Raw genomic sequence first — 67,523 nt, 5'->3', positions numbered from 1 at the left:
CTGGAAATGTGAGAAGGGTTTTTAAGGCAGGGTGAAGAAATAACTCATAATAACTAACTAAGTATCATCATACTTTCCCAGTTGATTGATTACATTAAGAATTAAAAACAAAATGTATTTCAAGTTTTCTGAAAAATGTCATGCGGCTTTGTTTAAATATGCAAATGAGAGACTCATTTGCAAATTTAATTACATCACATTAAGATTACATTAAGAATTTCGGAAAAAAAATGTATTTCAAGTTTTCTGAAAAATGTCATGCGGCTTCGTTTGTTTAAATATGCAAATGAGAGACTCTAATTAAATATGTACTCATTTGCATATTTAATTACATTACATTAAGAATTTCGGGAAAAAATGTATTTCATGTTTTCTGAAAAATGTCATGCGGCTTTGTTTGTTTAAATATGCAAATGAGAGACTAATTTGCATATTTAATTACATTACATTAAGAATTTCGGAAAAAAAATGTATTTCAAGTTTTCTGAAAAATGTCATGCGGCTTCGTTTGTTTAAATATGCAAATGAGAGACTCTAATTAAATATGTACTCATTTGCATATTTAATTACATTACATTAAGAATTTCGGGAAAAAATGTATTTCAAGTTTTCTGAAAAATGTCATGCGGCTTTGTTTGTTTAAATATCCAAATGAGAGACTCATTTGCATATTCAATTACATCACATTAAGATTACATTAAGAATTGCGGGAAAAAATTATTTCAAGTTTTCTGAAATGTCATGCGCCTTTGTTTGTTTAAATATGCAAATGAGAGACTAATTAAATATGTACTCATTTGCATATTTAATTACATTACATTAAGAATTTCAGAAAAAAATGTATTTCAAGTTTTCTGAAAATGTCATGCGGCTTTGTCTGTTTAAATATGCAAATGAGGGACTCTAATTAAATATGCACTCATTTGCATAGATTTCCAGAACAGAAATTTGAACATTGGATAAAGCAGGTTTATAATTGTGATTCTGTTGACATATTAAAGGTTTTTACAGAGGGAATTTTGGATTTCTTTCTATAACTCCATAAATCAGAAAATACTGTCAGCAGCCAGAAAACAAACACATTTTCACCATGTGAAATGTTGTATAAATCATGCGAATGATGTATGAACAAACCTTCAGAATATAGAAATTAACAAAACTGTAAAGTTTGGTGTGTGTGAAGCTGCTGAAGTGGAGATTTATGACTCACGGCCTTGATTGAAATCTACAGATGCAAATAGATAAAGTGCAATAAAATAAAGACTTAAATGTGTATTTTGCATGTTTTCTTCAAAATAGCCTAAAATCTCAAAATTGACCAGTGCATGAAAAAAAACAATGTTGTTTAAAGCAGTGTACACCACTGACACGTGTGTTTCCTCTATGCCTGTAGGTGGCGATGTCTCCAGGAGAGGACGGTCTAATCGGGATCCCCTTCCCGGAGCACAGCAATGAGCTGCTGTCCCGTCTCAACGCGCAGCGGCGGACCGGGCTGCTCTGTGACCTCACGCTGACCTCACGCGGCGCACGATACCCCACACACCGCTCCGTCATGGCCGCCGTCAGCCTGTACTTCCGGCGTCTGTTCGGTGCGGAGGAGGGCGAGGATGGAGGCGAGGGCGTGGGCGACAGCTGCAGCGTGTGCCAGCTGGACTGTGTGTCGCCTGACGCGCTGGCCGCGCTGCTGGAGTTCGCCTACACCGCCACGCTGACCATCCGCAGCTCGGGCATGAGGGAGGTTCTGAAGGGCGCGCAGCTGCTGGGCATCCAGTGCGTGGCGGACGCCTGCAGGGACATTCTGGGCGAGGCGGACGACGATCCGACGGACCCCGTGAAGGAGGCGGAGCGGCTGCCGTCTCGACGCAAGCAGGATCGGTGCTCCGTGGCCCGAGCCGTGTCCCCCGCCAGACCGGTGAGTTTCATGCCTTCGGCGTCTGAGGACACTCCAGAGTACGGCCTGCTTCCCACGCAAGGGCGAGAAGGAAACCCTCCGCCCGCGGCCGGACAGGCCCACCGAGGGCTGCTAATGAACGGAGGTGCGCACTGGCCGAATGAATCCACCCTGATTCCATACAGACCCGAAGACACGCCCTCAGAGGAGGAGGAGTCTGGTGCGCAGGGGCGGGCCACGCCCCACCACAGCCAATCACAACAGGGGGACGGAGGAGGGGGCGGAGCAGCAGCCGTGAGCGGCAGGAAGAGGAAGTCTCAGACGCCACAGCAGTGTCCCGTCTGCCAGAAGATCATCCACGGAGCGGGAAAGCTGCCGCGTCACATGAGAACACACACGGGCGAGAAACCGTTCCAGTGCACGGCCTGCGGCGTCCGCTTCACACGGTACGATCAGCGGCTGCCTTATTGAGCCTTATTTGAATAAAATATTTGATTAAAAGATTTTAATTTTAATCTTTGTAATTGTTAGGGAAATTTGCTCTGATTCACAGTTTCAGGAGTGTATTTGCCTGTGTTTGTCACGGCCAGAATGTTGCAGTTAATCCCTCTTATTTCTCATCTCAGGAACGACAAGCTGAAGATCCACATGCGGAAGCACACGGGCGAGCGGCCGTATCCGTGTCCCAGCTGCCCCGCGCGTTTCCTGCACTCCTACGACCTGAAGAACCATCTTTCGCTGCACAGCGGCGACCGGCCGTTCGAGTGCCCGCTCTGCCACAAGGCTTTCGCCCGCGAGGACCATCTGCAGCGGCACCGGAAGGGCCACAGCTGCCTGGAGCTCCGAACGCGCCGGCCTCGCCGTGGAACCGGGCCTGAACCCGGCACATCTCCGCCCTCGGAATCCTTCGGCCTCCATCAGCAGCACCCGGATCACATGAGTGCCGTCGCGGGGCTCCTCGAGGGCCACGGCATTCCCATGCCGGGTGTCCCGCTGCTGGCCGCCGCTCGGATGCCCTTCCCGGAGCTGCTGTGGCGGGCGGTCTCGGGGCCGGTGGGAAAATCCCTGGATAAAGCCGAAGGAGGCTCGTCTCCGCACGGGAGCGGCTCGGTCGCACATAGAACGTGGGAAGAGGAGGAGGAGGAGGATGAGGAGCAGGAAGCTGCTGGCGAGGAGGAAGAGTGACGTGTGTGTGTGTGTGTGTGTGTGTGTGTGTGTGTGTGTGTTCCATCATATATCAGCGGTGTAGTCGCATCATCTTCTGTTTCTGGTGCTGGTGGAGCTCATGAAGAATCACGCAGGGTCTTTGTTTTGTTGGTCAGATCTGCTTTTTTTCTGCGGTATGTGGTTTTGTATGAATCCAAATTGACTGTTTTTGGAGATTCGTCTTGTTAATGTTCTGCGAGGTTGATGTTCACGCTATGCAACATTCGAACACATTCGAGTGATTGAACAAACCTGATTTAAAAACTAACAACTGAATGAATTAAGAATGCAAATGAAGCAGCTAGAGGCAGAGAGGGGCGTGGCCTTCCTCTGGATGGGACATATCGCCACCTACAGGCGCTCAGGATACCATGAAGGGGAATCTACTGTAGCTGCTCTTAAATTTAGCCTTTTCCAAATAAAATGAGTTTGGAATTTTTTTTTTCCTTCGAATGATAGAATTTCCTTTCATACCAAAGAATATTGGTTAGTTTGGACTTAACTGAGATTAATTATATGTCAGTGAATTTTTCAGATATTTGTAGCCTTTAAAATGTTTTTTTTTCTCTGTCTGTTGTCTTTGAGAGAAAGACTTAAAATGGACCAGGTCTCAGTTCTCACACATTTAAAGGGCTTTCAGGACTGTGTTCAAATGCTCTGATGGGGCTTGAGAATCTTAATCGGACGCATTTGTTTGATTTTCGTTTACGTTTGTTTGGGAGGATGAGCTTGATTTCATCCTGAATTTAGAGAACGCATCTGGTTTTCCTGCGCACTCGTTTCCTTTAAAGATGGTGACACGGCAGGATGGAGAATTCTTTTGTATACTATTCTATTTATTTATTTGTCGGTTTGATATTTATTGTGACTTTCCTGGTTGAGGCGCTTTGGTTATTCTGCATCTTCTCTTCCTTACGAAGCTTCCTTCAGTCCGAGTCTTTGAGTTCAGTTGGTGTGACTCCTAGAGTCTTGAGTCGCTTCAAGACTCAAGTAGTCGCTCCGACTAAAGACTCAAGGAGTTGCTCTGATTGAACAACTTTTTGAGTCTTGAGTTGGAATGACTCCTTGAGTGTTTAAGTTCAGTCGGAGCGACTCCTTGAGTCTTGGAGTTCAGTCGGAGCGACTTCTTGAGTCTTTAGTCGGAGCGACTCCTTGAGTCTTGGAGTTCAGTTGGAGCGACTCCTTGAGTCTTTAGTCGGAGCGACTCCTTGAGTCTTTGAGTTCAGTTGGAGCGACTCCTTGAGTCTTTAAGTTCAGTCCGAGTGAATCCCTGAGTCTTTAAGTTCAGTCAGAGCGACTCCTTGAGTTTTTGAGTTCAGTCGGAGCGACTCCTTGAGTCTTTAGTCGGAGCGACTCCTTGAGTCTTGGAGTTCAGTCGGAGCGACTCCTTGATTCTTTGAGTTCAGTCGGAGCGACTCCTTGAGTCTTTAGTCGGAGCGACTCCTTGAGTCTTGGAGTTCAGTTGGAGCGACTCCTTGAGTCTTTAGTCGGAGCGACTCCTTGAGTCTTGGAGTTCAGTCGAAGCGACTCCTTGAGTCTTTAGTCGGAGCGACTCCTTGAGTCTTGGAGTTCAGTCGAAGCGACTCCTTGAGTCTTGGAGTTCAGTCGGAGCGACTCCTTGATTCTTTGAGTTCAGTCGAAGCGACTCCTTGAGTCTTGGAGTTCAGTCGAAGCGACTCCTTGAGTCTTTAGTCGGAGCAACTCCTTGAGTCTTGGAGTTCAGTCGGAGCGACTCCTTGAGTCTTGGAGTTCAGTCGGAGCGACTCCTTGATTCTTTGAGTTCAGTTGGAGCGACTCCTCTGGTCTAGAATCGGTTCTGCCTTTTTTTCTCGTAATGGCCTCAGGTAGACGCGACGTGAAGCCTGATCAGATGTAACGTGTGCAAACGCACATATAACCGCTCAGGTGCTGTAGAGAACTGAGATTCAAACGTCCTCTATTTGCAAGTTTTGCACATTGAATTTCTGATTAAAAGTACAATCGCCTCCGATGACCAGCACAGAACAGACAGAATGAAATGAGGAGGAGCCTTGCCTTTCTTGAAGCAAATATACATATCTGAGATATTTTTTGAGATAATAAAATTATTTGCATTACATGAAAAATTAGTCATTAATGACATCATACTATAGCTTTAGCCGCCTTCTTTTCGCTCTTTGACCTTCTCTTGATTATCAAAGCTATAAGACACGCGCCCATCCTCATGGGAAGCGTGTCGGGATGAATTCTGGGATTTTCGTCTGGTGTATGTTACTGTACTGCTGACAGTAGGGAAATTACCCAAAGAGGTTTATTTGCACTAAAATGGAATCTTTGTGTTGTGAAATATTGTCTTGTTCATTAGTCACCAATGATGATGATTGTAAATCCTCAATTTCTTCAAAAACTCTTTGCATCATGAATATTAAGTACTTCGCTGAATTTTGTATGTAAAAAGGTCAAGCTGCCTTAGTTTATTTTTAATTTTTTTTGCAACTATTCTCAGGAAATCTTGAGCCATGCACTAAGTGGTTATGCAAATGTTTGGTGAATATTAATTTATTGTATATATTTGTGCTTGGAAATATGAACGCCCTGTTATTAAGTAAAGTTTCTTTACATCTGTCTTTCCAAAGACGTTGTTTATTCCTTGATGTGATTGAGTTGTTTCATGTAAAAAGCAAAGCAGCGGTTCTGTTAGTGATTCGGGTGACGGGACGAGGCTCCTGGTCAAAGCCTTCAATCAGGGATCTGTTTTCTGTTCATAGAGGGAATCTTTCTCCGTGATGGCAAATAATTTCTCATGTTGTACAAATAAAGAGCAAATAAACAAAGATTTACGTTCAAATAGACTCTGCTGCCTCCTGCTGGTCCTTTCCTCCTACATTAGCTCAGTGTTTTTATCTCTTGTGGTGGATGTGTTCCTGATCCTGACTGACGGGTGACTTCACTGTGTTTTAATTAATATTCATGAAAGCTTCTTCGAAAACCTGATGCAGGAATATACATTTTCACTTGATTCTTTAAGCAAAAGTGATTCTTTAAATATTTATTTTAAAAAACAAAACAAACAAACAAACAAATAAATAAACATAAATTACATTTATGCGGTTTTTTTCTATTTTATTACTGAAAATTGTATTATTTTATAGCTGAATGTCTGCAAAGTTAGGATTAGGGTTACCCAGTGTAGCATTGTTTTAATAAATATATATTTTTATATTTTTTTCATGTCAAGCTTTGCTGTGGAACTTGACTTTTTCACAAAAAAGAAAAATTGAATGAAAACTGGTCTTTTTTGGAATCTAAAAGAAATTATTTGAATGTAAAAAGTGTTTTCAAGTTAATTTTACTATTAATATACCATAATAACCTGCTTAAGTAACATTACTTATGATTTATTTTCTTCAGTATAGATTTTCAGCTTGATTTTTGAATGAAACACATCAATACAGCAATGCTCCCTAAAAAACAAAGTACACACATTAATGAAGCATTTCAAACAGCCTGTAATCTTCCACAGATGAGTCCAAAACCTTCACGTGACTTTAGCTCCACCTGCTGGTGACAAACATGATGATGAATGAGTACTGAAACAGCAAAGAAAACACATTTAAAACAGAATAAACCTTATTTTTGTTTGTTTGTTTATTGTCCAGAACCAGATGCAATCTAGGTATATAAGTAACTAAAAATGCTGGGTTAAAAACAACCCAAGTTTAGTTGAAAATGGACAAACCCAGTGATTGGGTTGTTTTAAAGGGTTAGTTCACCCAAAAATGAAAATAATGTCATTAATTACTCACCCTCATGCTGTTCCACACCCGTAAGACCTTCATTCATCTCCAGAACACAAATTAAGATATTTTTGATGAAATCCGATGGCTCAGTGAGGCCTGCATAGCCAGCAATGACATTTCCTCTCTCAAGATCCATTAATGTATTAAAAACATATTTAAATCAGGTCATGTGAGTACAGTTGTTCAATATTAATATTATAAAGCCACGAGAATATTTTTGGTGCGCCAAAAAAACAAAATAACGACTTATTTAGTGATGGCCGATTTCAAAACACTGCTTCAGGAAGCTTCGGAGCGTTATGAATCTTTTGTGTCGAATCAGAGGTTCGAAGCGCCAAAGTCACGTGATTTCAGCCGTTTGGCGGTTTGACACGCGATCCTTATCATGGGTGAGTAATAATGACATTATTTTCATTTTTGGGTGAACTAACCTTTTAATCCAACAGTTGGGTTAAATGTTTGCTGAGTAGTTTTATTTAACTCAACTACTGGCTTAAAATGAACCCAAAATAGGTTGGAAATTAAAAATCAGACACACAATTAAGTTACTAGAGGCAACAATAATAATCAAAAGATGAACATTATTTAATAAGCAACTTAATAAATATTTATTGTTTAATTATTATTCATTAAAATTATTAATAAATGTTCATTTCCAACATATTTTGGGTTAATTTCAAGCCAGCCAAATAGTACTTTTTAATCAATAACGTTAGATGTTTTAAATCAAATACCCAGCAGGTTGGGTCAAATATTTAACCTAACCTATGGGTTTGTCCATTTTCAACCCAACCTGGGTTATTTCTAACCCACCATTTTTTAGAGTGTAATATAATATATGCATAATATTCATAATTTACATTAACGCAAATCAAATTCTCAAAACAATTAATTTTCGATCGATGATCTAACAAAACATTCGCGAGGGTTTACTTTAACTTATTCATATTTTTCTGTCAAATAGCAAATTATTGACTTATTTTTCCCCTTTGTATTCTGTTGACTGTCATTTTTGCATTAATAATAAAAATTAAAACAAATTTAAAAAAAAACATTTGTGAAGGGAGTTTGTCAGATGGATGCTGCGCATGCGCGATGTTAGCGGAAGTGACGCAGACGGCTTTGCTTCCGTTGGATGGTGTGTCTGCTCGAGCGTCAGCAGCGGATCGGTTCTGTTCGATTCACCGTGATCAGAAACATCAACTCAACACAACAGATGTCATTCGGTGTCCCGCACAGCGGCGGGTAAGTGTGTGTGTGTGTGTGTGTGTGTGTGTGTGTGTGTGTGTGTGTGTGTGTGTGTGTGTGTGTGTGTGTGTGTGTCGCTGCTAATGGCGGGTGTTACATAACGAACCAGAAACACAGAACAATTAATCAGCAGTATGTTCAGATATCTTCACATGAACGCCTCTGTCGAGTTTTTTGACGTTTTAACAGTACCATGGTAATACTGTGATGAGAACAGTGTGAAGTATAAACAAACATTACTATGGTACACGTCAGAAGTACTGTGGTTCAGCTCTTCAGTGAAGTTCTGGAAGCTGATTGGTCCAGGATCTGGAGTGATGAAACTAGTGTTTGATTGACAGCTGATGATCTGAGTTTGAGGTCCTGCAGGTGAACATTGATGATGATGATGATGATGGTGATGGTTGATGTTGTGTGTGTGTCAGACGGCGCAGTAAATGGGACCAGGCCGGCCCGGTGTCGTCTGGAGAGGCGGATGGAGGTTCTGCTCCCACTGGAGCTCTGGACGCTGCTGCCGCCGTCGCTGCCAAGATCAACGCCATGCTGGTGGCCAAAGGCAAACTGAAGCCGTCTCAGATCAGCAGCGCCGCGCCTGCAGATAAAGTCAGTCCATATGTTTATGAAACGTATATATATTCACTTTAGGGCTGTTAAGATATCAGACACTTACTGTGGCCAAAAGAATTCACAATAACAGTATATTATAATGTCTATAGAAATCTTGAATAAATAAAGCTATCAGTCAAATTCAACTTTACTTAGTTTATTTTGTTTTTTTGTTTTCAAAGAATCACATCATTGCATTCAAAATTAACAATTATAGCCTACACGTGAAGGATTAGTTCAGTTCAGAATTAAATTTTCCTGATAATTTACTCTCCTCCATGTCATCCAAGATGTTCATGTCTTTTTTTTTCTTCAGTGGAAAAGAAATGAAGGTTTTTGATGAAATCATTCCAGGATTTTTCTCCATATAGTGGACTTCACTGGGGTTCAACGGGTTGAAGGTCCAAATGTCAGTTTCAGTGCAGCTTCAAAGAGCTCTACATGATCCCAGACGAGGAATAAGAGTCTCATCTAGAGAAACCATCGGACATTTTCTAAACAAAATAAACATTATATACTTTTTAACCACAAATGCTCGTCTTGCACTGCTCTGTGATGCTCCACGCATGACGTAATCATGTTGGAAAGGAAGGAGGAAGTACCGCAAAAAACTCATTTTCTCCTCCAACTTCAAAATCGTCTGACTTCGTTGTTTTACCTTTTTTTGTAAAGGTCGTTTGACTTAGTCTTTGACGTTCACTTTGTAAACACTGGATCGGTACTTCCTCCTTCCTTTCCAACATGATTACGTCATGCGTGGAGCATCACAGAGCAGTGCAAGACGAGCATTTGTGGTTAAAAAGTATATAATGTTTATTTTTTTTAGAAAATGTCTGATGGTTTCTCTAGATTAGACTCTTATTCCTCGTCTGGGATCATGTAGAGCTCTTTGAAGCTGCACTGAAACTGACATTTGGACCTTCAACCCGTTGAACCCCAGTGAAGTCCACTATATGGAGAAAAATCCTGGAATGATTTCATCAAAAACCTTCATTTCTTTACGACTGAAGAAAGAAAGACGAACATCTTGGATGAACATCTTTGAATTCAGAACTGAACTAATCCTTTAACAGGAAATTATATTATTTTATAGTATTCTATACAGTTATAAATATACATTATTCTTATGAAAATAACCGAGGTGGCTTAAAGAGCGCACATATTGTCACAATAGCTCTTTCCATCCACCTGTTTTTATGCACATTTTGGAATATATTGCATTAAAAAAAAAAAAAAACGCTGGATGGAAACGGCAAAATGCGTTTAAAAAGTAAAAACAGGAAGTGATGATTTTGTTCTCTTCGGCTCACTAGATGGAAATGCTGCTTTATATGATATTCCAATTTTAAATTCACAACTTTAGATGGAAACACAGCTAATGGCTTCATGTTCGATCAGTCATCTGCATTTGATTCAGCTGCAGCGATTGCTGGACGTCCATATAAGGGATTTCCTGGAACATCATAAGTTTTATTACTCCTATGAGTCTCACTTGTGTTTCTGCACGAGGGCGCCCTCTGGTGTCGAGTATGAATGAAACAGACATTGCGTGTGAGAATTTAGCGCTCCAAAATGCTCACATCATCCTATTATGAGTAAAAATAGAAAAAAATACTGTTAAATAAAGATATTTGAAGTAAACATTCGATAATCTATACGTGTTTATCTGAATGAGCACACTTTTGGATTAAAAATTATGTCACTTATTTCAGTTAGTTGCCATTGTGACACTTTAAAACAAACGGTTCAAAATGAAGCGAGAAACTCTCAAACACTAACAGTGAATATGAGGAGCAAACATGCATTAATAAGTTAAAGACAGGAAGTGTGTGTAGGTTGCAGGTGTCGGTGGGAATAAGGTGAAAGATGACCTGGTGGTGGCAGAGGTGGAGATAAACGACGTCCCGCTGACCTGTCGGAACCTGCTGACCCGCGGACAGACTCAAGACGAGGTGAGAGCAGGAACAGGCCGTGTGTCTGCCTTCTGTCGTCAGGTGCTTTCCTCAGTCCTTGATTCTTCTCAATCTCCACACAGATCAGCAGAGTGAGCGGCGCTGCCGTGTCCACCAGGGGGCGCTACATGTCAGCGGAGGAGAAGAGCAAAGCGCTGCCCAGGTGAGACGCTCCGTTTCATCCGACCGTGACACTGACGGCCTTTACGTGAACATCCAGTTCTGTTCGAGCTTCGGATCAGTCTAATCTTCCCGTATTAATGCATCTCTGTCCATCTCTCCGCAGTGACCGTCCGCTCTATCTGCATGTGCAGGGACAAACCAGAGACTTAGTGGACAGTGAGTGACGCCACTGATGGATGAGTTTCATTCTGAGGATCACGTGTGTGTGTGTGTGTGTGTGTGTGTGTGTTTAACATCGCTCTGTGTGTGTGTGTGTGTGTGTGTGTGTGTAGAGGCCGTTAACAGGATTAAGGAGATCATTACTAACGGTGTAGTGAAGGCCGCCACCAGCTCGACCTACAGCGGAGCGACGGTCACCGTGTACCAGCAGCCCGGACCCGCCGCTCCACCCACAATCCCCCCTGCTCCACACAAAGCGCACTTTCCAGGAGGAGTGAGTACATGTGCACTCACATCAGAGAGAGCCTCCGATCGCTTCACACCGTCCTGACCCGTGTGTGTGTGTGTGTGTGTTCAGATGCATTATGTGCAGGATAAGGTGTTTGTGGGTCTGGATCAGGCCGTCCAGGGTTTCTGCGTGAAGGAGCGTGTGGAGGGTCCGGGCTGCTCGTACCTGCAGCACATTCAGGCAGAAACGGGAGCCAAAGTCTTCCTGAGGGGGAAAGGGTCCGGCTGCCTGGAGCCTGCGTCCGGACGAGAGGCGTTTGAGCCCATGTACATATACATCAGGTGTGTGTAGAGATCTCACACACACACACACACACACACACACACACTCTCACACACACACACACACACAGTGTTCAGGCAGTTGAAGCATCAGTGTTCATGAGTTTCTCTGTTCCTCCAGTCACCCTAAACCTGAAGGACTTGCTGCTGCAAAAACCCTCTGTGAAAACCTGCTGCAGACCGTAAGACCGTCTCTCTCTCTCTCTCTCTCTCTCTCTCTCTCTCTCTCTCTCTGTTCATCAGTTTGCAGTTTTTCTGCACACAATGAGAAATTATGCAAAGTAAAATAACAGTAGTGTGAACAAACAAAACAATAAATCTGTGATGTAATCAGTGTTATTCTAGTATGATTTATAAATGTTTTATATTTATTAATACTATTTGTTATATTTTTATATTTTCACTTTAGTGTCATGTGGTCTTGCTTTTATTACTTTTTTTAAAAAAAAAATTTATTGAGCTAACCCTTATGTGTTGTTGGGGATATTTTCATCCACTATGGGGTGTTTTTGAGTCTTAATTTGGCCACAACTTTCTCTGTGTTCCAGCAAATGGAATGATTTTTTGGTGACAAATCTTATTTTGATACATATTTTGGGAAAATGCTTTGAAAATGTTCAAAACTTCAAAAATACACTGTGGGCAAATTTACTAGCCTTTCGTTATGTTCGTGGATGAAAACATCCACTAAATTAAACTGCTGTAAAAATGTATCAGACAAATATTTTTTTCAAATTTTTTTGCATAAATGTGTTAATCGACCTCAGTCCTGATCAAAACTACTAAATGTTGGAAAAAAATCCAGGATTTTTACTCTTTTATTGCCAAGTTTTTGAAATGATGTCACTGATTTGGGGGGAAAAAACACAAAATTACTTATTTTCAATATAAAAAGTGATTGTGGACTGGATTTTTTTTTACATTTATCACAGTCTTGGACATGTGAAAGATTAGTAACAACATTGGTTTTGATGCATTGTTAGTTTTTGTGCAGCATCAGATTTTAATTTTTTCTCCCTCATTTACTGTTCGTGGCTGTTTTTGCCCCATTGACTTCCATTATAACGACATTTTTTGATTGCAAAGCCATGACACCATATAATCATGCATTCTTGATTGATGGTGGTTTTCCCTGTTGGGAAGAGGTAAAATTTCAAATTTTTACAGTTGATCACCAGGTGGCACCATTAACCCTTTAGATAGGCTTGTGCAAAAAAAAAGCTTAGTTTCTGGCTTTTATATGGAGTTATATGGAGTATAACAGTATATTATAGTGTGTGTGTGTGTGTGTGAGAGAGAGAGAGTAAGACTTTTGTGCAAAATTAAAATCAAAATTAAAAATTAAAAACTAACAATGCATCAAAACCAATGTTGTTACTAATCTTTCACATGTCCAAGACTGTGATAAAAGGTAAAAAAAATCCAGTCCACAATCACTTTTTATATTAAAAATAAGTAATTTTGTGTTTTTTTTTCTCAAATCAGTGACATCACTTCATAAACTTGGCAATAAGAGTAAAAATCCTGATCAGTTTGATCATCTAATATTTATATTGTGTTTCAGCTTTATTTCAGTGAATGAAAATGATTTGTAATAGTTTGTTAACAGTAAACAACACTGCTGTAATGTGTGTGTGTGTGTGTGTGTGTGTCTGGCAGGTTCATGCTGAGTATTCTAGATTCCTGAATCAGATGAGCAGTGTGATGCCCACACAGGGTAAACACACACATTCACACTCACAGACACAATCACACACATACTTGCACGCACACACACACACTCTCACTCACACACTCACTCACACACACACCCTCGCACTCACACAAACACACGTTCACACTGACTCACTCACACACACTCACTCCCAAAAAATCACACACTCATTCACACACATGCATGCGCACATTTACACACACTCAAATTCATCTATAAAGACCGCAGCATCATTATTCAGCTCAATCCAGTTCAGTAATTGTAAGATCACATGTTTTGATTGTGTTCATCACAGTGATGTGTGTGTGTGTGTGTGTGTGTCTGTCAGCAGGTTTCATTCAGCCTCCTGTCATTAATGGAATCCCGCCGCAGCCTCCGTATTACCCTCCCGCCGGATTCCAGCCCTCCTATCCCGCGCCCGTCCCGCCGCCACCGCAGCCCGTCGCTCCTCCGTATCCGGTGGCTCCTGTGGCCCCGGCCCCCGTGCCCCCCCCGACCGCACAGTATCCCATCACGCCCGCGCCCGCAAACGTCCCGCCACAGGTAACGCGCTCACGCACTCGCCGTCTGTGCGTCTCCATCCGTCTCCCGTCTCTTGAAACGTTGCTCTCTGTCTCCAGACTCTTCCTCCCGCTCCGTTCCCGCCCGCTGCAGTGGCTCCGCCCAAACCCACGGCCCCGCCCAACCCGCCACAGAAACGCCGCTTCACAGAGGAGGTGCCGGACGAGACGGACAGAGGCCTTCTGGGATACCAGGTGAGCTGTCGGCACATGCCGGACGCTACGCGATCACCGTATGGCTTTGCTCCCTTTCTGCAGGTGCGTGTGATGTCAGCGTCCTGTCGCCATGGTGACAGACAGTTTGTGGGTGGAGCCTGTAATGAAGTGACCTGTGGGGTCACGAGGACCTGAGAGTATTTGGCTGTTTATTTGTAATGAATGACAGCAGATAAAAGCTCAAACCCTAGTGAGCCGCCTAACTAGACCGCATCACTAGAGGAGTAATACTGTCTGAAAGGGAAAATACTAAACCAGTTTGTGCCGGTCAGCACACAGCAGCTCACCAGGGTTTGTGTTCTTGTGGTGAATGATGGGAAATGCTCACATGTTTGACTATAAATGTGATTTTTCCTCTTCTGTATAAGAGTGATTTGATGTGATAGTGTGTGTGTGTGTGTGTGTGTGATGATCAGATCAGTGATGTGTGTGTGTCTGTAAATGAGGGTGTGTGTTAATGCTGTTGTGTTTTTCTGCTCATAGCATGGACCCATTCATATGACTAATTTAGGTGCAGGCATGTCTGTGGGCAGCTCAGAGGCGTCAGGACCCCCGTCTGCTGCTTCCTCAGGGCCTGTGAGAGAGAGAGACAGGTCAGACGCTTCAACACACACACACACACACACACACACGCCTCTGCACATGCTGCGTTCAGGACTGTTTTAAATAACAGTGCAGTGATGAAACGCTGAATCACACTAATGTAAGTCTGTGAATGATGTGATCAAAACATGTGACACATGAAAACTCTTCTATTTGAGCTGCTTCTTGGTGTAGATTGAAGCTCTAATTACTGTAGTAATAACAGTAAATTATGCATAATTGAAAAACCCTAACTGTAACACTATACTAAGTACATTTAGTTAATTAATAGTATTCAGTAATTATTTGAGTAATTACAATGTAACTACAGCACTGAAAAATAAAGTGTAACCCTATATTGGTGTAAACTATAACGACAACTAATGATAATAACAATAACTAGCGTCAAGTATAATGATAATAACGATAACTGTAACGATAACTATAATAACTATATTGGCGTATAATGATAACTATAATGATGATAACGCTAACTAATAATAATTATATTAGCATCAACTATAATGGTAACTATAACGATAATAACTGTAACTATAACTATAATGATAATGATAACTAATTATAATAACTATATGAGCATCAGCTATAATAACTAATGATAACAATATCTGTAACTATAATGATAACGATAACTATATTAGCGTAAACTATAACAATAACTATAATGATGATGATAGCTATAATTATAATAACTATATAAGCATCAACTATAATAACTATAATGATAATAACGATATCTGTAACTAATTATAATGATAACGATAACTATATTGGCATAAACTATAATAACTACGATAATAACTAACTGTAACGATAACTAATGATAACGAAAACTATATTAGCATCAACTAATAACTATAACGATAACTGTAATAACTAATGATAACGACAACTATATTAGTGTAATGATAATGATAACTATATTAGTGTAAACTATAATAACTATAATAACTGTAATAACTAATGATAACGATAACTACATTAACGTCAACCATAATGATAACGATAACTATAACTATAATTATTATAACTATGATAACGATAACTATATTAGCGTAAACTATAATAACTATAACGATAACTGTAATAACTAACGATAACTGTAATTATTGATAACGATAACTATATTAGCATAAACTATAATAACTATGATAATAATAGTAACTGTAACAATAACTGTAACGATAACTATAGTGATAATGATAAATATATAAGCGTCAACTATAATAACTATAACGATAACAATCACTATATTAGTGTCAACTTTAATAACTATATCAATAATAACGATAACTGTAATAACTTACGATAAGGATAACTATATTAGCGTCAACTATAACGCTAACTGTAACGATAATAACAATAACTGTAATGAAAACTCTAACGATAACTATATTAGTGTAAACTATAACAATAACTATGATAATAATTAGAATTATAATAACTATATTAGCAATAACTATAACGATAATAACGATAACTAACTATAACTATAATGATAACGATAACTATATTGGTGTAAATTATAACAGTAACTGTAACAATAACTATGACAACGATAACTATATTAGCGTAAACTATAACGCTAACTATAATGATAACTAACGATAACTATAATGATGATAACTATATTAGTGTCAACTATACCAGTAAATATAATGATGATAACGATAACTGTTCCGAATTGACTGTAAACCACGTCTTCTTGAGTCTTACTGCATTAATCTATAATGATAATAACGATAACTGCAATGATAACAATAACTATGGTAATAACTATATTAGCGTCCACACCAACGGATGATATTGTTCTTTTTATTATTAGTGCGTTGCTCGAGCTCTAGTGGAGGAATAACGCGTGATGATGAGCGTATAAATGAACTCTTAGATTTAATATTATAAACCTGACAGTGTTGATCAGCTGATCACGGTGATTGATTGTACGTGGTGTTGTTTGCGCAGCAGCAGACAGCTCATGCCGCCTCCGTGTGCGTCAGCGCCGGTCAACGGACTGAGACCTCCGAAAGCAGACGAGAAGACGGCAACGCCGAGCCTTCTGGGTAAGACAGACGCCACACACACCCTCGATGATCGCTGTAAATCACACTGACTGCTTTCTGCATGCAGATATGAGGCTGCAGCAGCGGCGGACCGTATCAGTAGAGTAAAGGTAAAGCTGAAGCGTGTCATTTCAGCATCTTTACCAACATGTGATCCTGCAGGAAATGACACGCTTCAGCTTGACGGCCGTCATTGGTTAGAATGAGGCTCCTCCCCTGCGCGTCTGCCGTGCCGTGTGACTGCCGCACTAACGGGCGTCTCTCTTGTGTTCTGTGTTCTCTCTCTTTCTCTGTGTTTTTTCCTCTCTCTTTCATGTCCCTCCGGGGGGATGCCTGATGGGCGGGGCCTCGCTCCCTTCCGCCTCCTGATTGGACGCGTCCAATGACATGCGGTTGTCACCCACCACATGCGTTTGATTTAACTTCCTGTTTCCTTCATTCCTGGTACGTGGTGTTGTGTTTGTGTGTTTCTCTCTGGTTTCTGGTCTGTCCATCAGAGCCGCAGGTGAAGCGCGTCCGGACGGGGCTGGTGGCGTACGCCGGAGATTCCTCTGACGAAGAGGACGATCATGGACCCTCTAAAGCCGGCTGGACGCTCGGGACGTACCACTGCCCGCCGTCGCCTCCCCACCGGAACAAAACACAAACGCCGCAGCAGCAGCAGCAGCAGCCCATGCCCTTCTGGATGGCACCGTAAACACACACTCACACACACACACACACACACACAGGTAGCGTCGTGATTCATGACTCTGCAGGAACGGCCTCATCCACTCCTAAAGACTCTCCGTGGGGATTATGGGTCAAATACGGAATGAGGAGCCGCAGAAATCAGCATGTGACTGATGACAGCTCATGTGACGCTGGAGGATCGCGTGTCGCGTATCACTTTTTAAAAGCGGCTGTTTTAGTTTCTCTTCATCGCTTTGATTTGTAATGTTACTGTGATTCTCTTGACAAATAAACACATTTATTCACAGAGCCTTCGTTTCCTGGTTAATCTTCTAAAGCTGTAACAGTTCTAAGAGATCTCTATAGTGATAACGGCACAGAGGAACGATATCACTGGAATCACTTTCAGAACGATTGTTTTCCAGTTGATGAATGGTAAAAACATTGACAGCCAATCAGAATCCATCCTGCTTTAAGAGCTCAGAAATTTAAAGCGACAGATGACAAAACTGCTTTTAATAAACAGAATGATGTCGTCTGCTGGTGTGAATATATTTGTCATTATAGTTCTTGTTCTTGTTATAGTTAATTATAAAAACTATAACAGTAATAATAACAACTACAGATTGTAGTTATTGTTATAGTTAATTATCGCTATTGTTATCGTTATAATTGTTATAGTTATTATTTATCATTATAGTTGTTATAATTTCTATTATAGATATTGATATTATTATTAGTTATTGTCATTATCAGTATAGTTATCGCTCTTGTTATAGTTACTGTTCGGTATCATTATTTTAGTTATATTATCGTTATTACAGTTATCATTAGTTATTGTTATACCCACTGTTATAGTTATCATTATTGTCACCATTATATTCATATTGTTATTATCATTACATATATTAGTTATTGTTATACTCGTTGTTAGTTATCGTTGTTAGTATCATTATATTCATTATCATTATTGTTATCGGTGTTAGTATCATACTCTTCGTAATTGTTAGTTATCGTTGTTAGTATTATACTCATCGTTATTGTTAGTATTGTTATACACATCTTTATCGTTATTTATCGGCATTGTTAGCATTGTTATACTCGTTATTATAGTTATTGTTTGTATCAATATACTCGTCGTTATTGTTATAGTTATCGTTATTGTTAGTTATCGTTATACTCATCATTATCGTTATTGTATTATTGTATAGTTATTAGTATCGTTACACTTGTTAGTTATCATTATTGTTAGTATCGTTACACACATCGTTGTTAGTTATACTAGTTATACTCATCGTTATTGTTAGTATCGTTATACTTGTTAGTTGTTATTGTTAGTATTGTTACACACGTTATTATACTCATTGTTATTGTTATACTCATAGTTATTATATTTATTGTTATTGTTAGTTATCGTTATACTCATTATCGTTATTGTTATAGTTATTAGTATCGTTAAACTTGTTAGTTATCGTTATTGTTAGTATCATTACACACATCGTTGTTAGTTACCGTTATACTCATCGTTATTGTTAGTATCGTTATACTCGTTAGTTGTCGTTATTGTTATACTCATCATTAGTTATAGTTGTTGTTATTGTTATACTCATTATTATAGTTATTGTTAGTTATCGTTATTGTTAGTTATCGTTATACTCGTTAGTTGTCGTTATTGTTATACTCATCATTAGTTATAGTTGTTGTTATTGTTATACTCATTATTATAGTTAGTTATCGTTACTGTTAGTATCGTTATACTCATTATCGTTATTGTTAGTATTATACTCATCATTGTTAGTTATAGTTGTTGTTATTGTTATACTCATTATTATAGTTATTGTTAGTATCGTTATACTCGTTAGTTGTCGTTATTGTTATACTCATCATTGTTAATTATAGTTGTTATACTCATTATTATAGTTATTGTTAGTTATCGTTATTGTTAGTATCGTTATACTCATTATCGTTATTGTTAGTATCGTTATACTCATTATCGTTATTGTTAGTATCGTTATACTCATTGTTATAGTTGTTGTTATTGTTATACTCATTATTATAGTTATTGTTAGTTATCGTTATTAGTATCGTTATACTCATTATCGTTATTGTTAGTATTGTTATACTCATCATTGTTATAGTTGTTGTTATTGTTATACTCATTATCGTTATTGTTAGTATCGTTATACTCGTTAGTTGTCGTTATTGTTATACTCATCATTGTTAGTTATAGTTGTTATTGTTATACTCATTATAGTTATTGTTAGTTATCGTTATTGTTAGTATCGTTATTGTTAGTATCGTTATACTCATTATCGTTATTGTTAGTATTGTTATACTCAGTTAGTTATAGTTGTTATTGTTATACTCATTATTATAGTTATTGTTAGTTATCGTTATTGTTAGTATCGTTATACTCATTATCGTTATTGTTAGTATTGTTATACTCATTGTTAGTTATAGTTGTTATTGTTATACTCATTATAGTTATTGTTAGTTATCGTTATTGTTAGTTATCGTTATTGTTAGTATCGTTATACTCATTATCGTTATTGTTAGTATTGTTATACTCATTGTTAGTTATAGTTGTTATTGTTATACTCATTATAGTTATTGTTAGTTATCGTTATTGTTAGTTATCGTTATTGTTAGTATCGTTATACTCATTATCGTTATTGTTAGTATTGTTATACTCATCGTTAGTTATAGTTGTTATTGTTATACTCATTATTGTTATTGTTAGTATCGTTATACTCGTTAGTTGTCGTTATTGTTATACTCATCATTGTTAGTTATAGTTGTTATTGTTATACTCATTATTATAGTTATTGTTAGTTATCGTTATTGTTAGTGTCGTTATACTCATTATCGTTATTGTTTGTATTATACTCATCCTTATCGTTGTTAGTATTATACTCATCATTATAGTTATTGTTATACTCATAATTATTGTTATTGTTAGTATCGTTATCATTACACTCGCTGTTATCGTTATACTCATTGTTATACCTATTATTAGTTATTATATACTGTACATATGTGTGTGTGTGTGTGTATATATATATATATATACACACACACACACACACATATATATATATATATATATATATATATATATATATATTTATTTATTTATTTTATAAAATATGTTTTATGTTTAGGATTTGCATGAGCATCTTTGATTCATCAAGCAGAAGTTATTAACACATTCATAGTCGACTCGCAGTATTTGTGAATAAAATCCTTTTATTCAAAATGAGCAGCTCAAAACGATATTTCTGATGATTTGTCTTTTTTAATGAAGTCACTGTTGATATTTTTACAGCATTCACAAAAGCTGGTTTCCCACAGAAGAACGCAGAGGTGACGTACGGCACTGACTGAGAATCTCGCTGTGATTTTGAACAGTTCGTGATTCAGTCGTCCGTGAGGATCATTTGTGCTTCATATCATAAATGAAGTCCGAGGGAAGCGTTTCTCGTGGGATGCGGTTGAGCTGCTCGTCATACGAGCGCAGGGTCCAGAGTTTCTCCAGTTCATACGTGTCTCTGGTGTCCGGCAGCATGAAGTGAAGCACCATGGGTCCTGCGGGACAAAAGCGGCTCCATCAGAACACAGTCAGTCACACGCGTGTCATTCTGAGCTCAAACTCAAACCCGCTACAAACCGAAGTCGATGCACTTCCAGTCGTCACAGTCTCTGCCCTCCAGCCGAACGTGCCGCTCCTCGTCCTTCCGCAGAAACTTGAACTGCAAATATAAAGAGTGAAATGAGTAACTGAATCAAACTCTGAGATTTTATTTGGTCTTTAGTTCTAGTCTTCTGCCTTGGAATAAAAAAAGGTAATTGCGACTTCCAAGTTTATTTCTCGCAATGTGGACTTTATTTCTCACAAAATTCCAACTTTATAACTCACAAATTCACACTTTATTCCTCGCAATTCCAAGTTTATCTTGCAAGTCGGATTTAATTTCTCGCATTTCCAAGTTTATATGTTGCAATTTGGACTTTATTTCCCGCTATTCCAACTTTATAACTCCCAAATTCAGAATTTATTTCTCGCAATTCCAAGTTTATAACTCGCAAGTTCGGACTTTATTTCTCACAAAATTCTGACTTTATAACTTGCAAATTCGGACTTTCTCGCAGTTCTGACTTTATTTCTCACAATTCAGAGTTTATTTCTCAGGATTTTGAGATAAAAATCACATGGACCTTTTTTGTGTTTTATTAGACGGAAACAAGCTTCCACAGACCGTGATTCAGTTTACATTTAGACTTTTGGTTTGTTTGAAACAGTGGTGTGAGCTCGAGTCATTACCGCTTTGAGCACAAACTCTGCCATGGCGTTGAGGTGTCGTGGAGACGATCCGCTCACGATGATCATGTGATCGGTGTATTTGAGCTCTGGCGGGACTCTGATGACGCAGATGTCTGAGGCGTTCTCCTGCCTCAGGAGCGACACCAGCAGAGCCACGTCGAACCCTGAACACAACCACACATCCGGCTCATCTCCGCAACATCAGCAGAACAACACAATAATTACACTAACAGTAATGAATACATTCATATTTGTTAACTCATGTTAGTTCAGGTCTACTAAATTATATTTATAACAGATTTTAATAATGTATTTGTAGATGTTGAAATTAACATTAAGATTAATAGATGTTTCAGAAGTATTTTTCATTCTTTGTTCATGTTAACTAATGTAATCTTTATATCACCACAAAATTAACAGGAAAAACATTTACATAAAAAATGAAACCTATTTTAAAACATTCAGATTTTGACGTCGTTACATATTCATGACAATTAGGCACTTTTAATTAATCACTTTTTTTTATTATTGTATTGCATTAATGATAATTCTAAGATTAAATGTGCTTAAAATAATGTCGCTTTATTTTAAGGTGTCCTTTTTTACAGTGTAATTATATATTTAAGTACTCCTGAGTAAGAATAATTAACATGTACTTACTATAGGGTTTGGTTTAGGCTAATTGCATGTAATTATGCATTATTTATCATTACTACAGTATATGTAACAAAGGCATTGTAAAACAAGTGTTACCAATCTTTAAATAAGCTTCATTTCACCACAATATTAACAGGAAAAAATAATAAAATTTGCATAAAAATTAAACCTATTTTTAAGACCATCCATATTTCAGCACCGTGCCATATGAATGATTATGAGAATTAAGATGAAAAGTGCTTAATTGTCTTTAAACAGTCTACAGTTCATGGAATATATGAGATTAATGATGAATCTTTTGATATCGGGGTCAAATATGCCCCAGACACGCCTGATTATGTAGTTAATGAATGAGAAGACTGTTAATGAGAGCCTCACCTTGTGTTGTCGGGTGTTCAGCGGGTGTTGTGATGTCTCGAGCTGTGATTGTGAGGTTGTGTGTCTGTGTTCTTCTGTGGTTCACAGCATGTGTGTCCTTCTGCTGTAAAGGCCGATAACAGCGCGACCCTGCTGCTCTCAACACCGTCCTGTGCGGCGCTTTAGACAGCAGACAGCGCGCTGCGATCATTCTGTGCGAGGATTAGATGGACTTTAGGTTTGGAAGAACATCTGAGATCCTCATGATCCGCTGTCCCTCGGTCTCCTTCTGCGGCTGCGCGCGTGACGCAGCGGCGCCTCCTGCCGGCCTGGATGACGTGCGTCATGATTAGTTTAGTCTTTTTATTCTGTTATCGATGTTTTATCTCCTAATTATGAATTACTGTCATCATTTTGACTTTTTATCTCAGAATTTCGACTTTTTGTTATAAATTCGACTTTTTGTCTCAGAATTTCGACTTTTTTACCTCAGAAATTCAACTTTTTGTCATAATTTCGACTTTTTTACCTCAGAAATTCGACTTTGTCATAATTTCGACTTTTTTACCTCAGAAATTCGACTGTCATAATTTCGACTTTTTTACCTCAGAAATTCGACTTTGTCATAATTTCGACTTTTTTACCTCAGAAATTCGACTGTCATAATTTCGACTTTTTTACCTCAGAAATTCAACTTTTTGTCATAATTTCGACTTTTTTACCTCAGAAATTCGACTGTCATAATTTCTACTTTTTTACCTCAGAATTTCAACTTTTTGTCATAATTTCTACTTTTTTACCTCAGAAATTAGACTGTCATAATTTCTACTTTTTTACCTCAGAATTTCAACTTTTTGTCATAATTTCTACTTTTTTACCTCAGAATTTTGACTTTTTGCCATAATTTCTATTTTTTTACCTCAGAAATTCAACTTTATCATAATTTCGACTATTTTACCTCAGAAATTCGACTTTTTGTCATAATTTCTACTTTTTACCTCAGAAATTCGACTTTTTGTCATAATTTCTACTTTTTATCTCAGAATTTCGACTTTTTGTCATAATTTCTACTTTTTATGAAAAATTCGACTTTTTATGATGTATATGCCATAAATGACAGATCTTCTTGTCATAATTTTGATTTAGTAGGCTGTCATTTCTTTTTCTTTTTTTTCCCTAATTTTTCCTCATTAAAAGTGTGATATTTTTTTCTTGTCTGTCAGCGGCTCTTAAACTTTCTGACTCGAAGATGGTCACTGAATCAAGACTGTGAATGAAATATAATTGGTTTATATCTTGATTTCGTGTGTTTGACTTCATTTAGATTCGAGTCAGATTATTTTAATATAATATTAATAATAATAATGTGTTATTTTAGCACTTTTATTCATTCTGCAGATGGTTGAGAAGTGCTGCTGTAACCCACAGGACCTCTGAGAAAGCAGTTTACACTCCAGCAGAAAACATTAATTTATAAACACAGAAATAAAATCATCTCACACTGAACAAAGTGAATCATACATTCTCTCTGAAACACTGACAGCATAAATCATGCCTATTTTATTGAGATCAGCTGGAGTGTGGAATCATGGGAAGGACGTGCGGTGGGAGGAGCATCACAAGTATTTGTTGGCCAGGTTAGTGATGTCATTCTGGGAGAAGGCTTCAGTCTGCACTGAGCGCAGGTTCTGGAAGAGCTGAGAGAGCTGTGAGCGCTCGTCCCGGCCCAGCATCATCAACACCATCTACACACACACACACACACACACATGACTGTTTATCTCATAAATGACTTGGTATATCATAATTATGATTTACAAAAGCATGATTTTGCTCTTCTGTGGCAGAAAGGAGCTTGCGGTGCTGATGCGGGTCTCACCGTGAGTCTGTGTGTGTTGTGCAGCTGCTGCAGGTGTGTGTACACCAGCTCAGGGTGTGTGTGCAGCAGGTGTGTGTTCAGCGCTCGAGTGATGAAGCTCAGGGTGTGTGCGTCCAGCTGCGAGCCCATGAACCGCGGCAGACGGTCTGATGCGACGGAGCGCAGGAGCTCAGCGCAGGTCAGCAGGTCATCCTGAGAGCGAGCCACGTTCAGAGCCTGACCAAACTCATACGCGTTACAGGGCTGAGGGATGATGGACCGGCCGTCTGCACTGCTGACCTGATCTTCATCTTCATCTTCATCTTCATCATCATCCACCTGCACAGAGAGCTGATCTCAGACCTGTACTGTGAGTGTGTGTGTGTGTGTGTGAGCGTGTGTGTGTGTGTGTGTGTGTGTGTGTGTGTGTGTGTGCTGACCTCAGTGATGTGGACGCTCCTGCGCGCTCCTGACGGATGTCTGTCCTTCATCAGGTGTGTGACCTCCATCAGTAGCTGCTCTGCCTCCGTCACACTCGCGTCCAATCGCAACACCTGCTGCAGGTCTGAACGACACGCCAGGTAATCCTACACACACGAGAGGATCGTATTCAAAATCTGCAGAAAAATTAACTTGCGCTCATCTTTTCTTCTCTATTGTGACGTATTTCGAGTGAAACGCTTCGCAAACAAGAACAAATGTAGGGCGGGGCTTGATTCTGTCTGTGGGGAATTGATTGGATGGTTGTGGTTTGCTATTGGTGGATCTCATGTGAGTGACAGGTTGCCCCGCCCTCATCATCAGAGAAGAGATTCTGATTCAAAATTACGAGGAACATGAATGTAAAACAGTAATGATGTGCACCTATAAATCATTTATAATAAACACATTTGTTCTTGTTCCAGAAGTCGTTTCTCTCTGATATCCGTCACGATAGGGAAGAAATGCCGACTTTAAAACAATCTCAATATTCACGTTGCTGCTTGAATTAAAATGATTGGGTGATCACAGTGACACACTGACCTTCAGGCCCTTATTGGCCAGTGCACGTCTGTAGAAAGCTTTCTTATTGGTGGGTTGGAGCTGAAGGGCGGAGTCACAGTCCTGCCGGGCTTCAGTGAAGCGCTGGAGTTTGATGTAGCAGAGCGCTCTGAAACACACACACACACACACACACGTGTCACCTGTCTGCCTGTCGCTCAGCCACACACACACACACACACACACACACACACACACACACCTGTTGGTGTAAACGGCACATTCGTGTGGTTTCAGCTGAAGACATTCCGTGTATCTCTCCGCTGCGTCCTGATAGCAGCCGCTCCGGAACGACCCGCTGCCCTCGTCCTTCAGCCGCTCAAACTCTGAACAACAACCAGTTCAGCATTTACTAACGCATGTTCAGATCAAATATCTGTTCATATCAATCAGTGTGATCTGACCAACAAAAATGAACAACTCTATTTATTACAGACGCCACTAGATGAAAACGCATTGATCTTATTGTACATGTTTCATTTTTCAGTTTTTTGACCTCGTAATGTTTAATCAGAATATCATCACTGAAGAGAAAACATCAGACTTCTCTCTGATGATGTATGCTGGTCTCCTCCAATCATTTAGTTAGCTTAAGCTCCGCCCCTTTCTTACAATCCACTGCAAATTCATATTCAGACCCGCCTCCACTTTTGAGAGCCACTAGGGCTGGATATTGACACAATTTTCACGATTCGATTACTATTCACATGCTTTCGATTGCAGATTGCAAATTTTCTAGAGGAAAAAAATCTCACATGAGAGTCAGCTGGTGCTACTATAATAATACTGAAGGTTAAATTAACTTATTTATATACAAACACTTAAATTACACTCACTGATGTTTTTATTATAAATAAAGTTTAGAATTACATAATCATATTTCTACTCCAATTCGTTTTTTGAAATATAAACATTTAAATCGCAGCTGTCATAACTGATTTATTCAAACATGCATTAAATATTGAAGAATATTATTGAATATGTAACGGTGCACAGCTATATTTATCTTTCTAGAGCACTTTTCTAGCTGACTAATGAGTTTATGGTCACTGAATATGTTTTTCTGAGGTAAATGTGACGTCACGTGACATTGAAGCTGTTTTATTGAGTCTTTCCGAGGTTGAAGCAGTGATTGAGCGATTACACGAGACATGATACGGATTTCAGTAAGTTGTACTGTATATTTTAACATACCTTCAGATGTTCATGTTTATTTCGCTGTAACTGGTATTAAAGCGGAGGAGAGGATGATCACATGCTTCTCTTTAACTGAGGCGCTAAAGCGATCCGTCACGCCACATTAAACAGCGCCAAAACGGTATTTATTTTCTGAATCTCATAATAAGATGGACGTCATTTGAAATCCGAGACTTTGCTTCATATCAAAAGTAACAAAGATTATTGTGATTTATTGGATGGGAGGAGCTACATATTCTGCTCATTCATCAACTGAAAACAGACTAGACTAATCCATTCTTGGGATTTAAGAATTGATATCGGTTCATAAAAATGAGAATCGATTAAAATCAAGAAATCAATATTTTTTTTACCCAGCCCTAAGAGCCACGCCCACATCTCAACATCCAATCAACTGTGTGTGTGTGTGTGTGTGTGTGTGTGTACCTGCTGCAGCCTCTCTGTTCTCAAGGAGAGTGTTTTCCTCATTCGTCAGCTGGGCGTGTCCAGGGGGCGGAGCTCCAGCTGGGGTGTCATCGCTGCTGATGTCTGTCAGTCCGTTTGGCCCGTCTGTCTGCAGGTTGGAGCAGCTGGGCGTCTTGTGTGTATTTCCCATGATTCCACTCTCCCCCTCACTAACGTCCCGCTTCTGTCTGTCTTCGTCCTGAGCGTCTGAACGAAACACAGCAGCTCTCTGATTTCCCACAATTCATGATCATTTACACACTCTCAGTTTCTCTCTTTCCACAGACACTCATCCTCACCTTCATCCACTTCCTGAATGAGGATCTTCCTGCCTGTGCTGCGTCTCTCCTGATGCTGCGCCGTCTCTTCCGTCAGGAGCTTCTGAAGGTCAGAGGTCACGTTATGTTTATAGGGATAAAAATAATCACTCTGTCATCATTTACTCTCTGTCATGTCACTCAAACCTGTAAGACATCCTTCTGTAATTCACAAAAGAAGATGTTTTGAGTGTTTTTTGTCCATATGAAGAAAGTCGATGGGGTCTAATGTTCTTCAGATCTGAACCACATGAGGGCAAGTAAATGATGATTTTTGGTTGAACGTCTCTTTCATGTACAGTATGTGTCTTGTGTAAGAGCGCCATCATGTGGTCAGTGTGAGGCGTGCATCTGTACCAGTGCTGTGGTGTTGTGCGGCTCCATCAGAAGAACGGCTCTCAGGTCATCATGTGATTCCTGCTGGTGACCCAGATGTTTGTGCACAGTGGCGCGACGCAGGAGAGCTACACACACACACACACACACACACACACACACACACACACGTTATTACAGCATACAATAGTTACAGTCGGTATGAAATGTAAAGTCAGCCTGTTTATTTTCTAAATGCATGTTATTGTGAACAATTCATTGGTGCATATTTTTAAAATTAATGTTAATTCTAAAAAAAATGGACCTCATAATGTTTAATCAGAATGTGTGTTTCACTGGGATGTATATGGAAGCCCATTTCAGCCACATAAGAAAAAAGATCATGCTTATTATGACATATTTTATGACATAAAAGATTAAAAAAATGTATATAAAATGTCAAAATTGTGTCTTTCTTTGTAATTTTGACTTTTTATGTCATAATTATGATTTACAGTCGGTGTCAAAACTGCAAAAAACTTGTTCTTGTTCAAAATTCTTGTTTCTAGTCAAAATATCTTAAAGTTCTTAAATCAAGAAGCATTTTCTAGACAAGTAAAAATGATTTTCTTGTTTTCAGGAAAAATAAATCAAAATTAAGTTTTTCCTAAAAACAAGCAAAATAATCTTATTTCAAACCAAAAATAAGATATATAATCTTGTTTTCAGTTTGGATTAAGATTATTTTGCTTGTTCTAAGGAAAAACTCACTTAATTTTGATTTATATTTCCTGAAAACAAGAAAATCATTTTTACTTATCTAGAAAATGCTTCTTGATTTAAGAATTGTTAGATATTTGGACTGGAAACAAGACAAAAACTCTAAGTAAGAACAGCATTTTTTGCAGTGAATGTGACAGGGCTTAATCACTCACACACACACACACTCACACTCACACACACACTCACACACACACTCACACTCACACACACACACACTCACACTCACACACAGGTGGTGTTTTCCTCACCCTTGATGTTTTCTGGCTCCAGCTGTAACACCGCCTCACAGTCGCTCAGGGCCGCGCTCCAGCGCTGTAGTCTGATGTGAGCCTGCGCGCGGTTATTGAATGCAGCGGCTGAAGACGCGAGAGACAGACTCCTGCAGAAACACACACACACGTCACAGCAGCTCGGCAGCGGCGCTCAGGCTCTCACGGCTCCTCTGCTCACCTGCTGTAATACGCCACGGCCTCCTCGTAATCTCCACTTCTGAAAGCTTCGTTGCCTTTGTCTTTCTCCCGGCGGGCGAGAACGTCTTTCTCCTGCGCTGTCAGAGCTGAAGAGAGCAGGACACACACCTCCATCAGTGAAACACACTTACTGTGGCGTCTGTCTGCTTTCAACCATACATCTGTGAGTGTGTGTGTGTGTGTGTGTGTGTGTGTGTGTGTGTGTGCGCTGTTACTGCTGCTGTTTATCTCGTGTGTTCAGCTCAGATTTATGCTTTATTAGTTTCTGCTCTCAGTGAACGTTACTGATATTGAGATAAACTGAAAGTTTATGAATAATAAATCATTTTAATATAAAAACAATCAAAACACTTTCTTACACTTAACTGAATAATTAAAATGTCATATTAAAATGAATAATTTTACGAATAAAACAAAAGTTTTGTGTTGTTGCAGAGCGAGTGTCTGAAGTGACGCAGCAGCTGCAGTGTTTGCTGATGAGGATTGACCTGAGCTGCTGCTGACCGTCTGCTGGACTGAAGGAGGATCTGGACGGAGAGTGTTTGTGTGGCTCTCGTCGATCTTACTGACCTCTGCCTCCACATCAAACCTGCAGCCAGAGCACACACACCGTTACACATTGTTACATTTATTACACACACACACACACACACATTGTTACACACAGTTAGACACAATCACACACACACAGTTACAGAGTTACACGCACAGTAACATATTGTTACACACACACACACACACACACCGTTACACACACACACACACACACACACACACACACACACACAGACAGTTACACATTGTTACACACACAGTTACATATTGCTACATTGTTACACACACACACACACACACACATTGTTACACACAGTTACAGAGTTACACACATAGTAAAATATTTTTACAGTTACACAGACAGTTACACATTGTTACACACACACATACACAGTTACACATTGTTACACACACACATACACAGTTACACATTGTTACACACACACACACACACAGTTACATATTGTTAGTTACGCCAATTGTTACACACATTTACACATAGTTACACAGTTATACAGTTACATATTGTTACACACAGTTACACACACACACACACACACACACACACCATTACATATTGTTACACAGATACACACGCAATTACACACACACACACACACACACACACAGTTACACGCAATTACACACTGTTATACACAGTTACGCACACACACACACACACAGTTACATATTGTTACACAGATACACACGCAATTACACACACACACACACACACACAGTTACACGCAATTACACACTGTTATATACAATTACACACACACACGGTTACAAACTGTTACAGACAATTACACAGTCACATAGTTACACAGACACACACACATACACACACACACACACACACACACACACACACACACACACAGACAGTCACACACACACACACACACACACAGTGTCACACACACCGTTACACACACACACACACACACACACACACACACACACACAACACACAGACAGTTACACACACACACACAGTGTCACACACACCGTTACACACACACACACTCTCACCTGTCCCAGTCTCTGTAGGAGCGCGGGCCGCAGGACTCTCTCACAGTCTTCACTGTAGCGCTGCTGCTTCTCTACAGGAATGTTTGAGCAGATAAGAAGCGTTTCATGATGGAGTCTGAGAGCATCAGATCTGCTCCAGCGTAAAAACCTGTACCTGAACGAGGCCGTTTGAGGAACGAACAGGCGGCACGTTTTCAGCATCACTGAATATGGCGCTTCGCTTCAGCTCCGCTTCATCTGTTCTGATGTTTCTCTCCCACATCTGAGAAACACCACAAAACTCTGATCAGAGTGAGAACACACTGATCATTAACAATCATGATTATATATTAGCAGATTATCTTGCCATTCTTAAAATGAAAGCAAAATTTTACATAATATTATAACTTGTTTTCAGAGAATATATCTCAAATACAAATGTATATTTTCAATTGTTTTAAACATAAACCTCATTAAGTTTAGTTAAAAACAAATGAAATGCACCTTGTTTAAAGGATGTTGTGATAGCACGTTTTCTGAAAACAAGTCTTAATTATTTGATCAGATTTTCCTTTTCAGGTAAATGTTCTTATTTAGAGGATGTTCTGCAGCATCAAACAGTCAGATTCACATTACATCAGAACTCTCCTGAAGTTACAGCAGATTCCTAGTTCCCAGCATGCTTTGAGAAAATGAAAAGTTATCCAATGTAACGTTATATTTGAACTAAATGAATATAGAGTTGATCTGTGAGGGTTGATGTTCTGTTTGAGGATTTTTATCTCTGTCTCCAGCACCTGCAGGTCTTCAGAGATGTTCCTCCATTCCTCCGTGGAGAAACAGGAAGCAGTTGCAGCGCGATTCTCTTTCCTGAGGACTCGAGACTTTGGGTCCAGTTTCTCTATGTGTCTCTCACAGAACTCAATCAGATGAGGGTAAAAACCCTCCTGACCGGACCTGAGAAACACCAGCAGCACATGTGAGTGGAGACAGACAGACAGACACAGACAGTCAGCAGACGGTCAGACAGACAAACACAGACAGACAGACAGACGGTCAGACAGACAAACACAGACAGTCAGCAGACGGTCAGACAGACAGACACAGACAGACAGACAGACGGTCAGACAGACAGACACAGACAGACAGACGGTCAGACAGACAAACAAACACAGACAGACAGACAGACGGTCAGACAGACAGACACAGACAGACAGACGGTCAGACAGACAAACAAACACAGACAGACAGACAGATGGTCAGACAGACAGACACAGACAGACAGACAGACAGACGGTCAGACAGACAAACACAGACAGACACAGACAGACAGACAGACGGTCAGACAGACAGACACAGACAGACAGACAGACAGACGGTCAGACAGACAAACACAGACAGACACAGACAGACAGACAGACGGTCAGACAGACAGACACAGACAGACAGACAGACAGACGGTCAGACAGACAAACACAGACAGACACAGACAGACAGACAGACGGTCAGACAGACAAACACAGACAGACACAGACAGACAGACAGACGGTCAGACAGACAAACACAGACAGTCAGCAGACGGTCAGACAGACAGACACAGACAGACAGACAGACGGTCAGACAGACAGACACAGACAGACAGACGGTCAGACAGACAAACAAACACAGACAGACAGACAGACGGTCAGACAGACAGACACAGACAGACAGACGGTCAGACAGACAAACAAACACAGACAGACAGACAGACGTCAGACAGACAGACACAGACAGACAGACACAGACAGACGGTCAGACAGACAGACACAGACAGACAGACGTCAGACAGACAGACACAGACAGACAGACAGACGGTCAGACAGACAGACACAGACAGACAGACGTCAGACAAACAAACACAGACAGACAGACAGATGGTCAGACAGACAGACACAGACAGACAGACGGTCAGACAGACACAGACAGACAGACGTCAGACAGACAGACACAGACAGACAGACACAGACAGACAGCAGACGGTCAGACAGACAAACACAGACAGACAGACAGACGGTCAGACAGACAGACACAGACAGACAAACGGACAGACAGACACACACAGACAGACAGACAGACGGTCAGACAGACAGACAGACACAGACAGACAGACAAACGGTCAGACAGACAAACACAGACAGACAGACAGACGGTCAGACAGACAGACAAACACAGACAGACGGTCAGACAGACAGACAGACACAGACAGACAGACAGACGGTCAGACAGACAGACACAGACAGACAGACAGACGGGTCTCACCGCAGAACTCTCAGGATCTGCTCCAGATGTTTGAGGTCAGAGCAGCTCTGGATGAAGCTGTAGTCCAGATGCTCCACAGGAACTGACCTGCAGCTGGAGTCTGGAGCACTCATGACACCTGCAACACACACACACACACACACACGCACACATGTTTGTTTTTGTAAATTGTGGGGACTTTCCATAGGCCGCAATGCATTTTATACTGTACAAACCTTCTATCCCCCTACCCTACCCTACCCCTAACCCTAAACCTAACCATCACAGGAAACTGTGCACACCTTTATTTTCTCACAAAAACATCAATTAGTATTTTTATTAATTAATTTACATTGTGGGGACCAGTGGCTGGTGAACTCAGGTTTATATTGCATCGTGGGGACATTGTGGGTCCCCACAATGTAATATAAACAAAAGCACACACACACACACACACACACACACACAGCTATCTACTGTAAATGGAGACACTGCATAGACTTCTATTGTTTTTATATACAGATAGTTATAAAAACTGTAACCCTAACATACACACACACTGAGCCTAAAAGAAAACTTTCTGCAGTTTTACAATAAAAAAAACTTTATTTACTTTATTTTTATACCGTTTTTACAGTGAGGTCGTCTAAAAAGGAGTTTTTGTCAGGTTTAGCTCACTTCTGTGTACAAATTTACCCCCAAAATATCTTTAAATACACACACACACACTCACACACATTTTACCTGTCGAAATGAGGGAACACCTCATATTTTCCAATATAATGACTGTATTCAAACACAAAGCTAAACGTCGCCAACAATAAAACATGATGTACTTTATGACTCTTTAGACGTCACATTTCTGTCCCCAGACTACACACACACACACACACACACACACAGATAATATCTGAGACTCTTAAACTCACCAGATTGGAGTTCTGCTGTTTCTCTGTTTACAGGTTTACAGGTTTCTCTGTTTAATCTGTTTCTCAGATTACAGGACGAGCTCGAGGAGCCGCGTCAGGTTCCCATGGCAACACAAACACAGAGAGGGCGTGGCTTAGACTGCTGCAGGAGGCGTGACGTCAAACCCCAAAACACCACAGGCTAGTTCGAATAATAAAGATAACTGTAATAACGATAACTAGGTAGCGGACGATATCGTTTTTTTTATTATAAGTGTTTTATACAGTCGCTAGGACACATTTCTCAATACTCAGGTCAGTCTCTGTGGGATAAACTCATTAATCATAACTTTGACACAAAATACATTCAATGCCGACATCTTTCAATTTACATTAATTAATTTCTCAAACAAACACAAACACCAGCGAAACTCCGTAAACATTAAATAACAATATACACGTTCACATTTAAAACTGTTCAACTTAATTCAGTTCAAAATCAAACATAATACAAAACTGAATGGACCGTGATGACGCGTTTTAACGGTCAAAACATCGTAAATCTTGCAGTTTTTTATATTTTCATTTTTTGAAAAATATATGCACATTTATAATACTATACTTAGTATTGTGTTATACCTTATACCTCAGATTACAAACAAACTAGTTTCATCTTTCTCTCTTCTGACTGCCATATCAATCTCTCTCTATTTATCCCTCTTTTTTGAAGTTGTGAAAACGCTGTTGTTGAGTTTTTCTTTTGTTATCTGAGAAAATGGGAACACAAAAAATATATTTAATATATTCTTTCATTCACACGAGCTTCTGAGAAACCCGCGATTATTGTAAACATACAAATACTGAAGCGAATAATAAGCAGTAGAACTTACAGAAGCAAACATATTTTTACTCATAAAACGTTTATGAGTAATAAAGTGTGTTTGTTGGGAAACCTTTGTGGTGTTTTGCAAGAATGAGTTGATTTGAGACATAAATATTAAGTGTTTTGGAGTTTTAGTGCGTTTTTAATGTGAAATTAACAGCTGTGAAGCGTTCGGAAAAAATTACCCAAGTATTGAGAAATTTGTCTTTGGCTAGCGATTGTTAAATTAAAAAAAAAAAAAAACTGTAAATGCCCGCGCTCTTTAAAGCAGGAAGGATTCTGATTGGCTGTCGATTTATCGTTCATCAGCCGGAAATAAATCTTTCTTAAAAAAAAAAAAAAAAAAATTTTTTTTTTTTTTTTTTTTTATTGGGCCGCAGAATTAGTAATTTGGTAGTTTGTTGTTGTATTTCTGTCGGTAATGTTTTACTCCTGGTCCTATAGTGCTAAAAACTTACAAAACATCCACCTTCTTAATTTGTGTCTAATCAAATTATTTTACCCTATCTTATATAACATAAATAACACCAAATTTAATGTTGTCACACTTGGTAGACAAAAAACAATGCCTTCACAAAAAGAAGACTGAGACAGCGAAGGGAGGCTAAAGGCCATTCATCATTCCTGCAAACATAAACCCTTACAACAATTAACCAGGGTTTTACTACGAATAAAACAAACAAACAAACATGGTTATTGTATAGTTATAACCACAAATTAATTCATTCTGCTACAAATATGGCATTTGTGTGTGGTAATACGAATGGTTATCAATACGCCAGAAACCATGGATTTACTATAGTGAAACATGGTTAATTTTCGTGAGGGAGGGAGGCTAAATCATCACTTTCAGCAGGCAGTCACACTTTAACTCCTGTAAAGAATATTTCCCATTATTATACCAATCTATAACAAAAGATTTATAATATTATATACATGTTCTAAATGAATTCCAGATCATTATTCAAATGTCATATCAGTGGGATTTTAGCAAAATACAAATTCAGGTTTTAGTTTTTCAAAGAAATTGTTTGTTTTATTATTCATATCTTTCTTCTCAGACAGGTTTGATGAATAGTTTGCCAGTTCTTCTTAGGTAAATGGAAATCAACCCAGCCTGTATGGAGAGTTTCTTGAGACTCAGCAGCTTTAAATGTGTGTTTGCTGCTCAACACTGGCTTTATGCTGCCCTCTTAATACAATTAATTTGACAGAAACTTTCCTTAATAAGCCTTTATCTGACTGAGTTCTTCTGTGCACTGAATCACTCACAAATCCTTTAACAGTTCAATAATCTCTATTCAATTATTGCAGAGTAGAAGTTGTTTTCATGACTTTTCAAGGCATTGTTTCATGCTTTCATCTTCAGAAAGATCTTTCTTCTTCTTCATACTGCACAAGAATTCTGACATGCTTAATAATGTGGAACAACTTATTTAAGTAGGCTAGGTTTTAAGACCAGGCAAACTATTGAGACTGATACAGTTATCTAAAAATATATGAGAAGTTTATTTAAATATCTCATTTGGATAATAATTTGGAACACAATGTATAGATTTATGCTTTATAATATTAAATTAAATGTATTATACTTCCATTCAAGATGAAGCTAGGCAGGCAAATCAGACAGTCACATGTGGCTGAGAGTAAAGGGATCTGCTAGAAATATGCTAAAGACAGACAATAAATTATGTGAGTGGAAGAATAACTTAAAATCAATTAATTGAATTAGCACTAATCTTAATATGATTGATTGTAAACGTTTTGTTATTCATTCTATATATTAAGATGATATTGCCAAGAGTCAACTAAAAAGAGTCAAAGTGAAGGTGCTGTCTTCTCTTTTAATTGGATATTTGTAACAAATTAATAATTTGTATTAACAAGCACCCCACCCCTCAATATCCTCCCGTCCCTTTAGTGCCCCATTTTTTTCTGTCCCTTAAAATGTCTGTCCTTCAGGTGTTTCTGTCAGGAATTAAATCTGATTTTGTGGCAGAGAAACAACAACTGAATGCAGTTTTCTTCACATTTATTGAGTTTTACTTGCACATTACATGTAAAGAAATGTAAGTAAGTAGCCCAATGTAAAGAAAGACAGAGTGAAGAATAAGTAATTAGAGAATAACAGATTGAAAATTTAAACTCAGACATAAATGCTGGTGTTTATTTCTTGACACACACAAAAGCCATGTTCCGGTCACAGATGTAGTCATTCCAGTTGCCTGAGCCTATGAAAGACAAAAGTGTTTTATTGTTATATCATATAATTCATGCACAGTTCCAGTCCTTGATGCAGTTATTTCAATGTTAACTATCACTCCACATTCTCTGCTGAATCGATGCACTCTTGCTACGGTAAAATGTTCCTACAAGACTGAGGAAATATTTGTCATAATATTTTGTGAACATTAAAAACGTACTCGGTTACTAACGTAACCTCGGTTCCCATTCGATACTTCACTCGTACTGCGTATGGGGAAAGGTCTCCCTTTTTCCCCGCTGCTGAAGCCTTTTTCAATAACGCAGTGTAACTGCATCGTCATTGGTTCACTCATAGACAAGTTGTTGAACCAATGACGACGCAGCATAGCTGCGCGGCCTATGGCGACAAAGCGCGCAAATATTCCCGCCGAAATGGGTGGGGTTAGGGGCTATATAAGCAGGCGCTTCGCCATAGGATTTCAGTGTAATCGACTGAAGCGACGACCCTGAAGCCGCAGCCTCGTGGCACGGCAAGTGACGCAGTACTCGTTCCGTATCTCAGGGAACCGAGGTTACGTCAGTAACCGAGTACGTTCCCTTTCGATACTTCACTCGTACTGCGTATGGGGAACGAATTCAACCACGCCGTGCCACGGCTGGGAACGATATAGCCTGAATTTGGACACATGGGAGGGGGTCCAAAAGACAAGTGAGAAGGCAAAGCCTTAATCGAACCCTAGTTACACTTAAGGAAATAATTCCTCACCAGAGGCCGCTAAATCACACTGAAAGAACCCGAGCTTGTAAGGTCGGGACATCGAGATGATAGAATCTGACAAAAGTGGACGGCGCAGACCAGCCGGCCGCCTCACAGATGTCCTGAATGGAAACTCCGTTGGACCAAGCCCACGAGGAAGCCATTCCTCTAGTGGAGTGGGCCCTGACTCCTATGGGGCAGTCTGCACCCAGTGAGGAGTAGCACAGGTTAATAGCGTCCACTATCCAACGGGAAAGGCGCTGTTTTGAGACCGGAGACCCCTTGGTGCGGCCACCAAAACAAACAAAGAGCTGATCCGACTGCCTGAAAGGCTGCGATCGCTCCACGTAGGTCCTCAATGCCCTGACTGGGCAGAGTAGCTCCAGCTCTCATTCATCCGCCGAGGGAGGAAGAGCAGAAAGCGAGATGACCTGAGCTCTAAACGGGGTTGAGAGCACCTTAGGAACGTAGCCATGCCTAGGTTTGAGAACGACCTTAGAGTCTCCAGGCCCAAATTCAAGGCATGCAGGGCTCACAGAGAGGGCCTGCAAATCACCAACGCGCTTAACCGATGCCAGTGCTAACAGCAGAGCGGTCTTTAGCGTTAAGGGCCTGAGGTCGGCTGAACCCATTGGCTCAAAGGGGGCTCCCTTTAAGGCCCTGAGGACCAGTGAGAGGTCCCAAGTGGGAACGGTGAGGGGGCGAGGAGGATTCAATCGCCTAGGAAACGGATTACAAGGCCGTTACGTCCCACTGATAGGCCAGCAATGGGAGATATGGAACGCCGCAATGGCTGCTACGTAAACCTTAAGAGTAGAAGGGGTGCGCCCCATTTCCAAGCGTTCTTGGAGGAAAGACAGTATGAAGGATACGTCACTCTCCACAGGGTCTATGTTGTGTGAGGAACACCAATCACAAAGAACTCCCAAATCTCGAGGACTACCTGGGGGTGGAGCATCCACTCATCGGAGGGGATGTTGCTCCGTGACAACATGTCTGCGCCCAGATTGTTCCTGCCAGGAACATGAGTCGCTCTGAGCGACTGAAGCCTCGGAAGAGCCCATTCCAGAAGACGTTTCGCCAGAGCGCATAAGCGGCTGGACGAGAGACTGCCCTGGTGGTTTAAATATGACACCACTGTCATACTGTCCGATCGGACTAGAACATGACGTCCTGTCAAGTGAGTCTGAAAAGACTGAAGGGCCTTCATCACTGCTAGCATCTCTAGGCAGTTGATGTGTAGACGGCTTTCCTCGTGGCTCCACGAGCCGAAGGCCGGTCTGCCCTCGCACACAGTGCCCCAACCCAAGTTGGAAGCGTCCGTTGAGACCGCCTGTAAGGGTACTCCGCGCTTGAACCACGTAGGGTCCATCCAAGGTTTCAGGGCTAGAAGACAGGCCTGATTGACTTTGAGGCATAAGCGGCCGTGCCGCCAGGCGCTGGGAGGAACCCGGAACTTCAACCAGTACTGAAGAGGCCGCATCCGAAGAAGGCCGAGCTGCAGCACCAGGGAGGCGGAAGCCATCAGCCCTAGTAGCCTCTGGAAAAACTTCAGAGGGAGACAGGCTTTGTTCTTGATAGAGGCCGCGAGCTGCTGAATCGCTAGAGCATGCTCCGGCGAGACTACTGCTGTCATACGGACTGAGTCGAAAACTGCCCCCAGAAACGAGATTCGCTGGGTGGGGCACAGCAAGCTCTTGGCTAAGTTGACCCTGAGACCCAGGCATTGTAAATGGCTGAGGAGCACGGATCTGTGGTGTTCCAGCTCGGCTCGCGAACGGGCTAGAATGAGCCAGTCGTTGAGATAATTTAGGACCCGGATTCCCATCTGCCTCAGAGGGGAAAGCGCCGCGTCCATGCACTTGGTGAAAGTGCGAGGAGCCAGAGACAGCCCGAAGGGCAGGACCGTATATTGGTACGACACTCCCTCGTATGCGAATCTCAAGAATCGTCTGTGACGGGGGGCTATCTGGATGTGAAAGTACGCATCCTTCAGGTCCAGCGAGCAGAACCAGTCCTCAGGGCAAATGTGCGCGAGGATCTGTTTCAGCGTCAGCATTTTGAACTTCCGTCTCATGAGGGAGTGATTCAAAAGTCTGAGGTCTAGAATGGGTCTGAGACCACCATCCTTCTTGGGGACCAGAAAGTAGCGGCTGTAAAAGCCTGACTCGCTCTCTGTCGGGGGAACTATTTCCACAGCTCCCTTCTTTAGCAACGTCATAACTTCGGCCCGGAGGACATGCGCGTCGTCCGGATTGACCGAGGTTTGAAGCACCCCGCTGAAGCGAGGGGGCCGTCGTGCAAACTGGAGCGAGTAGCCCTGGGTTACGATCCCCATAACCCATTCTGACACATCGGGGATGGCCTGCCAGGCCTCGGCCCGAGTGGCAAGGGGTTGAATGATATCGGGTGACAGACCGCCGTTGAGGGGGTCGTACACCGAGAGGGGTGGAAGAGGAAATTTGCTCTTTTTTGAGATGAGGTAAAATATTGTTTTGGAGTGGGCGCAACAGGTGTGGGCCCAGCTATCACTTGGAGCATGTTTCCCATGCCCGGAATTAAACGAGGCGGAGGGGAAATTACTCGTGGGAGCTTTGGGGGCTGTCCGGTCGCAACGGGACGATCCCCCATCCTCTTCCTTCCTGACGAATCAGGACAACTTCGGAGGCACCGGGTCCAGCGCAATCTTGGGCCGGGGTCCCTGGCGTCTCGGGAAGGGAGGGCGCTTCGCAGGGCGTGAGCGCTGGCGATGCTCCTGGGGTGGCGCCGCCTGTGTTGCGGGTGGGGCTGGCTTGTTCTGCTGAGCCGGCGCAGTCCTGGGGCTGCTGGACGCAGAAGCAGAGCTGGAGTGCTTCGGCAAGAAATGCTTCATAGCCTGAGACGATTTCTGCGCAGCAGTAAAGCGCTCGGTGAAGCCGTCCACTGCAGGCCCGAAGAGACCAGAGGGAGAGACCGAGGCGTCTAAGAAGGCCGTCTTGTCCAGGTCCTTGATCTCCGTTAAGTTGAGCCACAGGTGGCACTCCAACACTACCAGGCTGGCCATGGAACACCCGATGGCCTGGGCCGTGGCCTTCGTGGCTCGCAGGGCAAGGTCGGTGGCGCTGCGAAGGTCCTTGAAAGCCAGCGCGTCAATTCCAGACTCGTCCAGCGAGCGGAGGAGTTTGGCCTGGAAGACCTGAAATATGGCCATTGTATGGAGCGCGGAGGCAGCCTGGCCCGCCGAGGTGTAAGCCCGTCCAGCCAGGGTAGAGGTGGTCCGACAGGGCTTGGAAGGAAGGGCCCTCTTAGCCTTCCATCCCACAGCCACGGGAGGGCAGAGGTGAGCAGCCACCGCTTCGTCTAGGGGTGGCAGGTGCTCGTATCCCTTCTCTTCGGCGCCGTCGACGGCGGTGAGGGCGGAGCGGTGCGTCGTGTGAAGGCGGGCGGAATACGGAGCGCGCCACGACTTCGTGAGCTCCTCGTGGACCTCGGGAAAAAAGGGCGCTGAGCGCTGGCGAGGTGCTTGGTGGCGGCCTGGCAGGAACCACTCGTCCAGGCGGCTGCGAGACGGCTCCTCTGGAGGGGCCCACTCGAGGTCCAGCTCTTCCACGGCTCTGGACAGGATGCGGAAAAGCTCGGCATCCACGCCCTGGCCGTGCTCAACGGGCTCCAAGGGAGGCAGGGGAGCGGGGTCTTCCGGCTCGCCAGCCCATCCTTCCGCTTCGGAAGCCGCAAGTGACATGGAGTCATCCTGCTCGTCGTCTGTTCCTCCGAATGAGACGAGGTCACTTGCTTTGGCAGAGGGACGCTGCTCGGGGTGAGAGAACAGGACAGGAGAGGGTTCCCTCGGAGGAGAAGGCGAGGCACGCGGGGGCTGGGCCGGCGTGAGCTCGCCTAACTCCGGGCGCTGAGTCGCTCTACCCCGCTGTCTCTTCCTGGCCGGTTCGTGGGAGGAAGGAGACGGGAGGGCGCGAGCGGCGAGATCGCCCTCCGTGAAGAAGGCGACCCGCGAGCGCAGGGAACTGAGACTCATGCACTCGCAGTGCGGGCATGAGTCTCCAGCAAGCGCGCCGTCCGCATGGGGCTTGCCCAGGCAGGCGACGCACTCGGAGTGACCGTCGCTATCGTGCAGGGGGGCCCTGCACGTAGCACATGTGTGACGGGGCATCGTGAGACACCGGTGCCGTGAAAACGGCAGTTGGGTGGCTCTTTGTAGAGCGGCGAGGGCCGCGGAAGCTCTTTTAGAAGCGGTGAAAACCGCTGAAAATTGCTCTTTTAGAGCGGCGTTGAGCCGCGGGTGAAGCTCTCAGGCGGCGCGCCGGATGGCGGCAGGGGACGCACAGGAAGCGGCCGGGAGCGGGAAGCGGGAGGCGGCGACTCGACGACGGCGCTGTAGCTGCAGTCAGTGAGGGCGCCGGCGCTGTCCTCAACCGGCGAGTCCTGGCGAGTCCGCTGCGGGAGCCTCTTCAGACGGCGGCGAGAGCTGTCAGGAAGGCGGCGAGCTTCTTCGGCTTCAGGCGGAGATCAGCGAAGAGAAGTAGAGGTCGTCGCTGAAGGAGAAAACACTGAAATCCTATGGCGAAACGCCTGCTTATATAGCCCCTAACCCCGCCCATTTCGGCGGGAATATTCGCGCGCTTTGTCGTCATTGGTTCAACAACTTGTCTATGAGTGAACCAATGACGATGCAGTTACACTGCGTTATTGAAAAAGGCTTCAGCAGCGGGGAAAAAGGGAGACCTTTCCCCATACGCAGTACGAGTGAAGTATCGAATGGGAACACTGGGCCTTATACCTGGCGTAATGCCAAGTGTTTTTTTTTTCCTAGTTTCAGCCCGACGCAGTTATCCTTTTCACGTCCTGCGCCACGTTGTCCCGGTCCACAAGAACACGGGTATTTTCAAAACCGCAAATTTTTCTATGCTGTTTGACGGTTCATCTACACACAAACACAGTATCCGGGAACTGAAACCGAACTTTTTTGAAAACTCCGGCCAGGGTGAAGATCTTTAGAAACTTAGGTCACAGCGTTGTCGTGTAAACGGTGAAACCAGATTTTGGCCAGTGACATCGGAGTGCGCGCTGTTATCTCTTTTGTTTGATTACGACAGATTAACGACATATTAACAACAGCATCAGTTGCAGCAGGTCATTTTACAGCACCATGTTAAACATTCAGACATGTGCACGTAGGTAATTCTTTAGGCTTTAAGCTTTGGATATTATTTTTGTCGAAATTAAATGTTGGTTAATATTGACCAAAGACAACGGGAGACCAGCGGAGGAGAGCGGAGAAGCACCACCGTCATGCCTTGGCAGTTCATATGCAGCACACGCTATTGTGTTTTCACATATGATGCGTTTGCAGTGCGCCAATGATCCATGGCTGTATATCACAAACACAACATTTACTTATTTTTATTTCAAATCCAAAAGTTGTTACTGAATATGGCTTGTCAGCATTGCGATTCTCTTTGTATAGGCTATAGCCTACACTATATTTCATAGATGTCACGTTTAAACGCACTACATTTAATATGAAGTAATACTTTAGATTGATATATTATGTTCCTCACGGAAGTGGCAAAACATTTAAACGTAAGCTTTATGTTAAAATCAAAAATATTTTAAATTAAAATTTAAAATAGACAAAAACAGGCGACTCATCTTTTTACAAGAAATCCCTCAAGTCATAAAGAACTTTTTTCACCTTTACGAAGAGACGAGTGCTATCGTTTATGTCTCCTTGTTCACCTAAATGCCTGGTAAGGTGCCATTTTCTTGCTTTATCCGAGGCAAAAAAAAAAGCCATATGTTGACTGTGTAACAGAGACTTTAAATTATATGCATCTATGGTGAAATTACTAGTTTTTCGCGTCAATACATGTTTATTTTAATGCGAACAGTGCGCTGTCGTTTTAATTCAGCGCTGTGCAGCACAGCAAAAGTAGACTCGGCGCGTAAATGATCGCTGCACTGCTACAGACGCACCGCTCCTGGAACGCACTGTCATCCGCGTGCAGTGTAAAAATCCGTTAATATGGCAGAACAAAAATGCGCACTGCAAACAGAGTATGTGTGAAACAGGCGTTAGTGCGTGTGCGCCATTGCGCACAACGTTTGTATACTTAAACCACCTCCGAGGATAGTGGGGGTCGCGAGTCACTGGCATCGTTATTTTTGGGGTCGTGGGCTGAAAAGTTTGGGAACCCCTGCTGTAGATGGTCTGCTCGCGTTTTAACCTCATGCAACAAGCAGATCTGTTTCCTCGCTCTGTCAGACCATGCGGCGGGTACGCCGACCATTTTTCCTGTCGTTAAACTAGCAAAAGTAGATTTGTGCACTTGCCCTAAGTGCACTTGCGCCGTGAGCTTTATACCATGAGCTTAGATTATTAAAATACGGCCCTTACTTCCAAAGTTCATCCCAAGGCAGTCCTCGTGAGGACTGTTATAATAATCCGGTTGTCCAGGAGCCCAAAGTTCGAGGTTCATTCTGCTCCCGTCACTCCAGAGCCACGTTCCCTCCTGCCAGAACACCAGAGATCACAGCATTATAATATTTCATATTTGCTAATAAATCTAAAATGTGCGCTGAGCCTCACTAACCACTTGGATCACAAATGCATTTATGTTTTGCATCTAAAATATGTTTGTTTATCTATAGATATTGACCAATACAACATGACACATGTGTCTACAAACAACCTGCTTTTCTAAACCCAAAAACAAGTACAGTATACAAGAGAAAAAACATGGCCATTGTAAGAATATGTGCAAAATACTATAAACTTGTTAATGTCCATCTGTGACAAGTGACAAATTAAAATGAAGGCTTTTTGATAACATGATGAACAACATATAAAAAATTAAAATATACCAAAACCGCATCGGATCCCCCAATCCAGGCCTCCGTTAAAGCATGATTTGTATTTCGGATCAGGTTCTGTATGAAAGTGTACTCCAAATGGGTGTGGACAGACGCCAGGTTCCCATTATAGGCCAAACACGTTTTCTGCGGACAGAAGACCGACAGTTAGCAAACTGAAACTCTTTCAGATAAAGGAATCCTTATAGAGCTGCCGTCTCGTACCTCTGCTTGAATCCAGGTTTGGGGAGTGTTGAAAAATTTGAAGCATCTGCATCTGTATGCAGCCCAGCCACTGTCACAGGTCTCTGTATGGATCATTTGTTTATTTTTATTACTATTAAATTAAATTTAATTAAATGATTTATTCTGGACACATATGATCAACACACATTCTGTCTCACTCACTCGTCTTTAACTACAAATAACAAATATAACATTGACAAGAGAAGCACCAAGATCTTACCTTTGCAGCACTTGTTGGGATTCTCTTTAAAAAAAAAAAACAAAAAAAAAACGTGTATATACATTTTACACCTGAAATCTCATTTAGATGAATAATCGGATTAAAAGTTTAGATCCAAACACAAACTAGCAGCCAAACTGAAATTACCTGAAGCAGCCAGAGGAAAGAGAAGACAGATCGACAGGTAAACAGTCCAGACTGCCATTCTTACTCAAATCAAGCACTGCAGACAAAACATATAAATGTCCAAACAGAAATATAGCGTATTATTTAGTCCTGTATTATTGAATAAGTTGTTTTATGCTATTTAAAATGTTCTGGTCAATATGACACTACCTGAGCGTTTGCTGTTAACAGTCTGATTTGGGTCTTTTATAGGGAAAATGAAGATGAATATCTAGATTCTAGCCAAGCTGAATCATTTATCAGTTGATCGTCGTGTTGCAGTATTTCCAGAGAAAGTTCTGTGTCATGTAGTGGCAAAAGATAGCTATCTCTCAAGGTCAAAAAGATCAAAGGACAAGAGTGATGGCACAATCAGTCCAAAAAGTAGGTTAAATGATTTGCAGTGAAATGCAATTAACATGTTTTTGGTGTTTCAGCCAGTGTGGATCTACTTTATTATGGAGTTTTTTGTGTCTTTTTATTCAATCAATAATAGCTGTGTTTGAGAGTAAAACTAATTATTTTGTAATTAAAAAAGATAAAAGATTGCAAAAAAGTCTTAAGGCGGCTCAAAAATAAAGAAATTGATCAAAAAAGTCTTTGCAGTGTGTGTAAATCTTTCAAAATCTGTATTTTTCTTTGTACACTTCAAACACTTTTCATCACAAAACCACAAATGTTGCTCTAAATCTTTAGCTTGCGAGTGAAGCTGAATCTCAGTGGGCGGTCTCTATCCACCAGGATGAAAAGCCTTTTTCTATTGGTCACTCTCGATTTAAGCGACAGGTTGACCACGCCCACTACGTTTTCCCAAAGACGCGTCACTCGTATTGTTTTGAATGGGAAAAGGTGCGGCGGAAAAAGTCCCGCCTTCTAAATAAGAACCAATCGCTGATTGGTAAAGTCATCGCGATTTCAATGGTGATTTCAAATATGAAATTTAATCGAAAGCTTGGCTCACAGCTTTAGAGAATTTGATGTTTCCCCATTCAAATATAGGAGCTGCAAGCCTGAGAGGCGTTTCTAAGATGGCCGCCGAGTGATATGACTTGTCTTGAAAGGGACTTTGGTTTTCCCGCCGCTAGTTTGACAGAAGAGTGAGCAACAGGACGTTTACCGGGTAACTGATTTAACATCTTTTAACAGTATAATTTAACAGCAGTTTGATAGATTATAGAGTTCCAGTGAAGTCAGGTTTAGGCAATCAGAAGTCTCGTTTCGAAGGCCGCGTCCTCCGGAGGTCCCATTTGTCGGCCGCATACGTCATCGAGGCGGACATTCATTTCAGAAAAGTACGTTATCCGTAAGAGTGCAAAGTAAAAAAGAAATTACAGTATTTTACACGTCACGATGAATTATTATGGTTACTTTTCTTAAATAAGACATCCTCGATGACGTATGTGGCCTACAAGTGCGACCTCCGGAGGACGCAGCCTACTTCGACCCTTTTCACATACTGTGATGACGCGTTTTAACGGTCATCAATATCGTAAATCCTGTAATTTTTTTTATTTTTTATTTTATTTTATTTCCTTTTTTTAATGGCTTTGCTTTAGACTATTATTCCGGAAGCGTGATTGTCTGAGATGAAATGTATTGTCATGAATAGTTTTTATCCAGCTTTCTCCCGCCGAAACCATTAAGTGTATGTGACAACATTGAGTGTAACAGGGACATGAATTTATATTGATTATTATTATTATTAATTTATAAAACAAAAATAAAAAAACTATGAGGACTTTGCCTCTCATTTCAGAAAACTACTGCAGGCCACTGAGATGTGTGTGTGTGTGTGTGTGTGTGTGTGTGAGAGTGTGCAAATTGACATTAACACTCTTAAAACCAAAAATACAAACCATGTGGGGTGTTAATGTATAGTGATTGTAAATGTTTTACATTTGACTTTTAGTTTTTCTTTTTCTTTAATGGCAGAATCGAACCCAACAAGGCAGATCACAACCACAGGTAAGTTATTAGATATTTCTACTAATTAATCAGATGACAATTTATGATTTGTTCACTATTATTATAGTAGTATTTTGCATCTAAACCTTTTTTCCGCAGTATGATCAACATGCTGTAACTGAAGCACTTTATGTCCCTGGTGTCTGGAGTAATCCCTGAAGGAGATTTGAGGCGGGATCAGACTCAGAGCCAGATCCAGCAGTCAGGAAGTCCTCCCGTGGAACAGGAAATGGCTGGGTAGGAGAAAGCACATTTAAAAGGGCCAGTTCAGGTGTTACACAGAATACTTAAAGTGCCTGAAAAGTCAATTCTGAGAATTGTTTCTAAACACATTATAAATGTTAGACATGTATTGCTGAAACACATTACAAAGACTGTGAACCAGTAGTACTGAATTGTGGAGCGTTAAACAGTTTTTCATCAATTCTGTGTTCAGGATTTTTTGGGCGGGGCTAAAACGGTGGCTTGATGACACTAAGCATAACCTGATATTGCTGAGTTCAACATGTTCCTGGGTCAACATTTTTGTTGATACTGGAACAACATTCAAATCAACCAATCAGATTTGAGGGACACGTTTACAGATTATGTCAAGTTTAGGTTTAAAATCATGAATTTGTGCTTCTACATCAGTGTTATTCATCTAACATTTCCCTCTGATTTTTGGGATAACTTATGGGTAGGGTTAGGTTTAGGGGTAGGAATAGGGTTAAGACTAAATTTTCAGACTAGAATGTTGTTCCAGGATCAACAAAATATGTTGACCCAGAGCGCATCTAACTCAGCAATATCAGGACGTGCTGCATGACACTAACACAACACAATCCCTTACTGTCATTACCGTTAGTTATACAGCCTACATTATAGCTATGCCTTCGTCACTCAAATGCATATTTCCTGGTTGCGATAAAATAGTCGTCAAGTCAAGTCACCCTTATTTATATAGCGCTTTCTACAATGCAGATTGTGTCAAAGCAGCTTTACATTGATAATTGGTATATAATTTTCCTTTTAAAGAATAGTGTCAATGCAGGCAGATCAAAAGCACTGTTGAATAAATGTCAAGAATACTGTTGAATATCAAATGTCAAGTCAAATTAAATTAAATCAGGGCTGCACGATTAATCGTATTTTATCACCATAACGATATCTGCTTCTCTCGATTGATTTTAAATAATCGTCACGATATTGGCCCGCTCTATGAAAATGAACATAATTTGGAAATATTGGAAGTAATATTAGGAGTTTCGCTGTTTTATCTTTTGAAGTTCCTAAAGGTTTCACCAGTTTTCATAATGTTGATCAGCTAGAAATGATTGTTCTTTGCTTTACAAATTTGCTGGGCAATTTGAATCTGGTTTGCTTATTGCAAACGAATTGTGTTGCTTTAAAATCTAATGTGAATACATATTACAAAGCGCTCACCAAAACCATGTTTTGTATTGATTTACCATCTAACGAAGTTATCATAGTTGGTTAAATTAAGTCGTTGTGCCACCTACAGGCCTTTTGGGTGAAGTGTAGGTTGGTAAAGAACTTGCAAAATAGCCATAATTACATTACACAACAGCTCGGTCTCCTTATTTAAATTTCCTAAAAACGATGATTATGGAGAAGAGGTAGATACATTTTGTGAAGAGCCACCAACACCCGCCTCTGCAGTGATCATTTTACACCGGATAGTTTTACAAACTTTCATCAGGACAGCTGGGATTCACTGATAATCCGCTGTGATTGGTGAATGGGGCTGAACCGACTGTCTCCCTCCTCGGCCTTCATCCTCCCGTCCCGCCGACATACGATTACTTTCAATTATACAAAAAACTAGTATTATCCGCTTTGGGATTTTGAATGCCCTGCTTTTAAATATGAAGCTTTTTATTGTCTTTATCTTTGTTTTGCCAGAGCTCTTGCTTGACATATTTCAACAAAACTCTTCTCAATGCTGCAACAGCTGCGCGACGGCCTTGATACGATCTTACCAAAGTCATGCAGGAGTGTCACAATCTCTTCGTCGTGACAGTGTATGCAGAAACACTGTTTTGAGCATTTATTTATTTTGTAGGTTTTTTGTTTCTTTTTAGTATGGCACAAATTACAAATATTAAAATCTATTTTTATGCTTTTCTTTTTGGTGTTTAGGTTGACTCCCATTACATTTTATCCCACCTGGCCTCAGAGATGAGCCCAAATGGTTCGATTAAACAAGTGAAAGAGTCAAAAATCAAGAAAGATTTTGAGCTTGAGATACTTGAGCTTGAAGGTATGGAGTAAAAAATAGTATAAGCTGTTATTTGATATCCAGGTGTAAATATGCTGCTGCAGTTCCCATTTTAAAAGGGTATAAATAAACTAAAACATTAATTCTAATTTATCTCTTTATTTCTTCTGAAGACACACAACCAGAAGATGGGGCAGCAGGAGAAACCTTGTCTGTCCTGAAGATAATGCAGTGAATGGCATCTGCTTGGATCAGAAAGGGAGAAATTGAGTTATTAAATTTGACCACTGCTGTCTTTAGCATATGCCAAACCACACTGTGTTACCCAACTGTCAGCGCTTGCACTATACCATAACATTTCCTGAAGTCCATATGGTAGATTATGAGTCTTTCAAAACACTTCTGGAAACTGCTGTTGTGGAGCGAGCTCTGACAGAGTGTAGCAAATTTGCTGAAATTGTCTACTGTAGAAACCTGCAGTTTCATTGATTCATGTATACCAAACCATTATGTTCACTCTTTACTTTACTCTTTGGAATGATTTTAAATGCATGCAAGGCAAAATAATATAAATTTGTATTTGGTGTACATAAAAAAAAAAAAAAAAAATCAAGTATCTATTATCAAGTATTATTATTAAGTATCTGGCTGGCAATAGCAATCCATTCAAATATAAATCGACAAGGTGTTTTATTCATATCAGATACACATTGTGTAAGTAACTATAAAGTTTATTCTTCTTCCACTTTACTGGCCACTTACTTTCATGTATTTCGGGAGAAGTGGATGATTTCACGTGTTGTAAATCCGACAGATCTGACTCTGAACTTTGACGTAAACATGGCGGCGCCCATCACGCATTATAGATCAACCAAGATGATCGTTATAAAATTGTTTCAACAACAAAGTTGTTTCAACATCATTTACATGTATTTGAGAATCGAATATCAGATAGTTGATGTCAGCCAACAAGTTTGTGAATATTTTGAATAAAAAAGGAAAAACATCTGTCATACAGCGCTGGCAGGCCTCCTTCACCTCGAGCCGCTCGCAACCTCCTCGACCACAGATTTAACAACGCAAGTTCATCCTCATTTCTTCATTCATCGCAGAAGATATTGATTACAACTTCAGCACCATCGGACCGAACCATCAAGAATTTCTCCTGAGACTGCAGATCCGGACGCTCCTCAACAGCTAAGGGATTTCCAAATATCATACATTTGAACACTAAACAGCGATTTAGCAGTAAGTTTGTTAACCCCTTTGTTAACAAAGGTGCTTTATAGTGAGAAACCGATGGTTCTTCCAGTTGGTTAAATGACTCTTTTTCATAGCTCCACTCCCCTGTTATGCTACGGTTCAATGTCTGTGTGTGTTTAGCTATGTGTTTGTGATTTAGTTAAAACTTTTGTGCACATTCTTGCGAGTTGATTCTGATCTGCTTAAGATAACGATTATGATCACAGTTACATGCTGAGAAAGCGTTATTTTTCTGTGGCCACGGAAAATATCCTTTCTGAAGAGTTGATAGACGATCAATACTGAGTGTTCGCTGGCCGAACAGATTAATTGATTGTAATATTAATTCAGCTACATCAAGTTAATTCGATTAACTGATTCAAATATTTATAATTAATTATAATGAGTTATGATTAATTATTCATATTTCTATTTTGAGCAAATTTGCTACAACAGTAATCTGTAAAAAGAGTAAAAATTTTACACAAATATTTTTTAACACTATTTTAAATATCGTAATACCTCATAACAGCAGTATTACTGAGCTATACTGAGCTGTGGCCGAATCGTTCTGCTAAACATTGCTGAAGAACTACATTGCTTGAAGGAATGATTTTGTTATCAATAAATTATTACATTTTTGTAGCTGCATGCTTATTTTATAAAACTTTGCTGGTTATGTGTAGTAACTACTCCGCTCCACATGGTGCCTATCAAATGCCTAAATTCTTCAAACGGTGGGACAAGAGGATGTGGTGCCGGTCCTTCAAGAGTCTTTCTCAATCTGTCTGTCTATAAAGCATAAACCAGTCTTCATGTATGTCACAACACTTCAGCTTGTGATTCTTATGAAGTGTGGGTCAATTTTCTGGATTCTTTACCTAAGTCTCAGATCCTGTGTCTTTTCTTCACCTGTTTTTGTCTGACCTAATGAGCATTTCACTGTCCAATGGTCATGCCTTAAAATTGCATTAGTATTGCATCCTTCTCGTGGGCATTTAATAATTTTTGACTTTTCAGTGTAAGTTAAACTCAAAAGTGTAAAAACATTTTATTCAGGATTCTTTGATGAATAGAAAGAAAAGCATTTATCTGAAGTAAAAATCTTTTGTAACATTATAAATGTCTTTACTGTCACTTTTGATCAATTTAATATATCCTTGCTGAATAAAAATATTAATTTATGTCCAAAAAATAAAACATTCTGAACACTAGTGTAAATGTTAAAAACCTTTCTATTTCAGATAAATGCTGTTCTTTTAAACTTTCTATTAACTTTCTACTTTCTATCTCTTTATATTCATAAATATATTCAGACATTCATGAAGATAACAGATAAATCTTAATAAAACAAATTAATGACAAGAAACGTGTACCTCATAGGGCTGCCTCCGCGTCACGTGATTCCCGATAGACCAATCGCTTCACGACAGACACTGTTGAATATAATCTTACAGCTGTACTTTAATATTGTGAGACTGGGTGGGATGTCTTACAGAAATATGTTATTTTTGCGATATTTGTGCTTTATGCCATTCACAATGACAAAACTAACGAAGATATGAATTTTCAGTTACATTCACAGAAAAAGTGTATTTAATTTGGCCACATAGTAACTTTTTCTAATTATTTATGGAAGTTTCTTTATTCAAAATGCCAGTGGTTAAAATTATATAATTAAAATTTTATTTTGTAAAAAAAGAAAAAGAAAAAAAAATGAAAACGAGTGCTGATGTCATGTTTATTTGTAACATTTCCGAAATCCATGATATCTCATTAATATATCTAATAATTTTGTATTAAATATTTTGTATGTTTAATAGTTGGAAAAATGATTCAGTGACATAAATGAGTCTCTTTAAATCCGCGACCAATCAGTGAAATGGGCTCGAAATTTGAAAGGTGGAGCCTCATTGACCTGCTGCTCACCGCCTCTCTCTCTCTGAGCGGAAACTGATCAAACACGCGTGAGTAACACAGTCTGTCATTATCATGAATTAAGTTCGTCTTTCTAAAAAGTATTAATGTGTCACAGCTCTTCGTGTGTGTGTGTGTGTGTGTTGAACGCGCGCGTGATGAGCTGCAGCTGACGAGACTGTGTGTGTGTGTGTGTGTATATGTGTGTATGTGTAGTAGTAGTTTGTTTGTTTTTTTATTCTGGCATCTTTCAGTCAGCTGTGATGCTTAAATCTCGTGTTCCTTCACAAAAACTGTTTAAAACGAATTGTGCTTCTTATAAATGCTTTAAAGTAGTGTGTGTGTGTGTGTGTGTGTGTGTGTGTTTGGCTGTTTGGCTGCAAGGTGCGAGCACGAGCGCTATCGTGCACGCGCACTTCAAGCGGCGCAAAGTTTGAATCTGCAGGAGGGAAACCGCTCAGCGCGTCGCCATGACAACCGTAACCGACTCCTCCAGAACCGAGTGTAAAGCCAATTAACGAAACGGTCTAATTACACACAGTCTGAACGGCAGAAGATGTTTAAACCTGAACGCTGAATTTCTCCAGGCTTTTCTGACAGAAACTTTCCACACTGGTATCTTCAAACAATGTTTATTATCCTCACATTGTAATCATTATTAGCTCAAGCTGCATAACGTTCGTCTGAATACACGACGATAATTATTTTATAGCTGTATATCACTGTCATATGGACATTACTTTGATGAACTAATTTCTGACTGATAATATTCTTCCTAATGTAACGTTATATGAAAGCCTGTCCGCCACATAATAGAAATATAAAAAGGTAATCGCGACTTTATCTCGCAATTGCTAGTTTAAATTGAGCAATTCTGACCTTTTCCCCTCTTATCTCTCTCTCTCTCTCTCTCTCTCTCTCTCTCTCTCTCTCTCTCTCTCTCTCTCTCTCTCTCTGTTCTGGCAGAAACAAGCTTCCATTTAAATTCTCTTTAAAATGTTCAAGTTTTGAATTAATTGTTTAACACTAAAACTGGATCCAGCAAAAACTTAAACTTGAAGACACCTTAAAGTCGTAATAAAAATTAAGTTTGGCTGGTATTCTTTATTGTGATGTATATTCTGAAAACTGTGGTGAGAATCGTGTCCCCCCCCACCTTTAGGACCCCAGCAACAGACTTTTAATGGGTAGTATTTTTAGCGCCTGATTATAATTCCTGCAAAATCACGTCATGATTTATATAGTTTAAAAGGTGTTATAATGAACATTAATGTCATGGTTCATATACTAATATATAACTGAAGCTATAGGTTGTGAAATCAAGCATTTCTCGTTCTTACTGTTTTTTTTTATTTATTTATTTTTATAAAGTTTGCTTATGTACTAGCATAGTATGCATCTACCCGATTAGCCTGCTAACTTAGTTTATATTATATTAGGTATTATATTATATTTTTTTGCTTCCAATATAGTTTCCAATTACAAGTTTAAAGTTAATGATGTTTGTGTGTGCTTAACATGACAATTTATTCAATTTATATTGGTAATATTATATCCTATACCACATTGTTATTATTGTGTAAAATTAATATTAAATTACTTATACAGAACATAGTATGTTGCAACAATCCTTATCTTTATAAAAATGTTTTATAATTATTAGGGCTGGGTATTGACACAATTTTCACGATTCGATTCACATGCTTTTGATTTGATATCGATTATTTTGGATGTAGTATTTCAGTTTCAGCACATGGCAAATTTTCTAGAGGAAAAAAATCTCTCAACTAATGCTGTAAACTACACATGAGAGTCAGCTGGTACTACTATAATAATACTGAAGGTTAAGTTAACTTATTTATATACAAACACTTAAATTACACTCAATCATGATTTAATATAAATAAAGTTTAGAATTACATAATCATATTTCTACTCCAATTCGTTTTTTTGAAATGTAAACATTAAATCGTGCTGTCATAACTGATTTATTCAAACATGCATTAAATATTGAAGAACATAAAAGATTATAATGAATATGTAACGGTGCATAGCTATATTTATCAGAATGCTTTCTAGAGCACTTTTCTAGCTGACTAATGAGTTTATGGTCAATGAATATGTTTTTCTGAGGTAAATGTGACGTCACGTGACATTGTTCACAAGCTGTTTTATTGAGTCTTTCCGAGGTTGAAACACTGATTGAGCGATTACACGAGACATGATACGGATTTCAGTAAGTTGTACTGTATATTTTAACATACCTTCAGATGTTCATGTTTATTTCGCTGTAACTGGTATTAAAGCGGAGGAGAGGATGATCACATGCTTCTCTTTAACTGAGGCGCTAAAGCGATCTGTCACGCCACATTAAACAGCGCCAAAACGGTATTTATTTTTTGAGTCTCATAATAAGATGGACGTCATTTGAAATCTGAGACTTTGCTTCATATCAAAAGTAACAAAGATTATTGTGATTTATTGGATGGGAGGAGCTACATATTCTGCTCATTCATCAACTGAAAACAGACTAGACTAATCGATTTAAGAATCGATATCAGTTTGTAAAAATGAGAATCGATTAAAATCGAGAAATCAATATTTTTTTTTTTTTTACCCAGCCCTAATAATTATAAATATCTGTAAAATAATGTATGACATGCTCAAATTAACCTTTAATTCACCGTCTTGTTGACTGACAGTACTCGTGGGTCCACCGAGTGTTGAAGGCCGGCTGAAGATAATGGAGGGCGCACAGGTAAACGTCAGCGGCCGCATGGACCGGGTCTATACGCCCAGGAAAGACCGGCATCCAAACGGCACCAAGGCCACCGTTCTTCTACACAGAAAAGACCAGAGCTGGTCCAAGGACTCGATTAAAGAGCCAAAGAGGGAACCGTCAGCCTGGTGCGAGACCCCAAAGTTGATCAGAAAGGACGCTCCGCTCCGCAGGCGTCTGCTCGTGTCCCGCTCCTCATCTGAGGGGACACCTGGTGAAATCGCTAAAGATCACCTGACCCACGAGAGCTTCGACTCTCCGGACATCAGCCCGACCGGGCCTTTGTCTTACAGCACTTTAAACGCAGACGACTTTGTTTTCTCCTGTCGGAAGCGCCGTCTTCTGTTCGCCCAAGCCATTACGTCAACTCTGGAGACGGGCAGGAATGGCGTCCATGTGAGCCCCGCTGACGCCCTCGCTGAACCCGATCTCGACGAAAGCATCATAGCTGGTCTTCCTAGCTCACCGCAAACTAATGACTTGAACTTCCAGTCGCCCGTGAGAGCGGGAAAGCTCATCCTGGACACGCCGTCGCTCACGCCCGCACTGGAGGACAGCGGCTTCAGCTCTCTCGGTCTGGATAAATCACACGACTCCTCCGTGGATCATGACGGGTCTTTCCAGGAGCTGGTGCTGCCGACGGGCTCGTGCGGCCGAGACAAGAGACGCTCGCGGCTAGAGAGACAGCGGAGACTGTCCACGCTCCGAGAGGGAGGCTCGCAGTCAGAGGACGGGCCCAGAGAGCTGCGGACGAGCGGCGAACCGCACAAAGACGAGGTGTTTTTAGACGGGACCCCGCTGAGCGCCGCCACGCTGAAGATGCAGGATCTGTCTCTGACGCCAGCGCTGCAGGCCGTACACGCCATCAGCCGCCGCGGCACTCGTGACCTGCAGCAGCAGACCAGTCTGGAGGAGCTGCTGCGTGACGGACCCATCAGAACCAGACTGCCTCTGTCAGGACTTATCGGCCGCAAAATGGGTCTGGACAAGGTGGACGTGATCTCAGAACTGAGGATGAGGAACCTGAGACACGTGCTAGCTGTTATCTTGAGTCTTCTGTCTGCAGCTGACATCTACAGGTCAGTTATGGTCAGATATTCGTCATTGTTTTGATGTTTGAAGCTCAATAATAATAAAGCGTGCGGTTGGTGGCAGGTTTGGCCAGGTGTCTGATGACTGGAACGACGTTATCACAGAAGACAAGAAAGCCACTCAAAGGAGAAGAAGCCACATCAGAGAGCTCAAGATCGCACTGGAGGTGATGTGAGCATTTAAATTATTATGAGGATTAGTTCACCTCAGAATTAAAATGTCCTGATAATTTACTCTCCTCCATGTCATCCAAGATGTTCATGTCTTTCTTTCTTCAGTTGAAAAGAAATGAAGGTTTTTGAGGAAAACATTCCAGGATTTTTCTCCATATAGTGGACTTCACTGGGGTTCAATGGGTTGAAGGTCCAAATTACAGTTTCAGTGCAGCTTCAAAGAGCTCTACATGATCCCAGACGAGGAATAAGAGTCTCATCTAGAGAAACCATCGGACATTTTCTAAAAAAAAAATTAACTTTTTTTATACTTTTTAACCACAAATGCTCGTCTTGCACTGCTCTGTGATGCTCCACTCATGACGTAATCATGTTGGAAGGGAAGGAAGGAAAGGAAGGAAATTTTAGTTCTGAGGTGAACTAGGTAAACTCCAGCCATGTTAAATGTTTCAAACAGTACAATGCTGCATTGTCACATGACCTCATGTTGAATGCGAGTGGCTTCCAGTTATCATCTTGGAAATCATTTCCAAGCACAGTATGCAGTGAAGAAGTGTCGTCGTATGCTGGGCTTTTCTCTGACGGTGTCTCTGTCTGTAGGGTGGTAAACCGGCCCATGTTCCAGATGCGGACACAAGGGCGGCGCTGGCGTGTAGATCCGCTCTGGGCAGCGTACAGGCTCAGGCCAGAACACCCCACACACACCCGCCCTGCACTCCGACCCACGGCTCCGGCCGCCACTGCAGCTCCAAACGCATGCAGTTCCTGCAGGTGCGCATGAGAACTCACCTGTCCTGATCACATAAAGACTTCTTCACCTTTTGTTGTGTCCCAAATTACGTACTCAACCATCTAGAGGTTTAAAAAGTTATTCTGTCATCTTTTGGCTGCGTAATAACGTACTGGAAGAACGTTTGTTCATAACTTTAAGAGAACGTTCCCTGTCAGCTGGTACTAACGTCTCTCTGTCTGGACCCTCAGGTGGCTGAAACCCTGTTCAGCGATGAATACTTGAAGCCGTGTCCGCGCTGTCAGCATCCGGCGCGCTGTCACTCGCTGCGGGGCGAAGGTCTGTGCAGCTGGAGCGACTGCCGCTTCCGCTTCTGCACCTCGTGTTTGTGCGGCTTCCACGGATCCAAAGACTGCGCGCACCTGTCTGCCAAACGCAGGAGCAAGAGAGACGTGCTGCCGGGCAGCGCACAGAGCAAACGCAACGTGAGGCGTCTCTGAGAGTGTGTGTGTGTGTGTGTGTGTGTGTGTGTGTGTCTTGCACTCCTGTATGTGTGCGTTTGTTTTTAATTATGAACTTCTCATGAGTTTTGCACTTATGTACAGCGGTCGTTTCGGTCCTGTGTATCTGCATGTATGTACATATTGCTCTTTACATGCTTGTTTTTATACATTGTTTTAAATAAAGCCCATTTTTTTTTTACCTAAAAATGCTTCATGTTTTAACCGAACGCTGTCATCTTATGAGGAATGAACAGAACACTTTAGAGAAGAGTGTGAGATCTGTCTGAAGTTTGGGTCATTCTGCAGAACGGGTGTAAACTGCTGTCCCACAACCAGAAAACACATTTAAAAGCATTAAAGTATTCAAATTTTAGATGTTAACTAAGATCCTTCAATTAAATCCCACAATAATGTTTAAAATATTAGTAAGATTAATACATATATAAAATCATCATTTATTGGGTACTTTCAATTGGGAGGAGTCTAAAAGCAAAGTTAAAATATTTATATTTTTAAATCATGAAACTTTGTAAAAAAAAATGTGTCCCTCATGTTCACATCACTACCGAAACAGTGTGTTTGAGTCATTGTCTGAGACTGATTTTAACACACTTCTACATTTCTGATCAGGAAATATTCCTGTGTTCCTCCTCTCACAGCCTCTCTTTCACAGCAGATCATCATTCTGAGTTAAATGTGTTCAGAAGTCTGAATATCTGTGTGGAGCTTTAAGGAACGTCACTAACAAACACCTTTTTCTGCAATTAAGCAAACTTTGTTGGATGTTTTTCCATAAAATTTAGTTTTTATGTGTGTAAAACAGTTCAGAACTGCGCTAGATAACCATGTGCTGATTATCATCTTTGAGCTCAAAATATCGAAAAATTGTCACTACCGAAACTTCTCCACGTTTCAGTCGTGACTGTTTTGTAGTGACATCATTGTTTCGGTAGTGCCATAACTGTTTTGGTAGTGATAAAATTAAACACATAATCATTTATTTGGGGAAAATAAACACAATTTTAGTAAAGTTATGTGAATCATTAGTATTTTAATATGTTTTAGTATGTGAGTTAAATCCTGTCATGTGATGTGGTCACTACCAACACATTACTGTCACAACCGAAACATGGGATGTTTTGTTAAAAATAAAGTATATTGAATTATCAACTAAGATGTTATTATAGTGTTTAGTTCAGTGTTTATTCAAACTAATGAATCCTTCACTTTGAAATCAGTTTGATAAACTTTATGACTTTTACAAAGAAAGCTTGAATTCAAAATACAACAAATCTCATAAATCACACTTGAAATATTGTTAAAATTGTAATTGTTATTGGTTTACCTGTGAAAACATTTTTTAAAAATAGCAAAAAATATATTCACAAAATCTTAATAGGTCAATGTGACTCTTCTTATTAAATGATTTATTGTGTTTCGGTAGTGACAAATTTGAAGAGAGGAAAAATATTCCAAAACTTTCTAAAAATACAATATGAGAACTGCACAATTACTAGAAATGTGTAGCTTGGATATTATATAATTTGCATACATACAACATTTGTGGAAAAAGACATTTTTTCCAATATTTAAAAAAAAAAATATATATATAATTATGTGCACTTCTGTTTTCATGGGTCTTTTTTTCTTGTGACTTTTTAGACGTGTTTTATCATTATGGGAGTTAAACTCGAGCAGATTTATGCTAATTTCTGCTACATCATGGTAATGACGATAAAATTAGGGGGAAAAAGTAGAATTTGTCATAATTTTGACTTTTTAAATCTCAGTTTCTGCGTACTATGTCATGATTTTGACTTTTTGTCGTAATTTCGACTAAAATTTACCAAAGCTTGACTTTCCTCCTCTTTTTCGTCGCGTCGCGTCTGTTCTCGCGTTTCAGTTTGATCTCTATGGCAACGCGATCAGACGCTCGGTTAAAGTTTCGCTCGGAATTCTCCACAGGTTCCGGATCCGAACCGAACTCCTCAGAATCATGTCTCGGGCATTTCCAGGTGAGTTCGCGCAGATTTATCAGCGGTTTGTAGCTTAACTGCGTCTGATGAGATTCTGCTCTTCTCCTCAGATTTACCGGAAATAACCAGCGAGAACTTTGTGAGTATCGGAATGACGGGATCGAATCGTGTATTATTAACGTGAATGAATCATTAATGTGTCTGATTGATCATGTGATTGAACAGGAACAGAGTCTCTCTGATCAGATCTTCATCGAGTTCTTCAACGCCTTCCTGCAGCTGCCTGTGAGAATACTGTAGTAAATCACAGTAAACAGAAACACACGTGACTGTAACATAAGGTACAGAGTGAAGAGATGAAGAGAAGGGCAGATTTCAGGGCTGATAAACTGATAAACAGTTTTTATGGAAGCACATTTCCACCTGAGAAAAACATGCTTGTGTAAATCATGACATGACACAATTTATCAAGATCAAAAGTCGAAATTATGACTTTAAAAAGTCAATTATGACATGTTGAATTTATAAATTTAGACTTTTAGGAATTTACATACTGTCATATGAGATGAAAAGTCTACATTATTACCTTTTAAAGTCATAATAAAAAACATTAAAAGTAGAAATTGACATACTACTCAAAATTATGTCATAATTGTATAATTTCAACTTTTTATTCTCATAATTATGACATCATAATGTTGATTATTTTTTTTTTTAAATTCTCATGACTTTTTCATGACATTAAAGGATTAAGTTCACTTTTAAATTAAATTTTCCTGATAATTTACTCTCCTCCATGTCATCCAAGATGTTCATGTCTTTCTTTCTTCAGTTGAAAAGAAATGAAGGTTTTTGAGGAAAACATTCCAGGATTTTTCTCCATATAGTGGACTTCACTGGGGTTCAACGGGTTGAAGGTCCAAATGTCAGTTTCAGTGCAGCTTCAAAGAGCTCTACATGATCCCAGACGAGGAATAAGAGTCTTATCTAGAGAAACCATCGGACATTTTCTAAAAAAAAAAAAATAAATTTATACATTTTAATCATAAATGCTCATCTTGAACTAGCTCTCTTCTTCTTCTTCTCTATTTGAATTCCAGCAGTGTAGACGCTGCTAAGTGCATTACTGCCCTCCACAGGTCAAAGTTTGAACTAATTGTTATATACTTGCACTAGCATATTGAATATGACAATTTAGTTCAAACTTAGAGCTAGCAAACAAAAACACAAACAAAAGTGTCCTTCAGGAGATTAAAAACAAAAACACTTCTTCTGTGAGTAAAGATTAAAATCTGAAAATGTGCTTCATCACGTGTTTCTGTGGTCGTCAGGTGTTTGGACCGGCTGTGAGGTATGATGGGATCTCTGCAGGCTTTGAGCTGCTGGATCACACAGCTGAGGATCTGTCCCGCCGGATCAGAACCGCTCTACACCAGATCCGGTCCAAACCGCTGTCGGACCTGAGCTGGATCCCCGACAACAGCTACACCGTCACCGTATGTGTGCACGAGATACCTCACCAAACATGATGTTCTTCCTCAGTGATTGTCTGGTTTCCAGCACAGATATCTCAGATGCATTTACTGGCGTTCATACTCTTGCTCTGCAGTGTCTGGAGCGAGATCAGAGCCTCCAGTGGCTGAAGAGAGACAGACTGCCGTTTTTCCTGCAGAGCGACTGCTACTTTGAGTTCAGGTATCGAACATGATCCTGCGATGAAGTGACTGTGGTTTAACAGTGTTCTTCTCTCTCAGGATGAGGATGAAGTTTTTATTCTCTGATGTTTTCATGCACAGGCTGACCAAATGTCTGTCTCAGCTCAGCGGCCCGTGGAGATCTGGGCGTCCAGTGACTGTCGACGCTTCGTCCTCTCATGTGTGTGATGAGGTGCGTTTGATGAAGGTCATAACCTTGTGTTTCTAGTGCGCACTACAGACCGCTTCTGTTTGCATCTTTGCATCATTATACTCCTGTTGTCACTGCTTTGAAAACATCTGTGTTGTGTCAATAAAGCTGACTTGACCTCTGATGGGTTTGCAGCACTGTCTTCGGTCTGGTTGGAGCTTTTGCAGTTTTTCAGAGAAGATGAACAGCAGATTCAGCGCTCCGAAGACGGCCGACCACAGAACGGCCAACGGTGGGACAGATTCACACGTCCTCTTGAAGATGGACAGAAACATCTAAACACACTCAATCTGTTATACTAGAGACACAGGCTTTAGCTGAATCCAATTAGTTTTAAAATTGATGAACATTTTTAATGGAAGTCCATTTCTGCTACATAATGGAAAAACAATGCTTTGGTAAATCATAATTAAGACACAGAAAATTAGAAATTGTTACATATTAAATTAAAATTAGGTTCTAACAATAAAACATCACAGTTTTGACTTAAAACAATTATGACAGAAAGTCATAATTTTGAGTTAAAAGTGCATCATTGATTCTGTTATTGTCCTGTTTATTTCTTAAGCTGCTTTGAAACAATCTGCACTGTATAAAGCGCTGGTAGAAATAAAGCTGCCTTGATCAGGTGAAACAGTGAAGCTCTCGGTTTCGTCACAGGACGGACGGCGGTCGGAGAGGCGGCTTGTTCCCAATCAGCGGGACGCAGCTGTGAAGCCGGTGCCAGACAAAACTTTCTGGACTTTAAGAGGTCTCTGGTCGGCGGGCCGGGAGAGAATATCCTACATCTGTGGATGGATATAGAGCGACTGAAGACTCTCAGCGCAAAGACCAGGAGCAGGTGACAAACTCTCTAACTAACCAACCATCAGTATTACTGTAACTGGTCACCATGATTTTGCCAAGTAAGACATATTTTATTGATCCTGGAACAACATTCCTGTCTGAAAATTTAGTCCTAAACCAATTACTACCCCTAAACTTCACCCTACCCATAACTTATCCCTAAGACTAAACTTGACATAAAATGAAAACTTGTTGATTGGAATATTGATCCAGGAATATGTTGTACTTGGTGAAATCACAATCCCCTACCATATCTATAACACTCACAGGCCAACAAGAGCAAGTACAAGAACACTAACGCTTCTAGCCACGTAATTCATGTGCCAGAGTGGCAGTGGCAGGATGCCAATGTCGAGTATGTACACTGGGATACTCACATAGAGTCTGTTTCTGGCCTAATAGTGCAGTACGAATGTAGTGCGCACTGTGTGCTGTGTGCAGGTTTTTAGGGTGGATGAAGTGTCAGTATGTGGTCAGCAGCAGCCCAGCGGCTCTGAGCGAACAGCTGCTCTCTCGATTGGGATTAAACAGCACCATCTGCTGGCGGGAGGAGCAACTGCGTGACATTCAGCCCCATCTGTCAGAGATCCTGCTGCTGTACTGGTCAGTGTGCACACTTTAAATCACCTGCATGTAACACCTTTTTAATCACATTCTTGTAACGCTTTAAATTACACACATGTAACATGCTTCAAATCACACACATGTAACACTTTAAATCACACGCATGTAACACACTTTAAATCACACGCATGTAACATTCTTTAAATCACATACATGTAACACTTTAAATCACCCGCCTGTAACACGCTTTAAATCACACATGTAACACTTTAAATCACACACGCATGTAACATGCTTTAAATCACACATGTAACACTTTAAATCACACACGCATGTAACATGCTTTAAATCACACACACATGTAACATACTTTAAATCACACGCATGTAACACGCTTTAAATCACACGCATGTAACACACTTTAAATCACTCACCTGTAACAAGCTTTAAATCACACACATGTAACACACTTTAAATCACCCGCATGTAACACACTTTAAATCACACGCATGTAACACGCTTTAAATCACACGCATGTAACACACTTTAAATCACTCACCTGTAACATGCTTTAAATCACACACATGTAACACACTTTAAATCACCCGCATGTAACACACTTTAAATCACACGCATGTAACACGCTTTAAATCACACGCATGTAACACACTTTAAATCACTCACCTGTAACACGCTTTAAATCACACGCATGTAACACGCTTTAAATCACACGCATGTAACGCTTTAAATCACACACATGTAACACACTTTAAATCACACGCATGTAACACGCTTTAAATCACACACATGTAATACGCTTTAAATCACACGCATGTAACACGCTTTAAATCACACGCATGTAACGCTTTAAATCACACACATGTAACACACTTTAAATCACACACATGTAACACGCTTTAAATCACACGCATGTAACACGCTTTAAATCACACACATGTAACACACTTTAAATCACACGCATGTAACACGCTTTAAATCACACGCATGTAACACGCTTTAAATCACACACATGTAACACACTTTAAATCACACACATGTAACACACTTTAAATCACACGCATGTAACGCTTTAAATCACACACATGTAATACGCTTTAAATCACACGCATGTAACGCTTTAAATCACACACATGTAACACACTTTAAATCACTCACCTGTAACACACTTTAAATCACACACATGTAACACACTTTAAATCACACGCATGTAACGCTTTAAATCACACACATGTAATACGCTTTAAATCACACGCATGTAACGCTTTAAATCACACACATGTAACAGGCTTTAAATCACACACATGTAACACGCTTTAAATCACACACACGTAACACGCTTTAAATCACACGCATGTAACACGCTTTAAATCACACACGCGTAACACGCTTTAAATCACACACATGTAACGCGCTTTAAATCACATGCAACATTCTTTAAACCACATGCATGTAACATGCTTTAAATCACATGCATGTAACATGCTTTAAATCACATGCATGTAACACACTTTAAATCACACACACATGTAACACACTTTAAATCACACACATGTAACACACTTTAAATCACACACACATGTAACACACTTTAAATCACACACATGTATATCATACTTTAAATCACACACATGTAACACGATTTAAATCACACGCATGTAACACGCATTAAATTACACGCATGTAGCACACTTTAAATCACATGCAACATTCTTTAAACCACATGCATGTAATATGCTTTAAATCACACACACATAACACGCTTTAAATCACACACATGTAACACGCTTTAAATCACACACACGTAACACGCTTTAAATCACACACATGTAACACGCATGTAATGCTTTAAATCACACGCACTTAACATGCTTTAAATCACACGCATATAACAATTTAAATCACGCATGTAACATGCTGCATTTATCTGATCAAGAACACAGTGTAATATTTAAAAATATTATTACAATATTAAATAATGGTTTTCTATTTGAATATGATCAAGTTTTGTTCTCATCTGATAATGTCAAGTGCGGTCAAATTGATAATATTCTTGAATATTAAGTGTCTTTTAATTGTGTGTGTTTCAGGGGTCAGCGTTTCTGCTTGTTTCCGTCTGATCAGTGGCAGACCTCAGAGCATGTGTTGAGTTCTCCTGTCTGTGTCCACAGCGTCTCCTCCGTCTGCGCAGATGCAGAACCGCAGTCCATCTGCGCCTGCAGTCATATGAAGGTACTGGACGATCCACCGGCCTCTGTAGAGCTTCTGATGGTCTCTGTGTGTGTTTGATCTGTGTGTGTGTGTGTGTGTGTGTGTAGGTCGAGCTGGACGGCAGTGAGATTCAGACTCTGCTGGAGGTTCTGCACACTGAATCCAGATCTGGTTTCTTTTTCACGCATTTCTGTCAGAACTCAGGGCAGCAGGTACGTCAGTTCAGTTCATAAACACAAATGCATGGTGGGAAAATATAAGCTGGACATGAGATTCAGTTCTCTTGACCAAATAAATACTTGTTTTTTTTAAACTTTAAACACAAGCTTTCTAAATGTTTCTAGATTACTCTTGCATTTGTTTTGTTGTTTTTGTGTGTGTGTGAGAGAGATTGTGTGAATTGCAGCAGGTCTACACTGTGTTAACACGGTGCAACAAAAGCAAATATAACCCATTATAATCAGTGATGCTGTCTACACTGGATGCAACGCAACAAATTCCCGACAGTAAACCGATGCTGTTTTTTTCTGTGTGCATGTGTGTGTGTTAGTTGTGGGAAAACACTGTGTATTTCTGCTCAGAGCTGCTGCAGTACCGTCAGCTCTTCTGCCAGAGCAGGTTTGATCCGTACAGAGTTCAGCGCACCGCTCAGGTACACACACACACACACACACACACACACACACACACACACACACACACACACACACACACACACATCTGTTCAGGGGTCTAACAGTATCTTTGGGACTCTCTCGAGAAGCTCTTCCTGTATGATCCAGTGTCCGTCTCTGTCTGGTCTCAGCTCCTGTACGCCTCGTTCCTGAGCAGCGGAGCTCAGATGAGCGTGTGTTTGAGCGAGGAGCGCCGGAGAGCCGTCCTGCTGCGTCTGAGTCCTGCGTTTGAGGATCTGTTTGATCCGGCGGAGGAACACGCTCTCAGCGTCCTGCTGGAGCCCTGGACTCTCCTATCACAGACACTCAGAGACGCGCTCCACACCGTGAGATTTATCAGCTTCAGCTCAGTTTTGTGTTTTATTAGTTTCTGCAATATGTTTTTCCATATCAGAATTGTGAGATAATGTTTACCTGGATATTTCTTCTTCCGGTTGAGTGTTCATATCCCACAAATCAAGCTTTCATACCGTTTTTACGACAGTATGTGAAAACCTTCTCAGCCAGTACTGTGTGACGTCGTTGTCACATGACCTCATTTTAATTCAACTGTGTCTGTAGGTGGCGCTGTGGGAGGAGGTGCGATACGCCGAGGTTCGAGCTCTTCCAGACACTGCAGACTCTCTACACACACGCACAGAGCCGACGGCAGCAGGTGATTCACCATCACACACCTGATGCTGTTTCCAGTCATGTGACCTGTGTATGCAGTGCACACTGTGCAGTGTACTGTATGAGACGTAGTGTGCAGTGATAAACAGTTCAAACACTGCTATGATCACACAACCATATTTGTTTTTTTTATCTGGTCAGACACATTGCATTGTGGGATGCAGGTTGTGCTTGACTTTGTAGAACAGACAGACATAAATAAATAAATAACTGAATTTAAAACCAGAATAAAGGGGTTCATATTATTGAATCAAATAAGATACGAGAGTTAGTGTTTGGTTATGAGAATAAATACATTAAATGGTAAATTCACACACACAGAGAGCAGTATACACTGTTAGTACATACTCAAGCTGCTGCTGGTTCTGTATGTTGTGCTGCAGGAGCGCCAAACTCCACCGGCTCCGGCGCCGGATCTCTGGTCGAAGGTTCCGCGGGAGTTTCGCCAGTTCCGTCTGGATTCTCTGCTCCAGAACCACCTGGAGCTCCAGCACTTCCTGTCCTTCCTGGAGGAGAATTCGGCCAGGTGAATGAAGCACAGCAGGACTGATGTCAAGTCACCTTTACACAAACATTTGGAATAATTAAGATGTTTTAATGTTTCTGAAAGTGTTTATTTCATCAAAAATACAGTAAAAATTGTGAAATATTTTTACAATATAAGATATCTGTTTTCTATGTGAATATATAGTAAAATGTAATTTATTCCTGTGATCAAAGCTGAATTTTCAGCATCATTACTCCAGTCTTCAGTGTCACATGATCCTTCAGAAATCATTC

The 67,523-nt window shown here is 40.7% G+C and overlaps 7 protein-coding genes and 1 long non-coding RNA gene across 25 annotated transcripts in view; 5 read left to right on the top strand and 3 right to left on the bottom strand.

Moving 5' to 3' along the window:
• zbtb7b (zinc finger and BTB domain containing 7B) overlaps window positions 1–5,928 on the top strand; it is a 32,024-nt gene extending 26,096 nt beyond the window's left edge. For all 4 annotated transcript variants that reach the window (XM_048152864.1, XM_048152865.1, XM_048152863.1 and 1 more), the window contains 2 exons: window positions 1,394–2,337; window positions 2,518–5,928. In XM_048152864.1, coding sequence (XP_048008821.1) covers window positions 1,400–2,337; window positions 2,518–3,076 — 1,497 coding nt within the window. In that variant the 5' untranslated portion in view covers window positions 1,394–1,399 and the 3' untranslated portion in view covers window positions 3,077–5,928. The remainder of the gene's footprint in view (window positions 1–1,393; window positions 2,338–2,517) is intronic.
• A 2,020-nt stretch (window positions 5,929–7,948) lies between these two features.
• khdc4 (KH domain containing 4, pre-mRNA splicing factor) lies at window positions 7,949–17,728 on the top strand. 9 transcript variants are annotated; one of them, XR_007179047.1, is made up of 14 exons: window positions 7,950–8,121; window positions 8,550–8,727; window positions 10,566–10,682; window positions 10,766–10,845; window positions 10,969–11,021; window positions 11,138–11,298; window positions 11,383–11,594; window positions 11,716–11,776; window positions 13,254–13,311; window positions 13,637–13,851; window positions 13,929–14,063; window positions 14,596–14,677; window positions 16,650–16,747; window positions 17,245–17,285. XR_007179047.1 is itself a non-coding variant. In XM_048153068.1 (14 exons), the coding sequence occupies exons 1-14, from the start codon at window positions 8,012–8,014 to the stop codon at window positions 17,442–17,444; spliced, it is 1,788 nt and encodes a 595-aa protein (XP_048009025.1). In that variant the 5' UTR covers window positions 7,953–8,011; the 3' UTR covers window positions 17,445–17,728. The 9 variants fall into 9 exon arrangements, 7 of the variants coding, with proteins under 7 accessions (XP_048009029.1, XP_048009028.1, XP_048009030.1 ...); XR_007179048.1 differs by having other exon boundaries at window positions 16,653–16,747; window positions 17,245–17,269; XM_048153068.1 differs by having other exon boundaries at window positions 7,953–8,121; window positions 14,568–14,677; window positions 17,245–17,728.
• A 2,919-nt stretch (window positions 17,729–20,647) lies between these two features.
• On the bottom strand, window positions 20,648–23,124 carry malsu1 (mitochondrial assembly of ribosomal large subunit 1). Of its 2 annotated transcripts, none has more exons than XM_048153957.1 (4): window positions 22,776–23,124; window positions 21,741–21,904; window positions 21,087–21,168; window positions 20,648–21,004 (listed from the first exon to the last, which is right to left on the bottom strand). In XM_048153957.1, the coding sequence occupies exons 1-4, from the start codon at window positions 22,963–22,965 to the stop codon at window positions 20,853–20,855; spliced, it is 588 nt and encodes a 195-aa protein (XP_048009914.1). In that variant the 5' UTR covers window positions 22,966–23,124; the 3' UTR covers window positions 20,648–20,852. The 2 variants fall into 2 exon arrangements, with proteins under 2 accessions (XP_048009914.1, XP_048009915.1); XM_048153958.1 differs by having other exon boundaries at window positions 21,741–21,907; window positions 22,800–23,065.
• Window positions 23,125–24,276: 1,152 nt separating this feature from the next.
• spag1b (sperm associated antigen 1b) lies at window positions 24,277–33,809 on the bottom strand. 3 transcript variants are annotated; one of them, XM_048154183.1, is made up of 16 exons: window positions 33,770–33,809; window positions 33,047–33,164; window positions 31,546–31,705; window positions 30,924–31,031; window positions 30,770–30,840; window positions 29,668–29,768; window positions 29,160–29,265; window positions 28,958–29,088; window positions 27,969–28,075; window positions 27,594–27,675; window positions 27,277–27,501; window positions 25,856–25,979; window positions 25,636–25,762; window positions 25,053–25,199; window positions 24,634–24,951; window positions 24,277–24,499 (listed from the first exon to the last, which is right to left on the bottom strand). In XM_048154183.1, the coding sequence occupies exons 1-16, from the start codon at window positions 33,792–33,794 to the stop codon at window positions 24,371–24,373; spliced, it is 2,079 nt and encodes a 692-aa protein (XP_048010140.1). In that variant the 5' UTR covers window positions 33,795–33,809; the 3' UTR covers window positions 24,277–24,370. The 3 variants fall into 3 exon arrangements, with proteins under 3 accessions (XP_048010140.1, XP_048010141.1, XP_048010142.1); XM_048154184.1 differs by having other exon boundaries at window positions 27,594–27,672; XM_048154185.1 differs by lacking the exons at window positions 31,546–31,705; window positions 33,047–33,164; window positions 33,770–33,809 and adding an exon at window positions 31,253–31,361.
• A 10,334-nt stretch (window positions 33,810–44,143) lies between these two features.
• On the bottom strand, window positions 44,144–44,945 carry LOC125280826 (galactose-specific lectin nattectin-like). Its single transcript, XM_048211568.1, has 3 exons — window positions 44,850–44,945; window positions 44,637–44,771; window positions 44,144–44,284 (listed from the first exon to the last, which is right to left on the bottom strand). The coding sequence occupies exons 1-3, from the start codon at window positions 44,943–44,945 to the stop codon at window positions 44,144–44,146; spliced, it is 372 nt and encodes a 123-aa protein (XP_048067525.1).
• Window positions 44,946–47,143: 2,198 nt separating this feature from the next.
• Window positions 47,144–49,242, top strand: LOC125243375. Its single transcript, XR_007179038.1, has 3 exons — window positions 47,144–47,220; window positions 47,320–47,457; window positions 49,126–49,242. It is a non-coding gene; the product is annotated as an uncharacterized LOC125243375 (long non-coding RNA).
• Window positions 49,243–52,508: 3,266 nt separating this feature from the next.
• Window positions 52,509–67,523, top strand: part of fbxo43 (F-box protein 43) — a 32,989-nt gene continuing 17,974 nt past the window's right edge. The window contains exons 1-5 of one of the 4 annotated variants that reach the window (XM_048153304.1): window positions 52,509–52,650; window positions 55,303–56,458; window positions 56,535–56,637; window positions 57,245–57,415; window positions 57,626–58,084. In XM_048153304.1, the coding sequence (XP_048009261.1) occupies window positions 55,344–56,458; window positions 56,535–56,637; window positions 57,245–57,415; window positions 57,626–57,874 (1,638 nt within the window). In that variant the 5' untranslated portion in view covers window positions 52,509–52,650; window positions 55,303–55,343 and the 3' untranslated portion in view covers window positions 57,875–58,084. Of the gene's footprint in view, window positions 52,651–53,055; window positions 53,216–55,302; window positions 56,459–56,534; window positions 56,638–57,244; window positions 57,416–57,625; window positions 58,085–67,523 lie in introns of those variants that run through there. The other 3 variants (XM_048153303.1, XM_048153302.1, XM_048153306.1) reach the window with 3 other exon arrangements.
• The window catches only part of LOC125280825 (regulator of G-protein signaling 22), a 15,525-nt gene continuing 7,565 nt past the window's right edge, over window positions 59,564–67,523 (top strand). Inside the window, 16 exon segments of the mRNA XM_048211565.1 lie at window positions 59,564–59,892; window positions 59,964–59,992; window positions 60,079–60,138; window positions 61,185–61,349; window positions 61,463–61,548; window positions 61,650–61,740; window positions 61,894–61,990; window positions 62,419–62,599; window positions 63,046–63,207; window positions 65,277–65,418; window positions 65,505–65,609; window positions 65,948–66,049; window positions 66,203–66,397; window positions 66,633–66,668; window positions 66,670–66,774; window positions 67,127–67,269. Of these exon segments, the coding sequence (XP_048067522.1) occupies window positions 59,874–59,892; window positions 59,964–59,992; window positions 60,079–60,138; window positions 61,185–61,349; window positions 61,463–61,548; window positions 61,650–61,740; window positions 61,894–61,990; window positions 62,419–62,599; window positions 63,046–63,207; window positions 65,277–65,418; window positions 65,505–65,609; window positions 65,948–66,049; window positions 66,203–66,397; window positions 66,633–66,668; window positions 66,670–66,774; window positions 67,127–67,269 (1,718 nt within the window). The 5' untranslated portion in view covers window positions 59,564–59,873.

This window comes from Megalobrama amblycephala, linkage group LG13, assembly GCF_018812025.1.
Source record: "Megalobrama amblycephala isolate DHTTF-2021 linkage group LG13, ASM1881202v1, whole genome shotgun sequence".
Taxonomy (NCBI): domain Eukaryota; kingdom Metazoa; phylum Chordata; class Actinopteri; order Cypriniformes; family Xenocyprididae; genus Megalobrama; species Megalobrama amblycephala.
This window is presented reverse-complemented; position numbering and strand designations above follow the sequence as displayed.

Bases quoted from the DNA above. Each gene is read 5' to 3' on its own strand.
- khdc4 (XM_048153068.1), top strand. From the start codon at position 8,012: ATGGTGTGTCTGCTCGAGCGTCAGCAGCGGATCGGTTCTGTTCGATTC. The intron at 13,312-13,636 runs GTAAACACACAC...TGTGTCTGTCAG, and splicing joins CAGTGTGATGCCCACACAGG to CAGGTTTCATTCAGCCTCCT. The intron at 13,852-13,928 runs GTAACGCGCTCA...CTCTGTCTCCAG, and splicing joins CCGCAAACGTCCCGCCACAG to ACTCTTCCTCCCGCTCCGTT.
- malsu1 (XM_048153957.1), bottom strand. From the start codon at position 22,965: ATGATCGCAGCGCGCTGTCTGCTGTCTAAAGCGCCGCACAGGACGGTG. The intron at 21,169-21,740 runs GTAATGACTCGA...TTATATTTGCAG, and splicing joins CAGAGTTTGTGCTCAAAGCG to TTCAAGTTTCTGCGGAAGGA. The intron at 21,005-21,086 runs GTTTGTAGCGGG...TTTGTCCCGCAG, and splicing joins CTGGAAGTGCATCGACTTCG to GACCCATGGTGCTTCACTTC.
- spag1b (XM_048154183.1), bottom strand. From the start codon at position 33,794: ATGAGGTGTTCCCTCATTTCGACAG. The intron at 29,266-29,667 runs GTCAATCCTCAT...TGCTCTCTTCAG, and splicing joins GACGGTCAGCAGCAGCTCAG to CTCTGACAGCGCAGGAGAAA. The intron at 28,076-28,957 runs GTGAGGAAAACA...GTGTGTGTGTAG, and splicing joins GGAGCCAGAAAACATCAAGG to CTCTCCTGCGTCGCGCCACT.
- LOC125280826 (XM_048211568.1), bottom strand. From the start codon at position 44,945: ATGATCCATACAGAGACCTGTGACAGTGGCTGGGCTGCATACAGATGC. The intron at 44,772-44,849 runs GTACGAGACGGC...TTCTGTCCGCAG, and splicing joins AAACCTGGATTCAAGCAGAG to AAAACGTGTTTGGCCTATAA. The intron at 44,285-44,636 runs GTATATTTTAAT...GTGTTCTGGCAG, and splicing joins GGGGATCCGATGCGGTTTTG to GAGGGAACGTGGCTCTGGAG.